General features: G+C 42.1%; 3 protein-coding genes across 3 annotated transcripts in view; 1 reads left to right on the top strand and 2 right to left on the bottom strand.

The window, feature by feature from the left end:
* Positions 1–4,228, top strand: part of LOC138961928 (mitogen-activated protein kinase kinase kinase 15-like) — a 73,404-nt gene extending 69,176 nt beyond the window's left edge. The window contains exons 39-40 of the mRNA XM_070333609.1: positions 376–452; positions 2,110–4,228. Of these exons, the coding sequence (XP_070189710.1) occupies positions 376–452; positions 2,110–2,179 (147 nt within the window). The 3' untranslated portion in view covers positions 2,180–4,228. The remainder of the gene's footprint in view (positions 1–375; positions 453–2,109) is intronic.
* An 11,351-nt stretch (positions 4,229–15,579) lies between these two features.
* Positions 15,580–21,356, bottom strand: LOC138961927 (NADH dehydrogenase [ubiquinone] 1 beta subcomplex subunit 8, mitochondrial-like). The gene is made up of 5 exons (XM_070333607.1): positions 21,203–21,356; positions 20,561–20,781; positions 18,671–18,738; positions 18,342–18,432; positions 15,580–15,798 (listed from the first exon to the last, which is right to left on the bottom strand). Exons 1-5 carry the CDS (start codon positions 21,291–21,293, stop codon positions 15,697–15,699), a joined length of 573 nt encoding a protein of 190 aa, XP_070189708.1. The 5' UTR covers positions 21,294–21,356; the 3' UTR covers positions 15,580–15,696.
* Positions 21,357–26,344: 4,988 nt separating this feature from the next.
* LOC138961138 (protein F37C4.5-like) lies at positions 26,345–60,516 on the bottom strand. Its single transcript, XM_070332737.1, has 12 exons — positions 60,176–60,516; positions 56,016–56,232; positions 55,605–55,825; positions 54,804–54,933; positions 53,429–53,580; positions 49,963–50,122; positions 49,347–49,363; positions 44,872–45,040; positions 34,963–35,055; positions 34,113–34,274; positions 32,734–32,967; positions 26,345–32,310 (listed from the first exon to the last, which is right to left on the bottom strand). Exons 1-12 carry the CDS (start codon positions 60,388–60,390, stop codon positions 32,107–32,109), a joined length of 1,974 nt encoding a protein of 657 aa, XP_070188838.1. The 5' UTR covers positions 60,391–60,516; the 3' UTR covers positions 26,345–32,106.
* Positions 60,517–72,089: the final 11,573 nt, after the last annotated feature.

The raw sequence follows: 72,089 nt of genomic DNA, 5'->3' as shown, positions 1-72,089 counted from the left end.
CTGCGCAAAACTAATGCGCATAAGAAACGGCGTCTGCTATCAAAACCTGAGATCAACGCATCGACGCAAAAACTGTCATTTTGTAAGTTTGGAACAACAAATAAAGGTCAGAACAGCTATATAATCGCTATTGTATTTTCAGCGTAGCAATAGGGTCCGATATTTAGACTCGAACAAGTATAATGCGACTCGTCTTCGACTCGTCGGCATTATACTTATCTCGTCTAAATATCGGACCCTATTGCTACGCTGAAAACACAATAGCTGTTAATATTGACATGTGTCAGGTGTGTGATAGTTGTGGTGTGAGTATATTGATGTGTGTCAGGTGTGTGATAGTATATAGTGAGTATATTGACGTAATGTATGTCACAGGTGTGTGAGGAGGAGTACACGCTGCAGGATCTGACGGAGATGGTCACGTGGGAAGACATCCGCTTGCTTCCACTCAGGTAGGCGCAAAGCTTTTTTCCCTCACAGACAGGGCAGGTAACAGGTGATAACGAGCCACACTGTCTTCTTCACTCACAGACAGGGCAGGTAACAGGTGCTAACGAGCCACACTGTATTTGACTAACGCATGGCTCACTTCACACTGAGGGGAGAGTTTTTCACGGATGTTCAATGGTGTTCAGACAAGTGCAGGACAGTGTGTTTGGGGAAGTTTTGCTGGTTACAGGGGAGTGTTCTGTTTACCGTGGAAATGCCTCAAGCTAAGTTTTGCTGGTTACAGGGGAGTGTTCTGTTTACCGTGGAAATGCCTCTAGCTAAGTTTTGCTGGTTACAGGGTAGTGTTCTGTTTACCGTGGAAATGCCTCTAGCTAAGTTTTGCTGGTTACAGGGGAGTGTTCTGTTTACCGTGGAAATGCCTCTAGCTAAGTTTTGCTGGTTACAGGGGAGTGTTCTGTTTACCGTGGAAATGCCTCTAGCTAAGTTTTGCTGGTTACAGGGTAGTGTTATTTTTACCATGGAAATGCCTCTAGCTAAGTTTTGCTGGTTACAGGGGAGTGTTCTGGTTACCGTGGAAATGCCTCTAGCTAAGTTTTGAAGGTTACAGGGGAGTGTTCTTTTTACCTTGGAAATGCCTCCAGCTAAGTTGTGCTGGTTAGAGGGGAGTGTTCTTTTTACTATGGAAATGCCTCCAGCTGAGTTTTGCTGGTTACAGGGGAGTGTTCTTTTTACCGTGGAAATGCCTCTAGCTAAGTTTTGCTGGTTACAAGAGAGTGTTCTTTTTTCCGTGGAAATGCCTCTAGCTAAGTTTTGCTGGTTACAAGGGAGTGTTCTTTTTACCGTGGAAATGCCTCTAGCTAAGTTTTGCTGGTTACAGGGGAGTGTTCTGTTTACCGTGGAAATGCCTCTAGCTAAGTTTTGCTGGTTACAGGGGAGTGTTCTGTTTACCGTGGAAATGCCTCTAGCTAAGTTTTGCTGGTTATAGGGTAGTGTTATTTTTACCATGGAAATGCCTCTAGCTAAGTTTTGCTGGTTACAGGGGAGTGTTCTGGTTACCGTGGAAATGCCTCTAGCTAAGTTTTGAAGGTTACAGGGGAGTGTTCTTTTTACCTTGGAAATGCCTCCAGCTAAGTTGTGCTGGTTAGAGGGGAGTGTTCTTTTTACTATGGAAATGCCTCCAGCTAAGTTTTGCTGGTTACAGGGGAGTGTTCTTTTTACCGTGGAAATGCCTCTAGCTAAGTTTTGCTGGTTACAAGAGAGTGTTCTTTTTACCGTGGAAATGCCTCTAGCTAAGTTTTGCTGGTTACAAGGGAGTGTTCTTTTTACCGTGGAAATGCCTCTAGCTAAGTTTTGCTGATTACATGGGAGTGTTCTGTTTACCGTGGAAATGCCTCAAGGTAAGTTTTGCTGGTTACAGGGGAGTGTTCTGTTTACTGTGGAAATGCCTCTAGCTAAGGTTTGCTGGTTACAGGAGAGTGTTTTTACAGTAGGAGTGTTTTTACAGTAGGAGTGTGTGTTTTACAGTACAGGGAGCGTTTTTACAGTGGGATTGTTTTTTTTGTGTTTTTTCATTACATGGGAGTAGTTTTACAGAAGGAGTTGTTTGTGTTTGTATTTTTTCAGGGGAGTGTTTTTACATTAGGAGTGTGTGTTTTACAGGGGAGGAGTGCGTTGCAAGCTGTGGAGAGCCATCATGGAACACCGAACACAGCAACGTGACGAAGGCTGAGTGTGCTGTCTGCATCGTGTTCCCCGTGTGCCGTCTGTCTTCACTACACACACACCTCTCGTGTGACCAGCAAAATGATATTGACCCCCCAGCCACAGCTTGTGCTGGGAGAAAGTTGTCTCTCGTGTCATTATATTTATTGAGTCAACACATTGTCTCATGTCTTTCTCATCTAAAGTCGGGGTAACACCCGGGAAACATGCCTTTTTCTTCTGCGTTCGTGGGCTGAAACTACCACGTACACTCGTGTTTTTGCACGAGTGGAATTTTACGTGTACGACCGATTTTACCCAGCCATTAAGGCAGCCATACGCCGCTTTTGGAGGAAGCATGCTGGGTATTTTCGTGTTTCTATAACCCACCGAACTCTGACATGGATTACAGGATCTTTTCCGTGTGCACTTGGTCTTGTGCTTGCGTGTACACACAAAGGGGGTGCCACTAGCAGGTCTGCACATAAGTTGACCTGGGAGATCGGAAAAATCTCCACACTTAACCCACCAGGCGGCCGTGGCCGGGATTCGAACCCTCGACCTTCCGATTAAGAGGCCAATGTTTTACTACTCCGCCACAGCGCCTGTCGTCTTATGTCTTCATCTGCAGCTTCAGTCGGAGTGAAAGGAAAACATGTCTCCTCCTTCGTCACAGGTCTCCAGTTGATGCACAGCCAATCCCCATGTGTTTGAAAAAGATATTGATCTTGTGTGTTGTTTACATTTTGATCTGTGTCCTTCAAGTCTTGAGGCTACACGCGTCGCTGACACAGAAAGGAGAACCATGTCTATTGTGTTGTGTGCTGATGATGCGAGGAAAGAACAAGTCGCGTGAGGCGAAACTACAGCATTTAGTCAAGCTGTCGTACTCACAGAATAAAACTGAGCGCACTGCATTTTTTTCACAAAGACCATATACTCATAGCATCGTCAGTCCACCGCTCGTGGCAAAGGCAGTCAAATTGACTAGCCAGAATAGCGCGGTAGTGGTTGCGCTGAGCAGGATAGCACGCTTTTCTGTATCTGTTCTTTTTAACTTTCTGAGCTTGTTTTTAATTCAAACTTATCATATCTATAAATTATGTTTTTGGAATCAGGAACTAACAAGGAATACGATGAAATTGTTTTTAAATCGATTTTGGAAATTCAGTTTTAATCTTAATTTTCATATTTTTAATTTTCTGAGCTTGTTTTTAATCCAAATATAACATTCTTATATGTTTTTGGAATCCGAAAAGGATGAAAAATAAGATGAAATTATGTTTGGATCGTTTTATAAAAAAATAATTTTAATTACAATTTTCAGATTTTTAATGACCAAACTCATTAGGTAATTTCTAAGCCTCCAAGCTGAAATGCAATACCAAAGTCCGGACTTTGTCGAACATTGCTTGGCCAAACTTTCAATCAATTTCATTGAAAACTGATGGTGTGACAGTGCCGCCTCAACTTTTACAAAAAAAACGGATATGACGTCATCAAAAACATTTATCAAAAAAATGAAAAAAACGCCTGGGGATATCATTCCCAGGAACTCTCATGTAAAGTTTCATGAAGATCGGTCCAGTAGTTTACTCTGAATCGCTCTACACACACACTGACACACACACAGACACATACACCACGACCCTCTCTCGATTCCCCCTCTATGTTAAAACATTTAGTCAAAACTTGACTAAATGTAAAAAAGAGACAGTCAGCCGGTTCATCCGCAGAGCTTGGGTATTTCCAAACATACTGACTGTGAAAGAGGTCCGAAGACATGTCCTGTTTTCCTTAGTCCAGCATCAGTGACCTGAAGACATTGTGTGGTATTTATTTATCTCACTGCTTGCTGAAGGCTATTGGTCTTCAGTGTTCTCATCATAGCGTGTAATTAGCCCCGCCGTATAAGCTGCCCACAAGGTGAACATATGTAAGACTGCCCTAAACCTTCACAAATATAAGACTGCCCAAAAGCTGAAAATTCTGAACAAATATTATTATTATGTATTATGGACATAGACCATGCGGTTATGAAATAGAAATAGAAAATCTGAAAAAGCAAGATGTTCATTTGGTGGAATATGGGGGGGGGGGGGGGGGGGGGGGGGGTCCTATAATGTAGATTCTACTGTATTTTCCTGACTGTATGATGATAGGTCTTAGCATGACAGGGTCTCAAATTGGCCACTCCACTTTGTGTACTTGACCATGTGGTTGTCAGTAACCCATTGTTAGTTCACTTGCACTGATCTTTGCACTACGCTGTTAGTATTCTCAGAACCAGCGTGACACAGTTTTGACACTGATTGCATGATACATTGAACAGGAAAATACTGCATTACAAGATACTGCATCACACCATATGTGACCCTCCACGACGGTATGAGTCGCATGTCACCTTTCCATGATTTTCATATTTTTACATTTTTCCAAAGAGTTTTTTATGCTCTATCCAGTGGTGAAAACCGTTTTAGAAAAGAGCGAAAACTCTTTGAGTTATAAGCCAGTGACTAAGGTGACCCTCACTCTGTTATCAGACACTCCCCGGACTTAAATTAAGCCCAGCGCAGAACCGCGCGAGGTGACATGCGACTCATTTCGTGGTGGAGGGTCACATATTGTATCACAACTCAAGATACTCTATCATAAGATACTGTATCACAAGATACCGTATCACAGGATTCTGTATCACAAGATTCTGTTTCACAAGGATATAATATGAGCTGACAATACATATGACCTTCTCTGCCTTGGTTGTGCCATGACTGGTGAAATGTCTCAATGCTTGCACACTGTGTGCATGTGGCTGTGTGTGTGTGTGTGTGTGTGTGTGTGTGTGTGTGAGTGACTGTGTGTTTTTAGTGTCTGTGTGTGTGTGTGTGTGTGTGTGTGTGTGTGAGTGACTGTGTGTTTTTAGTGTCTGTGTGTGTGGGTGACTGTGTGTTTAAGTGTCTGTGTCTGTGTCTGTGTGTGTGAGAATGAGAGTGAGCATGTGTGCGAGTTCAAACTCGGGATGCATGTACAGTACGTGTGATACATGAAACATTGGCCGTGGTAGAAGGTCAAAGAAAACATTTGGCTAAAAGTTGGTTTTCACCGCATGACAAACATGATTTCTGTATTTGTTCAATCCTTTAAGTTTGAAGGTCAGAAGTCATTTAAAAATATCAGGAAAAACAATTCCTTTTGTTTCATCAGCGCTGATAGAGTTTGTCGGTACAGAGTTCACGAGGGCTATCTGCTGTGCTTTAGTTTAGACAGAGTGCAGTGTAATGCAACCTTTGTGATAGAGTTCACTGATGATTTCAGGTCTTAAAAGGGTTCCACTGTCTATGTACCCTGCCAGACGACTCTCTTTGCTACACTCCAATGTCTAGTGTCAAGTTGGCTTGCTACACTCCATTATCTTATAGTGTCAGGTTGGCTTGCTACACTCCATTATCTAGTGTCTTGATACACTCCATTATCTAGTGTCAAATTGGTGCTACACTCCATTATCTAGTGTCAGGTTGGCTTGCTACACTCCATTATATAGTGTCAAGTTGGCTTGCTACACTCCATTACCTAGTGTCAAGTTGGCTGGCTACACTCCATTATCTAGTGTCAGGTTGGCTTGCTACACTCCATTACCTAGTGTCAAGTTGGCTGGCTACACTCCATTATCTAGTGTCAGGTTGGCTTGCTACACTCCATTATCTAGTGTCAAGTTGGCTGAGCACCTCGTTTGCTTTTCTCTTATTCCTGTTGGTTTTGTTGTTTTTTCCACCCTGGTTTGAAGTGTGTTTTTGATAGAATTCATGCATATGGGTCTGTGTTGGTACAACTGCCCCTGGCTCCCAAGAGATGGAGCAATAATACATGTAATCTAAACCTGGAACAATAGTACATGATTGTAGCCTCACCTGGCCAGTACAGTGTATTACTGACAGCAGCATGGAAAACCTATAACTTTTCCTTCGTTTTAGTCAGCACTTGATACTTTACGATTTTGCTAAACAATACAATTGCTAGTTTATATGCTATTTGTGTGTGTGTGTGTGTGTGTGTGTGTGTGTGTGTGTGTGTGTGTGTGTGTGTGTGTGTGTGTGTCACTGTGTGTATGTGTCACTGTGTGTATGTCCACACCTACATGTGTGTTAAGCTTTGCTGTACTTGCTGACTGTGAACTACATGCAGTACCAAGACTTGTGACCGTCCAGTATTTCCACTTGTGGATGTTGTGTGTGTCACTGTCCTTGTCTCTCCTAGTGGGCGTTCTGATCCCAAAACAAAGAACTTATACCGCATTGTTTTGTTCCTTTGGCTTTTGAAAAAGCTGACGTAGACTGGGGACTATTGTATTTATTCTGAATCTATATATAGTTCAGCCTTTTGTCCTTTCCTTGTTTTGATGACTATCATCTAATATAATGCCAGTCGCATTTATTGGTGTGAATGTGCATCATGCATGTATTGTTATGTTAGAGAGAGAGACTGGACTGTGTACAGTCTTATTATTGTTTGACCCCATATGATTTTATCTTTGTATCATCAGTGAAGCCTACAATTTATGATAAACAATTGTTATCGTGTTATGAAAGAAATGGTCACCTTTGATAACCTCAACTGTAAATGTTTTATGATTCCTAGATTTAGTTGCATGAGGTTTGGAAGTCAGATTGACTACATGTATTATGCACAGAGTTTTCTGGATTGATTTTTATGCACCAGTTTCTTTTTTCTCCCATGCACTACATTTTTGCTGCCAGGTTTTGGCCTCTGAGTGCAATGTACATGTATGATGTGTGGCATCTATTTGGCTTTGGTCTGTGGATCCCCTCTGGCTGTGTGCTCATTTATGAACTTCCTAAAGACAAGTAAATTCGGGTTAATTAATGTCAGGGGTGAACCTTTGTCAAGATGTTTACTTCAGGATTAGGACGTTGGTTTACTTTTAGGGCTGAAACCTTGTCAGAATGTTGATGTTGGTTTATTGTCAATGTTGACGTCAGGATGTTGGTTTATTGTCAATGTTGACGTCAAGATGTTGGTTTATTGTCAATGTTGACGTCAAGATGTTGGTTTATTGTCAATGTTGACGTCAAGATGTTGGTTTATTGTCAATGTTGACGTCAAGATGTTGGTTTATTGTCAATGTTGACGTCAAGATGTTGGCTACTGTCAGGACTGTACCATGGTCAGAATTTTACATCCTGATGTTAGCTCGTAGTCCAGGATGACCAGTCTCCTAACGAGTCTCTCTTTCACAAATAGGTCAAATCACAAAAACTTTTATTTAGTAAACTGACGTTAGGTTAGGCATGGAATAAAGGAACTAGTCAGGGTTCTCAATTTAATTCCCTCTTTAACAGGGCATGGAGTGAGTGTGTACTGAGGCAAAATGTTGAAGGAGTGACAGTGGACATGGCAGAGCGACACATCTAACACAATTATAGTCCGAGTATCACAGAATTTTCAACATTAAGAGTTTGCAGTGCAAATGCATGACCGAGTGAAAAAGCTTGCTTTGCCGAAAACATCCATCTTTGATTATTTGTGTAGGCTGTGTGTGTGTTGCTGTGCTAGTGTGTGTGTGTGAGAGAGAGAGAGAGAGAGAGAGAGAGAGAGAGAGAGAGAGAGAGAGAGAGAGAGAGAGAGAGAGAGGGGGGTGTACCCCGAGAGAGAAGGGGGGGGGGGGGGGTGTACCCCAGTAGTATATTATTTGTTAGGCGCAAAATGAACAACCTACCAGTGTATGTGCACCATCTCTTCTGACAGAACAAATAGTGTGACATCGTAGCTATGGAGATTTGATTCAGGGTTACCTTGTTCTTTCTCTCCTAACTTCAGGGGCTCTGGTCTCTCCCTTGTCCGTGATCTGGGGGGGGGGGGGGGGGGGGGGGGGGGGGAGGGGTGTAATGACTTTATGTTGATACTAAACTATGCCATGTGTTTCTTTTGCAGTCATGATTAGAGCTTAGATGGTTCAAATGTGCTAAATCATGTGAACAGTATTCACACAAGTACATGAAATGTACTGCATGCATTTTCTGTGGTACATTTATGGGTCATTCCATAAAGCTGTGTACCAAAAGTGTGACATTGCATGGTGAAAATTGAAACTGTCTGAATAGGTTGTTTTTATGGTTTATGTGACAAAAGACATATGCCACGGTCCCATGCTAAACAAAAGATAAGTTTATGCTTTTTGGATATGAGGGGTGGTCGGAAAGGTGTGTAACACCACACATGTTTAGCGTAAAATGTTGTCCAAACACACAAGACAGATTACAAAAAGCCATAGTACTAATAGTAACAAGCTTTATTTGCTTCCCATTCAGAGCTCATTCTGAACAAAATGCAGTCGGGGGAAACGAATTGAAATAGATATTTGGTAACTAAAACGTATTTGTTTGGTTGCGTCAACCAACAAACAAACAGTATCAATAACAAAACATCGAGTCGACATGCAGCTAGAAAATGAACATAGAAAGTCCAGAATCAGTTATCACTGAGACAAGTAAGGCTAGGTTAGCACATTTTCGCACCGCGTCGCAGCTGACGTCAGCATATGTTGTGACGATTCGATTGGTCCATGACGTGGCGTCATCAACCGGCTTATGAATGACTGTGTTATGAATGGAATTCTTTTGGATTTAGTGACATCGTTATTGAATAGACTCGAAATTTGGTCAGATTTAGGTGCGTTGTTTTTAACACACGGCAGATCAAGAGCCTTAATGATTTTGATTATTAATGATTTGCTGTGTCTTCGAGTTACGTCGGACACACAGTGTTCCTCTCTTAAACACGTTGGTATTGTTTTGTGTTTATATCTGAATCATGGAATAACTCAGATACAGAACAATACACAAACTATCCACACAATAGACACAATACTTTTTACCTCAAAACAAAAACGTTATTTTTCTACCAAATCGCCTCATTTTTGCGGCCATAGTTTTGTGATCATGCTTCGAAAAAGTCAATGTACTTTACGGGTTTTCATAGCTTATGTGTCCGAAACAATGTACTGCTGATTTCAAAGCTACATGGCACAGATTATAAACACGATGGGCAACTTTTTAGATCTAGTTGACCACTTGCGCCTTCTTGTTATATTTGATTGATAATTCAATTTATTCTTAGTGGTCCTGTCAGAAACATTATTCTTCCTTTACCATAAATCTAAGTGTCATTGGCGAGAAAAATCGCAAAATTTTTAACTTTAAGAAGTTGGGGAGGGTAAATGCTGTAAGCTAATGAAATCCGATACTAAATTTGCCTGCTTGGTTCGCCCAGTCAAGTCTTCCGGATACATAAGCTTAGTATCACCAGGCAGTTTGAAGGGACTGCTCCTTTTACATTTAGTCAAGTTTTGACTAAATGTTTTTACATAGAGGGGGAATCGAGACGAGGGTGGTGGTGTATGTGTGTGTGTGTCTGTGTCTGTCTGTGTGTGTGTGTGTAGAGCGATTCAGAGTAAACTACTGGACCGATCTTTATGAAATTTTACATGAGAGTTCCTGGGTATGATATCCCTAGACGTTTTTTTCGTTTTTTCGATAAATGTCTTTTATGACGTCATATCTGGCTTTTTGTAAAAGTTGAGGCGGCACTGTCACCCTTCATTTTTCAATCAAATTGATTGAAATTTTGGCCAAGAAATCTTCGACGAAGGCCGGACTTCAGTATTGCATTTCAGCATGGAGGCTTAAAAATTAATTGATGACTTTGGTCATTAAAAATCTGAAAATTGTAATTAAATTTTTTTTTATAAAACGATCCAAAATTACTTTTATTTTATTCTTTATCAGATTCTGATTCAAAAAACATATAAATATGTTATATTCGGATTAAAAACAAGCTCTGAAAATTAAAAATATAAAAATTATGATTAAAATTAAATTTCCGAAATCGTTTTAAAAACAATTTCATCTTATTCCTTGTCGGTTCCTGATTCCAAAAACATATAGATATGATATGTTTGGATTAAAAACACGCTCAGAAAGTTAAAACGAAGAGAGGTACAGTAAAGCGTGCTATGCAGCACAGCGCAACCGCTACCGCGTTAAACAGGCTCATCACTTTCACTGCCTTTTGCACTAGCAGCGGACTACGGTCATTGTGAAAAAATGCAGTGCGTTCAGTTTCATTCTGTGATTTCCACAGCTTGACTAAATGTAGTAATTTCGCCTTACGCGACTTTTTTTGTGCTTAATGCCCACTAACAAGGAAATCAGCTTCACAGACACAGGATTTCTTTCTCTCTATTTTGCAACAGCATTTAATCTGATTTTTTTCGATTTATCGTTTTCCGAAAGAAAAAACCTAGTCGATCGAGTGTGTTCAAATTTTGATGAAAACTCAACGGTTTTTTACCTTAACTATTACAACTGGAACAGGACTAGACTACAAAGAATAGCCTAAGACTTGACAAAGAGACACCGAGCACGTATATCACAAAATAAAACATTAAAATGTCGAACTTTTAAAAAATATTAACTTTAAGAGCCAAGAGTCGCGAAAGGTTGCCTGCGTAACTTTCGTCGCTCGTTGGTAACGACTCATAAAACGCTCCACGCCTGCTCCGTTCAAAAAGTTAATGGGATTTTTTTATGGAAAAACCTTTCAGCGATGTTGAAGAACATTGCATGCAAAAGAAACACCAAGTTTGATGCGTTGCTAAGTGACAAATATCATTTTTAACGATCCAGCATAACCAGAACAAATATAAACTACTAGATGATTACCTGCTTCGCCGGGAAGAAGTAGAGCCGAATACCCGGCTTTGCCGGGAAGAAGTAGAGGAATACCCGGCTTCGCCGGGATGAAAGCGTTGTGGACAGTGACCTTCTAAAAATAGTAACGGGAATATCCGGCTTCGCCGGGATGAAAGCGTTGTGGACAGTGACCTAAAAATAGTAACGGGAATATGGATTGACGCCACACGAAGGAAGGGAGATAAACGCAAAACACTGGAGAAGATAAGGAAGAGTTACTGGGAATGGATCTCGGAAGATGAACAGAAAAACCAACATCGGTTCAGCGCTGCGCGCTGAGAGAACGTGTTGAAAATTCTCATCGACCAGGTTGTGTCCGGGGTCTACCTGAATTATATGCCCACCAAATTTGAAGCAGATCCATCGAGAACTTTGGCCGTGCATCGCGAACACACACACACACACACACACACACACACACACACACACACACAGACACAAGTCGTATATATATATAGAAGCTTAGTGGCGACATGCGAAAAACAAAATCACATTCAAATCGGATCAAATTGACACGGCGCACATTCTAACACGTTCACTACACATCAGTAATGCCTGATAATACACACAGTCGCTTATTCGTGCGTACAGAAGTTATAGACACGTTCACGTAGTTCGCGGTTGGTTTTATAAACAAAATGTTGCGTAGGCAACCGTTATTTTTGAACGATCCAAATGCACTCTGTAAACATGCGTAAGGGCAAACAGCTAAGTGCATATGTAACACTAGCACAAAACACAACGAAGATGTATGTTGGGGGTTTCATGGTCGCATTTCATTGGCAGCCACACGGATACTTAAAAACAAGATGTAAGCAATGTCACAATAAAAATGCCATTTTGACGTCATTTTCTGTGTTTGCTTTCATACAAAACACTAACCAACTTAACGATCTTCTTGATTTTATTATTGTTATCTCTTTGGTCAATTTGCAGTCGGTTGATATCCTTATATCATTCGAGAAGCAAGAGAAACATTCCGAAATCTAACTCTAAAGTCATGACCCTCTCGTGGTACACAGCTTTGTAGAACGACCCATATATATATACTTTGGAATTCGCACGTGTACATTTGTTTTGATTACAATCAAAACGAAAGTAGATCTAAGCTTGAATGTAAATTTTATTTTTGAAATATTTGCTTTGTGATTCGTAACTAAAATAACCATGGTATTGTGTTGCTTAGTAATTGATGCATGAATTGGCGTCTCGCAGAATTACACGCCCCTGAGGAAGGCCTGGCAACAGGTCGAAAATTTGGGCTGCCACTTGACATTCTTTGTTTGGCTTTTCTTTTCCTTGATTTTGTTATATATATATATATATATATATATATATCTATGTGCAAGGCAGTGAAATGCTAAATGATTGCACATAAGATGCATAGTTTAGATGGCAGTTGTCTGTGATTGGCTTTTATTTTGGACAAATCTAGCAGAGTTGTGTTAATACCTTGCTCTCCTTGGTATGTAGACACTTGACTTCTCAATCCCAGTGTGGGCACTGAGGAGCAGAAGTCAGAATGCTGCGGATGGGCAGTGACAGAAGTAATCATTTCACACTGGCATTAAATCTGACTTCCAAGTACATGTATGATGAAAATAATCACACCTCGGGCGATTCTGGCAGCTCACAGTTTGAGAGTTGGATCAAGTATTTCGGTCCATCTCGTGCACTTAAAGAAGTACACAAGTTATTCGGTCACGCATGCAGTCCTGGCCTGACCCTGTCTAGAACACTGGAGACATAACAGGATGAAACTGTACGCTGTGTCACGCATTACAGTTGTCCATTGTACTTTCACTGCTTTGCTATAACATAGTTACACCTACAACAGTGATTGAATTCACTCAGTCAGTTTTGATTCTACAAGCTGCTTTACTATCATATAAGCTACTCACAAAAAGTTAAGGATCACTTGCACACAAATTCATAACTTTCCAAATAAGAAAGCCAATGTGTTGGTATTTGGCAAACGTTTAATTCAATGCTTTAGTGATAACGATACAACATTTCCTTCAATTTCGAGCAATCGTTAGGTCTGTACATTTTATCAAAGTGTGTACGTATCGAAATTTAATTTCACAAAGTCGTTCAAATCACAAGACATGGCATTCAGATGCTCCCAAAAGTTCAGTAATGCGGGTAACCGCCCTGGCTGTTCTGGCACTCGACACAGCGAGTCTTCATCGAGTTGACCAGGGTGGTGAAGATCCTCTGTGGAAGCGCCTGCCACCCAGCCTGCAGCATCTGGTAGAGGTGCTGGACATCCCTGGGAGGGGGGTGGTTGCTCCTCACTTTGCGATCCAACTCATCCCAGAGGTTCTCAATCGGGTGGAGATCGGGACTGCATGCTGGCCTTTCCATTCTGTTGACTCCAGATTGCTGCAGGAAGTCGTTGACCACCCTTGCCCTGTGGGGGCGAGCGTTGTCATCCTGGTAGACAGCCTGCGGTCCCATCTGCTGCAGTGTAGGCACAGCCAGCGGTCGAAGGATCTCATCCCAGTATCGAAGGCCAGTCAGGTTACCCTGTACATGACACAAGGGTATTCTGTGGTGAAGGCTGAAGGCCCCCCAGACCATTACAGAACCTCCAGCAAAGGCCACCTTTTCTTGGACAGTGGCGTCAATGTAGCGTTCCCTTTGGCGCCTCCAGACGCTCAGTCAGTCGTCGTGGTTCAGGGTGAAGCGTGATTCATCACTGAACAGGACCTGGGACCATTGCTGACGTGTCCACCTCACGTGACATCTGCAGAAGGCGCGGCGTGCTGCCCTATGGCGTGGCGTGGCCGTACAGCTGGGCGACGAGAACGGAGGTTAAACCCATGAAGGCGATTTCGTATGGTCTGCTGGCTGATGTTGGTGTTAGTAGCCACCCTCAGCTGCCTTCGAATAATGCTGGAAGAGGCTGTTCTTGTTTGCAAGGCTAGTCGTTCAATGAGACGATCTTCACGTGGAGTTGTCTTCTTTGGTCGCCCAGGTCTGCGTCTTTCCTGGACCCTCCCAGTGGCTGTGAAACGTTGAATCAGTCTGACAATGACCGAGATGGACACGTGAAGTCGTCTGGCCACTTCTCGCTTGGGGACACCATCTTGGAACCATGCAACAGCTCGTCCCCTCTCAAACTCGTTTAATTTTCATCGTGGAGGCATTGTCAGATAATGCCAAATACAGGTGGTATGTCTTCTCAAAAAAAGCCAAGCAAATGACAGCATCTCACACATAAACAGCAGTGCTTGCACGTGCATAATGGTTTTTCCATGTGGCTTGTGCAATGTGTTCGGGCTGAACGGTCCAAAACAAGGTCCTTTTTCGAAAGTTTCTGCTTTTTCTTTTGCTACCAAGCTCAGTAGTAGAGAATCCCGTGCAATTTTCCCATTAGCACATCGCCCACTTACAGCTGAACAAGAATTCATAACAATTTGGTTTGACTGAGAAATAAATAACAGTAGCGAACTGATTTTATTGAGCACCTGTTTTCTCATAGTGATCCATAACTTTTTGTGAGTAGTGTGGTTACGCCTACAACAGTGGTTGAATTCAATCAGTCAGTTTTGGTTCTACAAGCTGCTTGTGCTGATTTACTATCACATAGTTACACCTGCAACAGTGATCGAATTCAATCAGTCAGTTTTGATTCTACAAGCTGCTTGTGCTGAGTTACTATCACATAGTTACACCTGCAACAGTGATCGAATTCAATCAGTCAGTTTTGATTCTACAAGCTGCTTGTGCTGAGTTACTATCACATAGTTACACCTGCAACAGTGATTGAATTCAATCAGTCAGTTTTGGTTCTACAAGCTGCTTGTGTTGTTTTACTATCACATTACAAATACACCTACTACAGCGATGACGGATGTGTTTGAATCAGTCAAGATATTATGTCCATTATTACTGGTAGCCACATGCCCAGTTCTTGTCCACAGTGTACAGAATTATGTATGCCCGAGTTCCTCTGCATGGCAATGATTTGTTGTGGAAAAAGAATATTGTATAACTTACTTTCTCCCTCATGTTTGTTTTGTATCCAATTGCTGAATAATGAAACTGAAATGTGTGTTTTGGTCTGTTTATTCTCATCTGTAAGTGTGTGTGTGAGAAAGAGAGAGAGAGGAAGAAAGATGGTGTGTGAGAAAGAGAGAGAGAGGAAGAAAGATGGTGTGTGAGAAAGAGAGAGAGAGGAAGAAAGATAGTGTGTGAGAAAGAGAGAGAGAGGAAGAGAGATGGTGTGTGAGAAAGAGAGAGAGAGGAAGAGAGATGGTGTGTGAGAAAGAGAGAGAGAGAGGAAGAAAGATGGTGTGTGAGAAAGAGAGAGGAAGAGAGATGGTGTGTGAGAGAGAGAGAGAGGAAGAGAGATGGTGTGTGAGAAAGAGAGAGAGAGGAAGAAAGATGGTGTGTGAGAAAGAGAGAGAGAGGAAGAAAGATGGTGTGTGAGAAAGAGAGAGAGAGGAAGAGAGATGGTGTGTGAGAAAGAGAGAGAGGAAGAGAGAAAGATGGTGTGTGAGAAAGAGAGAGAGAGGAAGAAAGATGGTGTGTGAGAGAGCATGTGTGTACATGCCTGTGTGTGACAGAGAGTGAACGAGTTCACAAAAAGTAAACAGTGCAAATTCTCAAAACACTGTGACAAACAACCAACATTAAAAAAGCAAACTCGAAATCAGCCTTCAGCGTTTACTCTCAAACATACAATATTTACAGCCAAGCAGAACTCATTTGAAACCACTAATGAAAGAAAGAAACACTAAAATGACAGAAGACACTGTGGACAGGAGTTCTAGTCCACGGGTTCAAAGGTGTAATGTTTGACGGCGACCGCGTCCTCGGGCTGACCCCCTCTCTCCAGGTGAAGGTTGTTCAGCGGGTACTGCTTTGGCATCTGCAAAATGCTCACGTTTTTTTAACATTGAATAACACTTTACAAATATATGCATACCACACAGAGTTAACGTTGCACACTGCACATATGTGATTCATACCAATGGTTAAAGGCTACTCAATGTATAACACTTTACAAATATACGCATACCGCACAGAGTCAGGGTTCCTGCAGGGCAGAGCTGATACAATTCAATGAGTTTTCAAGGACATTACCAGGACCAAATAAATGCTTTTCAAGGCCATGATTTTCCCCAAATTTTCTCCGCGTCTGCAAACTATTAGTCATTCCGTAGTTGTTTTCCTTGCCAACTTCCGGGAAGGGAAGCAACTACGGGTGACTAGTAATAGTTAGTTCGTCTGTTTTCGTTTTCACTCGATCTTTTATTCTCCCAAAATGTGTGTACTGTATTTGACGAAAAAAAGGGGGTTGCATTTTTTTTTTAAATAAGACAAGCTGCTGACGAAATGTATAGGCAACAATTTGGAAAAATCAAGTACTTTTCAATGACTATTTAACAAATCTCTATTTTCAAGCACTTTTCAAGGCCTGGAAAAGGTTTTCCAATTTTCAAGGAGTTTTCCAGGGTTCAAGGACTCTGTACGAACCCTGCAGAGTTAATGTTGCACACTGCACGTATGTGATTCATACCAATGATTAAAGGCTACTCAATGTTTTCATACCCCCCCGCGGGTTAGGGGGAAGAATTTACCCGATGCTCCCCAGCATGTCGTAAGAGGCGACTAACGGATTCTGTTTCTCCTTTTACCCTTGTTAAGTGTTTCTTGTATAGAATATAGTCAATGTTTGTAAAGATTTTAGTCAAGCAGTATGTAAGAAATGTTAAGTCCTTTGTACTGGAAACTTGCATTCTCCCAGTAAGGTCATATATTGTACTACGTTGCAAGCCCCTGGAGCAATTTTTTGATTTGTGCTTTTGTGAACAAGAAACAATTAACAAGTGGCTCTATCCCATCTCCCCCCCTTTCCCCGTCGCGATATAACCTTCGTGGTTGAAAACGACGTTAAACACCAAATAAAGACAGAAAGAAAACAATGTTTTCAGCACTTTCGTTCACGTACACAAACTCTCTCTCTTTCTCTCTCGCACACAAACACACACACACATGGTTGCCACTCCCAAAAAATGAAAAACCTGAAAGTATGTGGAGTGCAGGGGCAGCGCCCCCCGTATGTTGAAAATTTTGAAAATCTGAAAGCGATTATTTGGCCTCTCCTGCTAACTATTTACACAAAACAGCAAAAATAATATCCTCCTTCAAAGCAATTGATAACAGCACAACAAAGACTTAATTAATCAACAGACAAAAGCTCATGAACAGTTCAGTTCACACTAAACAAAAAGTCCTACCTGAAGTCCAGGGAAATTGTGTTTCCAATCAAAAAGTTTTCAGTTCTGGGATGTTGGGTCTACCTCACTCTCAGCTCGAGAAACACGTTCGGCGAGAGATTTATTTCTCAGAGTCAACTTTGTGTGCAGACTCTCCTCGGTGTCCGAACACCCCCGTGTGTACACGCAAGCACAAGACCAAGTGCGCACGAAAAAGATCCTGTAATCCATGTCAGAGTTCGGTGGGTTATAGACACACGAAAATACCCAGCATGCTTCCTCCGAAAGCGGCGTATGGCTGCCTAAATGGCGGGGTAAAAACGGTCATACACGTAAAAGCCGTGGGAGTTTCAGCCCATGAACGAACAAACAAACAAAAGCTCGAGAAACAAAAACTTGTTGCATGAATCCAATGTGAACTTCAACTACCTAACCTTGTCACCACACACCATGACATGTTAATTCCAAGAATAATAAACTGCAACACAGTTATGAAGTTGGTAAACAGAACAAATTTAGCTAAATGTTTCAGTGGTTGAAGTCCTAAAACTAAGCCATATGTAGTTGGTGATAGTCCTCCAAAATGACACTGACAGAAAAATTGTAGATCTTGAACAATACAGTTTCAGAAGTCCAGGAAAAATGCATAAAAAAATGTATCTTCTTCAGCGAAGTTCGATCCTCTGTGTTCGTGTCGTTCTTCTCTGCTAGCCATTCCCACTTCCACTTGTTTTTTATACCCGCCTCCAGTTTCTCAAGCTTAGATGGATCGTCATCCTCACTGATGTACGGCATGTTGAAGCGAAATTTGCAACGGTTTTCACAACAAACTTCCTAGCATCGACAAATCGCATCCACCGAGAATAATGGCGGCTTTAGCAATGCCCGGATTCTCTCCTCCCGCCAAAATAGCTTCAAAACTCGGATCGGAATCTCTAGTCAAAATTCAACCGAGCGAAACGAACTGCGATTTTTTTCTCTCTGAATTTTTTTTTTTGCAACAAAATTGAAAACCCGGAATTTCCGGCTGTGGACATTTTCAAAAACCGGAATTCCGGCACCTTGCCGGAAGAGTGGCAACCATACACACACTCTCTCTCTGTCTTTCTCAGACACACACAGACACACACACAACTCACGACAAGAAGAGGGGGTAGGGCAGCAACAGGTAACACACACACACACAACTCACGGCAGGCAAGAAGAGAGGGTAGGGCAGTGTCAGGTAGTAGATGGTTGCCAGTGTTCCCAGGACGGCTCCCAGTGTCAGGAACATGTTCAGGCTGCAACAAGACAACTCGCATCTTTTAGAAATGTGTCAGCCAACAAACTAGAGAATTTTGTCACAGTCATTTTTGATACTGACAAGAAGGAGAAATAACATCACTGTCAGACAGAGACTGTGGTTGCCAAACACGGAAACTCAAGCTACTGTCACAATTGTGATGATGCTGACAAACAAGGAAAGACTGAAACTGAACAAGAGTATCTTAATATCTGGGTTCCACGTTGTGTACTTACTAGGAGTATCTGGGCTTGGCATTGGCGTCCCATCGGTCCTCCCCAATGATGTCGGCCAAGGCGTGCAGCTGTCAACCAAAACCATTCATTTCATGAGTATAAACATGACACACAATGATCTACAACAGCAGTCATCACTAACAGCTGACTGAATGGACCTGATCTTGAACTACCAGTAAGTCAAATCAACTGCATTCATGGAGTCGATCACATACAGTTATTATTATCATAATGCAAGACTTAAATAATACCAACATGATTCAGGCCTTCTTGTTCACTGTTTCACAAACGTCAAACTCAGTTCCACATTAAATTATTAATTCACTATTACTAGTATTAGTAATAAAAAAAAACCAGTCACATAAACTAAGTTTTATCCCAGCAAAGCTGGAGGTATCCCACGAACGCTATACTGTAAGCGACTTGAAAAATGTTCATGCCGATAATACATGATAAAGAAGGAACCTTTGTGCCCTAACTAAGGCTACAGTTGAGGATGGAAGTTCACAAAAAATTGGGAACATACTAACTAAAATACGGTGAGTACCGACCAATTCTTCGATTTTTGATCCGCGGCCACCCAGGGCTAATATCTTGGGGTAGAATTTCCTAGACTACGGCATAGTACTCGCGCAATTAGATGACGTCAAGATGTTCTGACGTCAATGCATCGTGACGTCATCCCCTCTCTGGGGCTTTTCTCTCGCGTGCGTGGCGTGGGTGTGTTTGTCTATTTCAGTATTTGAGTGCACTATGTGTTACTGTCTGTGTGTGCGCAGGGCTGGACGAGGGGGGGGGGGGGGTGTCTCTGGGAGCTCGTGCCCCCCCCCCTCCCTCCACAGCCAAATTGTTTTGTTAAAGCTGTTCAATCATTCGGCAAGACCCCCAGTGGTAACATAACAAAATTACACGCGCGTGGTGTATGTGTGTTTGTATATATTTCAGTGCAAATGTGTTACTGTGTTTGTGTGTGTGCGCGTGTATGCGTGCGTGCGTGTGTGTGTGTTGCGTGTGTGTGTATGTACGTGTGTGTGTGTGTGCGTGTGTGTTCACGTGTGTGTGTGTGTGTGTTCACGTGTGTGTGTGTTAGAGTAAGAGGGCGAGAGAGGTGGGAAGACAACAGCCGAGTGTCTGTGTGTGTGTGTGACAAAAAGCGAGAGCGGAAGAGAAAGGAGTGGAGAGACCAGCCGATTGTGTAGATGAAGGCTATGTTGGAGTGAGTGTTTATGCGTGCGCGACAACCTGTGACAACGTGTGTCAACCTGCGACAACCTGTTTGCGTTTGTGTGTGCAAGAGAGAGAGAGAGAGAGAGAGAGAGAGAGAGAGAGAGAGAGGAGTGGGGAGACCAGCGATTGTCTATATGAAGGATTGTGTTACTGTGTGAGTGTGCATGTCGCCATGTGTGCGCGACAACCTGTGTTAACCTGCGACAACCTGTTTGCTTGTGTGTGTGTTCAAGAGAGAGAGAGAGAAAGAGAGAGAGGAGAGAGAGAGAGAAAGGGGGAGGGAGAACAGCCGTGTGTGTGTGTGTATGTTCGCGTATGTGTGTGTGAGTATGTGTGTGTGAGTATGTGTGTGTGTGTGTGTGTGAGTGAGAGAGAGAGAGACCGACAGAGAGAGACCGACAGAGAGAGACAGAACGAGAGACAGAACGAGGCGATTTGTCCTTCGCTGGGGGTATGCAGTGCTTTGGCATTGCACTTCTACTTAATTTTAAGTGGGAAGTTTAGGTGAGAGAAAAGAATTGATCACTATTATTTATAACACAGAGAACATGAAACATGTGGTAGTTTCTGATTGACACAAATTCTCTGAAACCACTATGTGTGGTACTGGTAGTTTCTGTAAATTACAAAGTGTCCTTTATGCCTGATTCTAAGCGTCCTCACCGGTTCACCAAAGTTCCTCTTCAGCTCAGGGATGTCCCAGTCCTCGTAGGGATCCCTGGAGTCACCAGAGGCGAAGGGCAGCTTGGGATAGTCACCGTAGCCCATGCCGTCGTTGTCGTACACGTCATAGTCCTCCACCCTCAGTCCGTAGCGCTTGGCCGCTGCCGCACGCTCCTCTGCTGTTTGGGGAAACGGGCCAGGCTTCCAGTCCTTGTTCCAGTCTGCCGCACACAGAGAACACTGACATTGAAACTGACAGCTAGCTGGTTTCTGTAGATATATACATTGGATTATTGTCAGTAAAGTTAACAGACAATGAGTATGGAGTTTTTGTGAGATCAACAAGGCCGACTGACGTCCTACCTGTAGACGCGTGTGTATGTGTGTGTGTGTGTGTGTGTGTGTGTGTGTGTGTGTGTGTAAGCGCAGCATCAAGTGAGAACGTCCCTGTGAATCTACTGTGTTCTTCATAATAACGAAGTAGAAATAGTTCCTTCAGATACCCCCGCAGCAACCACCGTCCTCTGACTGAATCCATGCAGAACATAGCGGTGGAACCGACAGCGACAATGATTATACATTTCTATCTTGTGGACATTGCAACCTTTATTTTTCAGTTTAAACGCGAAAAAAATCACTCACTGGTTAGAACTGCTGTCGTGGAAAGCCCATGTTTGCGCATAAACGGCCGCAGTGCCTTCGACAGAGCGACAGCACCTCTCAAGGTCGCCATCTTGATGTCTAAGGACAAGCTTGACTCAACATGCAAAAGAGTGACCGACAAGGGAGATAACAACGAGCTGTCCTTTGAACTGCACGATTGCCTGAACTTTTTTCTTCACACAACCATTTTTGTCAATAATTGCACACGCAGTTTAAAGAAAACATTCTTTATCTGCTTTTATTTTGTTGTTTTTGATCATGTAAGTCAGGTCACACTAGAGACATGTTTCTGGTTTAGCCAAATGATTCAGTGTTCTGTTTGTGTGGGAGTGTTTTTCCCCCTGAAGTCTGTTAGTTTAGAGGGGACAAGGATGAAACATTTGAAGTATGTTTTACCAATTACATCTTCTTTTCTGCACACACACACACACACAATCAGTCTCACCCGTGCAACCACACCATCTCTCTTTCTCGATCTGTCTCTTTCTTTCTTTCTTTATTTAGTGTTTAACGTCGATTTCAACCACGAAGGTTATATCGCGACGAGGAAAGGGGAGGAGATGGGATAGAGCCACTTGTTAATTGTTTCTTGTTCACAAAAGCACTAATCAAAAAATTGCTCCAGGGGCTTGCAACGTAGTACAATATATGACCTTACTGGGAGAATGCAAGTTTCCAGTACAAAGGACTTAACATTTCTTACATACTGCTTGACTAAAATCTTTACAAACATTGACTATATTCTATACAAGAAACACTTAACAAGGGTAAAAGGAGAAACAGAATCCGTTAGTCACCTTGTACGACATGCTGGGGAGCATCAGGTAAATTCTTCCCCCTAACCCGCGGGGGGACCAGGGAGGGGTAAATCCTTCCCCCTAACCCGCGGGGGGGTCGATCTGTCTCTGTCTCACACAATTGACACACACACACACGAACTTCTCTCTCAAACATTAACACACAAATACTCATAGTCATACAGAGCCCACACACTCAACTCACACACTACCTACAAACACACAGAGGTAACAGCAAACAGCCAAGAGAATTTTATTCACTGATCTACCACATACATATTTCTATCACTAATTAGTAGCAGCATAACAAGAACAGCAAAAACGTTGAAAAATCAACAACACCCTGATGGGTATATAATTATACTGAGCAACTATTCACAGAGAACTCTTATCGCAAATACAAATAGAACACATGTACATGTATATTCAATATTTTTAAAGCAGCAAAACACAAACTGTGGCACATCAGTGCTTTGTTTCTGCTGCCAAAGTAAGTACCAGTAACAAATTCTTTCTTTCTTTATTTGGTGTTTAATGTCGTTTTCAACCACGAAGGTTATATCGCAACGGGGAAAGGGGGGAGATGGGATAGAGCCACTTGTCAATTGTTTCTTGTTCACAAAAGCACTAATCAAAAATTTGCTCCAGGGGCTGCAACGTAGTACAATATATTACCTTACTGGGAGAATGCAAGTTTCCAGTACAAAGGACATAACATTTCTTACATACTGCTTGACTAAAATCTTTACAAAAATTGACTATATTCTATACAAGAAACACTTAACAAGGGTAAAAGGAGAAACAGAATCCCTTAGTCGCCTCTTACGACATGCTGGGGAGCATCGGGTAAATTCTTCCCCCTAACCCGTGGGGGGTCCAGTAACAAATATACCCCCCCAAAATTACAGTATTTGAAAACAATCTGCAGTATGTGACTTATTAATAATCTGAAGGTTAAATGTGTTGTTTTCATACAGAAGACGACGAAGTGAACGACGAAGAAGAAGACGTAGAGTTAGAATAACAACTGTAATCATTTGTGTCTGGTCAGCAGGTCAAGAGCAGTCATAGTGTATCAAATACAAAAAGCAATTTCTAAGTTACGTCTTGTTACCTACGCCTCAGTGAACGAAGCAACAGGCGGTGTAAACTTTTCACTTTACCAGAAACAGTACACAGTGTCGTCTGCTTTCTATGCACAGCCCGAGATTCCAGAACTAAAACTCTGCTCTGCGCCTTTGTCCTATCCCGACTCGATTATTGCAATTCCATTCTATCTGGCTCTCCCAACTACATCATCGAAAAGCTTCAGCGTGTTCAGAATCATGCCGCCCGCCTCATCTTTCGTTCTTCCAAGCATGACCACATCACCCCTCTTCTTCAAACCCTACACTGGCTGCCTGTTCAACAGAGGATTCAGTTCAAGATCTCCACACTCTGCTTCAGAAACTTTGATCTATCGTCCCCTAGCTATCTTTCTGACCTTCTTGATGTCTACTCCCCCTCTCGCTCCCTAAGATCCTCCGCAGACACCCGCCTTTTTAGGATACCATCAGCACGCACCAAAACATATGGCCAGCGCACCTTCTCCTACCAGGCCCCATCCATCTGGAACCAACTCCCGCATTCACTCAGGCACTCCACATCTATGCAATCATTCAAAACCTCACTCAAAACACACCTCTTCCCTCACTAGTCCGTTAATGACCACACATCACCCTCTCCTGCTGGTCCTTGATCTGTCTCTTTCTTTCTCCTTTTTCTTCCCTTTCCAGCTCTATTCTTCTTCTCTCAACAAACTTTATGTATCCAATACTTTATTTATTTATTTACGACTGTTTTTCCGTCTAGAATGCATGTGCCTGTAGTTGGTATGAGTGAGTGCGTCGCGTTCTCGCTGTGCGCCTGTCTGTGAGTGTATGAGTCCTTGTCGATTTGTGTTTCGTATAATGTTCACTATGTATTTTATATTTTGTAAGCGCCTAGGGCTATATTTAGATTAGGCGCACAAATGTTCATAATAATAATAATAATAATAATATATTATCTGTTCTCTTGTAACTGAATTTTTAAACTTTCAAATTCAAAGTTTGCATATATGTAAACATGTTGATTTTTATTTGAAAATCAATAAGTTACATTCCATTTACACTGAGGATGAAAGTCGCTTGTTCATTTCAATGCTTGTTATTCTCTCTGGTGCCAGGAGATTGATTCCGTATAACTCTCGCTTAATCCATTACACGTCACATGCATTTGGAGCGCTTAATTACTTCCCTTTGGTTATTTGATCTCTTTTACACTATACTTATATTTGTCAGTTTTGTTCATCAGCTACTGGTGTTTGCAGCCACATCTGATGTGAAGAAAAATTCCAATAAAACAAATCATTGCCAACTAAAATGCCCATTATTACAAATCACTGTCTCAGAAAAATCTTTCTTTCTTTTCTTTATTTGGTGTTTAACGTCGTTTTCAACCACGAAGGTTATATCGCGACGGGGAAAGGGGGGGAGATGGGATAGAGCCACTTGTTAATTGTTTCTTGTTCACAAAAGCACTAATCAAAAAATTGCTCCAGGGGCTTGCCACGTAGTACAATATATTACCTTACTGGGAGAATGCAAGTTTCCAGTACAAAGGACTTAACATTTCTTACATACTGCTTGACTAAAATCTTTACAAACATTGACTATATTCTATACAAGAAACACTTAACAAGGGTAAAAGGAGAAACAGAATCCGTTAGTCGCCTCTTACGACATGCTGGGGAGCATCAGGTAAATTCTTCCCCCTAACCCGCGGGGGGTTCTCAGAAAAATGCCCATTATAACAATTATTGTCTAAATACAAAAATGCCCATCAAACAAATTGAACTCATACCATCTGCTACCCCCTTCACTCGATCAACATATCTTTAGCCACATAAAAATAAATACTTCCAAACTACAGCTGGCAACGACACCCAGCAATACAAATCATGCTGTCCACTGGTTGATTATACTGGCCTGCATGTAATAAAGTCTCTATCTGTCAGAAAAACACAGCAGCAAGAGCTGGTAAACTATTATGTAACACTAACAGCCATGCTGGCATGTCAGTACACAGCCTCAGCAACAACATTGACTTGTAACATCACTCTGAAGCTGATATTTAACAACAACAATAGCATCTTAACACCATATCACTATCCCCACCCCACCCCACCCCACCCAAAAACACACACAATAAAACAACACACACAAAAGAGTGTTACACACAAGGAAAAGAGAAGACTGCTTTTAAAGCACGCCTGATTTCCCCCTGTATTCACTACTGACCAAAGTAATTTGCTCTTTCAAAAAAACACTTTCAGTTGCTATTATAAAAGTAATTACTACATCATGTACACTGTGAGTAAGCTAATCCACCTATATCACCCCCCCCCCCCCCCCAACCCACTCCTTAACCCGCGACCACACACTTGCTACAAAAAAAAGCCACCACAAAACCTGGATGCAGTTAGTTAGTTACCTATATCTACTGATACTCTCAGTTAGTCAATGACCTATTTCTACTGATAATTTGTTTGTCAATGACCTATTTCTACTGATAATTTCAGTTAGACAATTAACCTATTTCTACTGATACTTTCAGTTATACGTTAGACAATTAACCTATTTCTACTGATAATTTAAGAGATGACATCCAAAGGCAGACACAATAAAACCTGTTTTCAAGACAAAGCACAAAAATCTAACATCACTACCAATGTTAATACATTTCGGAACAAATGTAAGAGGTATTATTAACACTCTGCCTACTACTGGTTCTAGTAGAATACACCAAACAATACAAATACCATCCGTAATGTATGCAAGAGACCATACAACACTCATACTATACTGGCCAAAAGAAGTTTAGGATACTTTTTTAAGGGTGTAACAATGCAATGGTATTGATCAGAAACTAATGTAGGCCAGTTCAAAATAACCTCCTTGTATGACCAAAAATGCGCATATCTAGTTCGAACATTACATCCAAGGTCATTGATTGACCTCCGTTATTTACATGTGACCTGTGACATGGCTCCCACAACACTGTTTAAATGAAATCACTACATTTTAGTCACAGGAGATGGTTTCCAACTCTACAATCTTTAATCCCATTAAAACAACAACTGCAGTTTAACACTTGGTGGTTTTCAACTCTACACAAGTTCGGATGAAAACAGCTCTTTCACAAAAAGGCTTTTCCAACATAAAAAAATCTGTTTGCAAAAATATTGTTCCCTGGCACTTTTTTCCCTGTCGTTGCACATGCTACAGCTAACGCATTTTTGGGGTTTTGTTTTTTTAAAGCTGTAGCACAATCCCCCAATATCCTTCACTTTTATTGTCCAGTGTAGTCCAGCTACTGCTTCATTTCACACGGCACAACACAACACTAACACTTTAACAGATACCTTTAAGGTCAAGTCAAAACACAGAAAACATCCAATGTTACCCTCACTCCTACTGAAAACAATGAAAACACCAATCTATCATCGCTACACATTGAGCCTCTGTCCTTCCCAACCATACACACACAAAATCAACCAAATAACAAAAAACATGCTGCCATGCTATCATTAAAATGTCATGGCCAAAAGATATGCCACAACAATGTGAATGTCCATATTGCACATCATATTTGAAAGGTTTTATAAAACTGTCACAAAAGAAAGCATTCAAATATCTAGAAACATAACGCTATCCACTGGAGCAAATCTCAGAAAGCAACAACAATAAAATCCAATGAATCAACTGTATAGCTGTTTGTTAACTTTTAATGTTTAACACTTTAAAATACGAGAAATAAATTATATATATCATTTTATCAGCGTTAATTCATTACAAAGTTTCGATATGGCAAGTGTACGGGAGTATACTTCTTCAAAAATGTAAATGACTGCATGGCAAGTACGGTCCGAGTCGTTGGTCATGACATCAACAAAGCTGAAGGGGAGACTTAATAACAGGCAACCCTAAGTATAAAAGGCAAGATGCTTGCTTAAACAATCACTTATTTGGGCAAATTTATACAATTTCTGTCTCTTTTTTCACTGATTTGCATCAAATTCAACTCCTTTTCCCTACATTTCTTTGACCACTGCACTTTTTGCAACAATGAATGAAAAAATGATTAACTGACTGCCAAAACTATTAGCATCACTGGTCATGCTCAAGAATCGCATGGCGCCATTAATTATGGACTGGCCTACTGCGGTGTTGCTTATCAAGAGTAGAGGGGGGTGAATGTGACCCAAACAGCACGTTCGTGTACACTACATTGGGATGTGCACGTTAAAGATCCCACGATTGACAAAAGGGTCTTTCCTGGCAAAATTGTATAGGCATAGATAAAAAATGTCCACCAAAATACCCGTGTGACTTGGAATAATAGGCCGTGAAAAGTAGGATATGCGCCGAAATGGCTGCGATCTGCTGGTCGATGTGAATGCGTGATGTATTGTGTAAAAATTTCCATCTCACATGGCATAAATAGATCCCTGCGCCTTGAGTCTGAGTCTGGAGATACACGCGCGATATAAGACTTCATATAACATAACGTTCGTCCCCACGTTCGGCGAGAGATTTATTTCTCAGAGTCAACTTTGTGTGCAGACTCTCCTCGGTGTCCGAACACCCCCGTGTGTACACGCAAGCACAAGACCAAGTGCGCACGAAAAAGATCCTGTAATCCATGTCAGAGTTCGGTGGGTTATAGAAACACGAAAATACCCAGGATGCTTCCTCCGAAAGCGGCGTTTGGCTGCCTAAATGGCGGGGTAAAAACGGTCATACACGTAAAAGCCGTGGGAGTTTCAGCCCATGAACGAACAAACAAACAAACCCAAACAGCACCAGTTACTTGGGTCAAGGTCAGAGAAAGTTCACTCCATCGTGAAAGGTCCCTGCCGACCAAGCTACAATTTATTAACTTCTTTGTTTTAAATGCAATTTTTAATTTTTTTTATTTGATAGGACACCCCAACCTGTACTCACTACATCCTAACCTCCAACTACAAAACCACAGACATCACTCACGAACATTGATTAATTTACACTTTAACAATTTCACAAGTGAGAAGCAAATCAACTTGTACAAAGAATCAGCTACTGGAAAAGGCTTTTGCACAATGTGCAGAAACACAATCAAGTCAATTAGAAAAATACTCAGCAAGATTTCAAGTAAAAAAGGAGCAAAAGCCTTCAGTAAAAAAAGAGTATAAAAATACATCAAGTATAAAATGCATACAAACATACATGGCCACTTTACAGCGCAGCAAGCGGAACGTTAGAACAACATACAGACCGACGACAGGATTTCACTCACAGAGAGTAAGGAGCATTAATTGCAGTGTATAAAATGCCCAAGCATCTTGGACAGAATAAGAGCTCGACGTAAAGTTTAATAAAAATTCATTGCTGATATCCAAGAAAAACACAGCAGGATAGCAGTTACACATCATCCAAGACACCTAATAGAGACCGACATGCAGTAACAACGACTGATAGAATAGCAGAATAGCAAATACACAACATTGCAGTCGTCTACACACTTCAAAGGATATCAAATACTGACTCGCAGCATTAGTATCAGATACACACAGCAATAAAACACTGAGCAGATTGAGCATTATACACACACTGACACAGTGAGAGACACCAAGCAGAGTATCAGATACACAGAGTGTCAGATACACAGAGTGTCAGATACACAGAGTGAGATACACACAGCGACAGACATCAAACAGACAGCAACAGACACCAAGCAGAGTATCAGATACACAGAGTGTCAGATACACAGAGTGACAGATACACAGCGTGAGATACACACAGCGACAGACATCAAACAGACAGCAACAGACACCAAGCAGAGTATCAGATACACGGAGTGTCAGATACACAGAGTGCGATACACACAGCAATGAACACCAAGTGTACAATGAAGCTATCTACTGTCAAGATGCTAGCACAAGGAAAACAATAGCGTTCATCACCCAGAAAAGCAAGGCAACAAGCGTGCCCCTACATGTTCTGTGCATACTTCAGCTTTCTTGTTGGTTCAAACACGGCTTGGGTCTCAACATGAGATTTTTCAGTAACAAGCCCTACACACACGTTAACCTGATTAATCTTCACTTCAAAAACAAGTTGTGAAAAAATGGTGAAAGCAGAATGGCCAGACTGTCAAATGATAACAATGGACTCTTCCCTGTTCAGCCCCAAACAAGAAACACCCTGCAGCATACAATAGCCATAAACAATCATCACAACTCTTAACATAATCACTTCAAAAATCAAATAAGAGTCAAAAGCGCAAACTCACACAAAAATTATATGGAATTTGTTTTGTATAACAAGTAAAAAAAATGTACAGCGCCGGTTTTTAAAACCAAGAATACAAAATAAAATTTACCCAGGCCATGGCAATCAAAAATGCAGCACATAGGAATACATGCATTTACATAATAAATTCTGTGCACCAGTGAAAAATGTCATCTGGTGTGCTACTTTAGTCAAAGTACCTGCCACAAAGTCAAGCCAGAAACTGTTACAACAATGGCCGACCCTATTGAGATATAAATAAACTTAAGTGGTACCCAGTACCAAGCCAGTACTTGTTTTAGTGAAATACCCAAGCCAGAATCACTCACCCCTCTGCTGGAATGATAGCCTGCATTCATTCAGTTGACAACCCCCGCTTTAAAACAGACGCAAAACCATTGAACACAGTGCAGCAGAAAAGACCAGTTATGAGTTACCTCCCATGCAAGCAACAAGCATGTCCAAGTTAACCCAATCCTGTACACTCATGCTAAAAAACGTCTTCCTTTTATTGGCAAGAAATAAGAGTTCTTGTAGTCACAGGTGTGCGGAGCACGACTGACATTTATCTGCAAAGATCGCACGCACTGTCCACAAAAACATGAGGAACAGCTAACAATTCAGGTAAAAGCCAAAGTCCACTGACACACATTGTAACAAGTCTTTCTTAATGCGGAACACACATTTCTGTAGTCACTGGTGTGGTAAGCATGACTGACGTTTATCTTTAGTGATCGCACACACTGTCCACAGAAACAATATGATGTGTCTTTCTTAATGTGGAACAAACATTTCTGTCGATACAGGTGAGCTAAGCGTGACAGGTTGCTCTGAATTGACCACACAAGGTGAGCGCAGGGTTCACTCTATACCTGTCAGGTAAAAATGCTGCCTACACAATAGGATGCTGACAATTCCTGAGTTAACGGGTGAACATGGTTTGCAGATGACGTTTACCTCTGGCAGGTATAGCATGCCACTCCATGGTTATTTAATACTGTCTTTACTGTGTTCATTTAGGTTCCTACACCCTTGCCTGAGAAAGATTTTTGGAACAGATAATAAATTCTCCGTGATGGTTTTAAATGTGTATGTGATTGTGAGAAAGATGAAGAGAGATGTGACAGGGGTTGGAGGAAGGAGCATGGAAGGGGAGGAGACAAAATAAAAGAGACAAAGAAATAAGAAACAAGAGCCACATGGTCTGTGCATTTTCTTTGTAGTTACTGATAACACTTCCAGAGGTTATTGTTCACTGGGTGTGTGAAAGTTATCTCTCTTGCCATCAACAGAAATGTAGAGATAGACACTCATTTCTTCCATTTTTCCTGTGTGTGATTTACATAGCTCCAAAGCAGGAGATAGACTTCCCTGCATTTCACTAGTGGTATGAGATAGACTTCCCTGCATATCACCAGTCCCTGCATATCACCAGTGGTATCAAACAGTGAGTTTCAACAAGCTCTTCCAGGGATCAGTTCATACCACTATAAATGTTAACAAAGGTGACACACGCACGAAGGGTTATTCTAGTCCCACACTAGAGAAACAACACACACAACACTGTAACAGTCTGTGTGTGCGAGTGGCAATTATGGTTTACATTCACAATTTATGAACAGAATAGTAATTTACTCAAACCATTCCAAAGAAGCATTAAACTTTTCCAAAACTACAGCAATGTGGCTCTCAGGTTGTATGGGTTTCATCAATAGCGAGAAAATAAAAGCAATGACACTCAGAAATGGAAGAGAACTTACTGAAATGAGCACAGATACTGTGGAGAGCCCTCCTTTTTAGCATCTAAAAACATGTGAGCAAGTCAGGTTTTAAAAGACAGGGATTCTAAATTAACAGAGGTGGTGAACAGAGAATTTAAAACAAAACAAAAATCAAGGTCTTAAAAATTGGATACCAGCCGTGAAAATCATGTATGCATTACACAGAGGGCAGAGTAAGTATTAATTTTAAATCTAATGCTGCTGCCCTCTGAGAATTGTATGCTGCTCTCGTACAAGTTGTGCTCATGGGGGTATTGGCATACACACAGAGTCGGCATGTTCTTAACTCAAGCAAAATGCGCTTAACACTAAGTTGATGATGATGATGATGATGATGATGATGATGATGATGATGATGATGATGATGATGATGATGATGATGATGATGATGATGATGATGATGGAGTCTCCTGTCGGACAATGGACGAGTGAAACACTAAGTTATGCTATTACTGTGCCCCCAATTGGACTGGAGACAGCAAAGCGTACAGACAATCTTCGCCTTCAAACTGGATCAAGTTTTAAACATTCTACTCACAGTTAATGACATAAGAATGTGATGAGAAATGTAAACAATAGTCAGCACACCCAGACAGAGATTGCATTTTGTGAAGACAGATGCTCTTAACACTAAGCTACGCCCCCAAGGTTGCAGCAGGCACACGTACACAACCATTGCTGCCACAAGACCAAAGTACAACACAAATATGTTAGATTGCATACACTTAGCTACAAAACGCAGACTACTGAGTGCTGCACTCCTGCTGCAGGCTTTCCCAGAGGAAAGTGATTCCCAAGCTTAAGCCTTGTTACAGGCCTTCCCAGGGGAAAGTTATCCCAAGCTCAAGCCTTGTTACAGGCTTCCCACGGGAAAGTGATCCCAAGCTTTGCCATGAGACTTGATCCCACGGGCAAGTGATCCCAAGCTTTCCCACGGGCAAGCGATCCTAAGCTTAAGCCTTGTTCTCAAGAAACTCGTTGGTGTAGATGTTGAAGCTGGCGGGGTGCTCCACCATGTACTTGAGAGTGATCTCCTTCGTCTCCTGCTTCTTGAGCTCCAGGTTCCACTCCAGGTTGTTGTTCTTGTTCAAGGTCACGTCCTTGTCCTTGCTGCGCTCAGGGTGCTTGGCGTCGATCTGAGGCTCCAGCAGGTGCACCTGATAACAGATACACACATCTTTCACTTTAACACACACTCTTACACTTGTGAACAGACCGAAATGCTTCCTAGGTAAAGCACCACACATCTTTCTCTTAAAAAAACTAACAAGATTTTCACCAGAAAACTGACAGCATTTCACATGTACACATGAAAAAGTTTTTTTTCTTCTCCTGGACACCCGTATTTTTCCTAGAAAGAGACACTAGCATTTCTCCTGCAAGCAGACAGCAGTAAGGTGTCCTGACAACCAATCACAATCAAAGAGAGTCCTGACAACCAATCACAACCAAAGAGAGTCCTGACAACCAATCACAACCAAAGAGAGTCCTGACAACCAATCAAAGTCAAAGGAGTCCTGACAACCAATCACAATCAAAGAGAGTCCTGACAACCAATCACAATCAAAGCGAGTCCTTACCTTGATGCGGTCGTCAGCGCTGCGCGGCAGTTGGTCGGTGACCAGGACTTCGATGTTGTAGTCATGCGTGTTCTTGATCTCGATCACCTGCTCATGCGTGTTGCTGATCACCTTGGAGATGAGGCCGGATGACGCGCGGTACTTCTTCTGCGGCTTGTACGTGATCTTAACCGCCGGATCCACGCCCAGCGAGCATTCGAACTCCTCCATGGGGTACACGTCTTTCATCGATGCCTGCACAGTACAACATGTGTCAACAATCAACTCCTCCATGGGGTACACGTCTTTCATCGATGCCTGCACAGTACAACACGTGTCAACAATCATCACCTCCATTGGGTACGCCTCTTTCATCGACGCCTGCACAGTACAACACGTGTCAACAATCAACTCCTCCATGGGGTACACGTCTTTCATCGACGCCTGCACAGTACAACACGTGTCAACAATCATCACCTCCATGGGGTACGCCTCTTTCATCGACGCCTGCACAGTACAACATGTGTCAACAATCAACTCCTCCATGGGGTACACGTCTTTCATCGATGCCTGCACAGTACAACACGTGTCAACAATCATCACCTCCATTGGGTACACGTCTTTCATCGACGCCTGCACAGTACAACACGTGTCAACAATCAACACCTCCATGGGGTACACGTCTTTCATCGACGCCTGCACAGTACAACACGTGTCAACAATCATCACCTCCATGGGGTACACATCTTTCATCGACGCCTGCACAGTACAACACGTGTCAACATTCAACACCTCCATGGGGTACACGTCTTTCATTGACGCCTGCACAGTACAACACGTGTCAACAATCATCACCTCCATTGGGTACACGTCTTTTATCGACGCCTGCAACACCATTCAAAGAAGATATGACGTCAACTGTTCCTTTTTTTTCTCCTTTTGTGTGTGTTTGTGTGTGTGTGTGTGTGTGTGTGTGTGTGTGTGTGTGTGCATGTGTGTGTGTGAGTATGGTTGTGTGTGTGTGTGTGTGTTCCTTTTCTTGTGAGATTAATTTCACAATCTTGCTCATATAAACATAAGTTTGGGACCACAGACAGGCCAAGGCTCTTTCATACATTACAAATATCCTTTTGCTTGAACACCTACTGATCCTGGCTGCTTTCCCTTGAGAGCAAACATAATTTTCAAAGACTTTATTTTATATTGTGCACCCAGTTACATTATAGCCTTGCTATGGTGCTTGAGAAATAAAAAAATAAAAAAATAAAATAAAAAATAAAAAATGGGAAACATGATTCTATCAGGGATAGCAGGCAGAATTTTCTTGAGGGAATTCCCAAAGGACAATAAGATATAGCATTGAACAAAGAACCAACTAAGACTTGTGGTGAGGCACCGACCTTGCCCACAAAGGTGTTGTCGAGGAAGATGCTTGTCTCCCCTGTGAGGAAGGTGTAGGGTGAGCTGTTGGTGACCTTGGCCAGCATGAAAGCGTGCGGCACGCGCTGTGGAACACTGGTGTAGCTGATCTTGGGCTTGATGTCCACGATGCCCACCGTCACCTGAACACATGATGGAACACACACATCAACACACACATCAACACATGATGGAACACACACATGGACACATGATGGAACACATACATCCACACATGATGGAACACAAACATCAACACACACATCAACACACTCATCAACACATACATCAACACATATATCAACACATACATCAACACATACATCAACACACACATCAACACACTCATCAATACATGCATCAACACATGCATCAACACATGCATCAACACATGCATCAACACATGCATCAACACATGCATCTTCACACACATCAACACATGCATCACCACAAACATCAACACATACATCAATACACTCACCGACACATACATCAATACACTCACCGACACATACATCAACACACTCACCGACACATACATCAACACATACATCAACACACACATCAATGCATACATCAACACACACATCAACACACATCATCACACTCATCAACACATACATCAACACACACATCAACACATGCATCAACACACACACCAACACATACATACAGAAAATTCAAACAGTTGTTTACAGAAAGCTGGGGTAGCCGATTCTTAGCTTGGACTTGATGCCAAATGTCACACACACATGCACACACACACACTTGCACCTGCACACACAAACGCACGCACCCACACAAACACGTGTACACACACACACAATCCACGGTACTACCACTCAACTTATGTTCCACGTTGTCGCTGGGGATGGTGGAGCGTCGAGCAATCTCGTACATGGTAGTGGCCACCCCTTCCCCCACCTGCACACACCAATAATCATAATCATAAATACAAATAATAATAATTATAAATATTAATAATAATAATTATAATATGAGGATACATGTACTTATATGGCGCAAATCTTAAAATAGTTCTAAGTGTCTCACAAAAATATTTACAAATAAATAATTCTGTACACAATGCCAAATTGAAGAGTTATATTCATTGATGTAAAATTATACAATTATACATGAATTTCAACATAAATCGACAGATACTAACACATTGAGGAAAGAAAGACAAGGAAGAAGAATAAGAAGGAAACAGGCACAGCTAATTGTGTGTGTGTGTGTCTGTGTGTGTGTGTGTGTGTGTGTGTGTGTGTGTGTGTATGTGTGTGTGTGTGTGTGTGTGTGTGTGTGTGTGTGTGTGTGTGTGTGTGTGTGTGTGTGTGTGTACACATGCACCATGTCTGTATGTTTATTTTTCTGCAACACTGCTACCTGTAAGTTATCTTTCTCTGTCCTAAGTTATTTCTTGCAATTCACCTTACAGTTACATTAAGACAAAACAAAACAAAACTTAGTCAGCTCAGACGATGTCACATTTTTCTACAGGTCTAAGAGGAATGAGTGGAGTGTGAGAGGGGAAGGAGGAAGGAGGGGGGGGGGAGCAAAGGGGTGGGGGGGGGGGGGTTATAGGGGGGGAAAAGCTTACATGAGGTACAAGAAATAACGCTGCCTTCAGCTCACTTTCTTTCTTTCTTTATTTGGTGTTTAACGCCGTTTTCAACCACGAAGGTTATATCGCGACGGGGAAAGGGGGGAGATGGGATAGAGCCACTTGTCAATTGTTTCTTGTTCACAAAAGAACTAATCAAAAATTTGCTCCAGGGGCTTGCAACGTAGTACAATGTATTACCTTACTGGGAGAATGCAAGTTTCCAGTACAAAGGACTTAACATTTCTTACATACTGCTTGACTAAAATCTTTACAAAAATTGACTATATTCTATACAAGAAACACTTAACAAGGGTAAAAAGAGAAACAGAATCCGTTAGTCGTCAGCTCTTACGACATGCTGGTGAGCATCGGGTAAATTCTTCCCCCTAACCCGCGGGGTCCTTCAGCTCACTAAATGACACACATTGTTTTCATAAGTTTGTCAGATTGACAACATGCACATCTCTTCGACTCATGCTTTCTCCATACAGCAGACACCTTAGCCTAGAAAACTGAGGTTCAGCATTGCCATTGATTAACAGTACATGCCAACTTGTCCTACTTTGGTCAGTACAACAACATCTTTCTCTATAATTGACAAATTATGGTTCAGCATTAGTTGATACAAATTGCTGACTTGTCCTACTTGTGTTATATTATAAGTACAACTATACATCTCACACTTTCTCTATAATCGACTAATCATGGTTCAGCATTAATTGACAAACACTGGTTTTTATACTTTCATGCCTTAATCTCGATAAATGACACACACATCCAGAAAACTGATGGTTTGAACAGCATGAATTAATTATCACTAGTGGTACCCGTGCTACGCACTTTGTGTGCTGCGCATGCGATGTCATTTTGTTGGTTATGTGCTTGTGAAAATGTTGTTTGCACCCCTCCCCCCCCCCCCCCCCCGCACATTATCCCGCATATAATGAATTATATTCTCTTGGTGAAAAATAAAATGTTAACCCTTACACCGGTGCAATTCTGTAACACATGTTACATAGCCACTGGTGAATTAACAGAGAGAAAAATAACAAAAAACAGTCATATAGGTTTTCGCATCAATGGGAGGTAATCGGAACTGACCAAAAAGACTGCGCGACCGCACGCGACTATACAAACAAACAAAATAAAATACAGCAGGTATGGCGTTTGCATGAATCCATGATTACGTCTACATGAACAACAGTGATAAAAGTGCGCATCTCTTCCCAGCCGTGCAGCGCTTTGAAAGTTGGAAGCATTAAAATTTAAACGGGTAAAAAGCCATCGTGAAGATACGAAAAAAAGTATGACGTGTAAAATACTTAATGATTCAAACGCATAGTATAACATATGTAACTGACAACAGAAAATATATACATGGTTCACACACACAATCGAGTGCACACATCCATGCTTATTTAAAGTCATGTACACACACACACACATACATACATGGCATCAAGCAACACACAATTAAATGACACATATGGAATATGGAAAACGTATAATGGACATGAACATGGCAAGTAATTTACACCGTTACCTACTATAAAATTGATGATATATATATATACCACTCACTTGCTATTCGCCTAAAAGCTTGCAGTGTGCTGTGACACATATAAGAAACCAGAAGAAAAAAGGACTTTACTTTGGCGAAAAGAGCATATGCTGCTTATTTTTGTACATAACTGCTATAACTGTATTTTTTCCGAACACTTACATGTAAAAAACATAGAGATATATCTTACCATTTCACTAAGACAGCCAAAATAACGGTCAAATTAAGGGGAGATCATGATGACGTACATGTCTATGGTTGCACCGGGGGAAAATATTTAGTCGCTGGAACCTATAAGGTTATACGGCGACTTATCAGGTGATAATGTTTCGAACTTATCTTTTAAAAATTAAGTAAACAAATCTATGGAATATTTTGGAGTTCCATTAACAGATAAACAGATCTATCTATCTTCTTATATAGGTTTTCGCATCAATGGGAGGTAATCGGAACTGACCAAAAAGACTGCGCGACCGCACGCGACTATACAAACAAACAAAATAAAATACAGCAGGTATGACGTTTGCATGAATCCATGATTACGTCTACATGAACAACAGTGATAAAAGTGCGCATCTCTTCCCAGCCGTGCAGCGCTTTGAAAGTTGGAAGCATTAAAATTTAAACGGGTAAAAAGCCATCGTGAAGATACGAAAAAAAGTATGACGTCTAAAATACTTAATGATTCAAACGCATAGTATAACATATGTAATTGACAACATTGACAACAGAAAATATATACATGGTTCACACACACAATCGAGTGCACACATCCATCCATGCTTATTTAAAGTCATGTACACACACACACACATACATACATACATGGCATCAAGCAACACACAATTAAATGACACATATGGAATATGGAAAACGTATAATGGACATGAACATGGCAAGTAATTTACACCGTTACCTACTATAAAATTGATGATATATATATACCACTCACTTGCTATTCGCCTAAAAGCTTGCGGTGTGCTGTGACACATATAAGAAACCAGAAGAAAAAAGGACTTTACTTTGGCGAAAAGAGCATATGCTGCTTATTTTTGTACATAACTGCTATAACTGTATTTTTTCCGAACACTTACATGTAAAAAACATAGAGATATATCTTACCATTTCACTAAGACAGCCAAAATAACGGTCAAATTAAGGGGAGATCATGATGACGTACATGTCTATGGTTGCACCGGGGAAAAATATTTAGTCGCTGGAACCTATAAGGTATAACACATGTTACATAGCCACTGGTGAATTAACAGAGAGAAAAATAACAAAAAACAGTCATATAGGTTTTCGCATCAATGGGAGGTAATCGGAACTGACCAAAAAGACTGCGCGACCGCACGCGACTATACAAACAAACAAAATAAAATACAGCAGGTATGACGTTTGCATGAATCCATGATTACGTCTACATGAACAACAGTGATAAAAGTGCGCATCTCTTCCCAGCCGTGCAGCGCTTTGAAAGTTGGAAGCATTAAAATTTAAACGGGTAAAAAGCCATCGTGAAGATACGAAAAAAAGTATGACGTCTAAAATACTTAATGATTCAAACGCATAGTATAACATATCTAATTGACAACATTGACAACATTGACAACAGAAAATATATACATGGTTCACACACACAATCGAGTGCACACATCCATCCATGCTTATTTAAAGTCATGTACACACACACACACATACATACATGGCATCAAGCAACACACAATTAAATGACACATATGGAATATTGAAAACGTATAACGGACATGAACATGGTTAAGTATTTTACACCGTTATCTACTATAAAATTGATGATATATATATACCACTCACTTGCTATTCGCCTAAAAGCTTGCGGTGTGCTGTGACACATATAAGAAACCAGAAGAAAAAAGGACTTTACTTTGGCGAAAAGAGCATATGCTGCTTATTTTTGTACATAGCTGCTATAACTGTATTTTTTCCGAACACTTACATGTAAAAAACATAGAGATATATCTTACCATTTCACTAAGACAGCCAAAATAACGGTCAAATTAAGGGGAGATCATGATGACGTACATGTCTATGGTTGAACCGGGGGAAAATATTTAGTCGCTGGAACCTATAAGGTTATACGGCGACTTATCAGGTGATAATGTTTCGAACTGTTTAGTAAACAAATCTATGGAATATTTTGGAGTTCCATTAACAGATAAACAGATCTATCTATCTTCTTATTATTTTAGGTTCGTCTGGGGTAGAGAAATAAAACACACAGCTAGGTTCGTCTGAGGTGCGGTCGCGTGTTTAGTCGAACCGAAAGTTGAAGAAGAACCAATCACAGATCTCTTTCGCCGCGATGTCAAAGTTCAGGTCAAAGTTCACTGTTTCTGCTCAAATTTGCGAGACAAACCTCTTCAAACTTTGTTCGTGGACAAAATTGGAAGTCGGGACCTAGCGGAATCGATTTCCTGGGTCACGTTGGCATAGCAACCGAAGGAGAAGGCACAAATCCGCGCGGTTTGGTGACAGGAATCGAAAAACCACCGAAAATCCTACCAGTATTATATAGTAGATAGGAACTGGCTGATCAGTCAGCTCTGATTTAAATTGTTGGTCCATTTCTGAACAAAGTGACACAACAAAACATTCAAACACTGAATGACATTGAAACATGTAGACATCACAAACAAAACTTCATTTTGATTTTAAAGAAGAAGAAGCAGAAAAACAGGAAGGAGAAAAGCAAGCAAGGAAAACAAAATCTAAATAACCAAGTGTCACTGTTTCCCATTTCACCATTCCATCTACTCAAGCGAGACAGTTGCTGACAAGGAAAGGGGTTTCACCATTTTGGAGAGTGTTGTCACCGTGTGTGTGCATGTCTGCTTGTGAACATGCTATCAATACAATCATCGGTACAAGACTGCTTCCATTCTTGCTATATATTCAGTGAATATGCTATTAATACAATGTCAATGATCGGTACAAGACTGCTTTCATTCTTGCTATATTCAGTGAACATGCTATCAATACAATGATCGGTACAAGACCGATGCATGTACAATTGGGAGTGTTACAGACTCATTGGTCAGTCTCACCTTTCCACCTCCTGGAGACAGATGCAACAAAACTTGTGGTCAAATTAAGATGATCTGATTTGACGAACGAGAAGATGAAGCAGATCTGATCAGGTGCATTCTGGTTCATCATGTGCATACTGGCTTGTCTGCCCCGAGGAGTGTTTCAATTCTACTACATGCGTCACACAATACAAAGAAAACAGTTAGTCAGTTTCGTTGTCCATACTATACCACCTCAAAAATTCTTGTTTGTTAGCCAAATGGCCGAATGTTATACAAAGAAAACAGTCCGTTAGCCCCATGCATTTGTTAATGTCAGCTCAACAACCCATACCAAAGAAAGAAAACAGTCTGTTAGTGTTAGCCCCATGCATGTGTTAATGTTAGCCCAATAGCCCGTTAGCTGGTGCTTCATGAAATACATAGGAAAAGGGATGTTGGACTCAATGATGGAATGTCAAGGAAAGGCCAGGTGTTAGCATGGAAAGATGCAGAGCAGAAGACAGGTTTCACAGTCTTCAGAGTCGGGTATGTCCCTGACTTTGATATTAAATAAAATGTTTCGTTTTGTTTAGTCGTGAATTTTCACTGGTCTGTGTCGAATGTCTTCGGAATTTACATATGAAAAATAAACTTTGATCGAATTTAAGTCAAGTTTGTATTCCCCACCAGCGAAAAAGGTAGGTCGGTCGTGAGAAATGAGACAGACACGATTTCCCTTTTTAGCCACATTGCAATAGACAAAGGCACCAGTACAAAAACACACAAAGAAATCCAGTGAAAAGTACATTAGAAACCAAAGAACAGAGATAGATGAACACACTTAGTTAAAAAAACCAATGAATGTGTTTATGTTTAGTCGATACAATCGCATGTGAAGTAAACGGTCTTTTTTCTAAATGTGTCTGTCTCAAAAACGTTAATTACAAATCTGTTCAGTTGGAATGGCTGTTAAAAGGTTTGGACGTAACATGCTTTTAATAAGTAGCAATTTCCATCAAATCACGACATGAAAGGGTTTTGAAAGGCTAACTACGGCTTATTCTACTTGCGCTTGATCATTTTGTCACTCGGGCAAGGTGTCTGTCTCATTTTTTCTCACGACCGCCCTGCAGACAAATCGTCTGCTATAACCGCCATACACAGCAAATTGTCATGATGCAACCAATTTTACACTTCCTATCCGTTGTCAGGCAGATAATCAACTGGCTGACTAAAGAATTTTTCGGCATGTGTTTATTTCAGAGCACGTTATTTACTGTCTTGTAACTCGGGCAAGGTGTCTGTCTCATTTTTTCTCACGACCGCCCTGAAGACAAATCGTCTGCTATAACCGCCATACACAGCAAATTGTCATGATGCAACCAATTTTACACTTCCTATCCGTTGTCAGGCAGATGATCAACTGGCTGACTAAAATTTTTTCGGCATGTGTTTATTTCAGAGCACGTTATTTACTGTCTAGTCACTCGGGCAAGGTGTCTGTCTCATTTTTTCTCACGACCGTCCTGAAGACAAATCGTCTGCTATGACCGCCATACACAGCAAATTGTCATGATGCGACCAATTTTATACTTCCTATCCGTTGTCAGGCAGATGATCAACTGGCTGACTAAAGAATTTTTCGGCATGTGTTTATTTCAGAGCACGTTATTTACTGTCTGTCTCTGAAAACCTTGAATTCTCACGACCGCCCGGCACTATTGACGGTCATGTCTTACCAAATGTTAAGCAGATTCATTTGTAAAATAACAACATTCAGTGACTGTGTCTGATCAACGCCAGTGGTTTTTTTCAATCCTGGAATGCACTGCATTGTGAATGTTGTGGTCAAGTGAGAGTTTTATAGACATCGCCGTACGTTTTTCAACACTTTGATGACGTCAGACAGCAGATTGAAAACGTTCCAACTTGGAAAGAGAGCCAGTCACGATCATATAATCGTAGGGAATCAATAGTTGCTTTGTTTATTAACTTCTTTCAAGTGCTTTTAAAATTTTGATTTTTGTCATTGTTATTGTTGCATATGTGCGTGCGTATGTGCGCGCGCGCCTGTCAGTGTGGAAGAGTGTAGGGTAAGTGTATCCAATTCCGACCGACTTCGGGGATACCTAAATCCGACCGATTTTCCAAGTCACTAATGATGAGGTTCACACGTCATCCCAACAGAAAGAATGCCATTCATACAAGGGCCATTCATGAACGGTTGATGACGCGACGTCACGAACCAATCGTTGTCACGAGAGTTAATTGCGTCATCTGCACCGCGGCACGAAATGTGCCTTCGCCATACGTACGTTTCTGGCAAAGGGTGAGATAATTTGATGAACAGAGTTGTGTTTCTTTTACATGGATGTTAATAAGTGTTTTTGGAAGAATAATGTTATGGTTCTGACTAAATCTCATTGTACTTTTTAATCGAAAAGGGGAAAATCTTATCGGTCGTGATTAGATACCCAGTTTTTGAGAGAGTATTTAAATCCGACAACAACGCAGATAATACAAAACGCTGCACAAAATCCCAGTAAAACCATTCATTGTTTACGTTTATGACTTGAAAAAAGCATATGAACAAGGGAACATATCAGATGATGTATTATCTAGCTGTGTGTGTGTGTGTGTGTGTGTGTGTGTGTGTGTGTGTGTGTGCGTGCGGCCGAGCGTTGCACGCATGTGTTCGTTTGTGTGTGTGTGTGTGTGTGTGTGTGTGCGTGCGTGCGTGCGTGCGTGGAGTGTGTGTGTGTGTGTGTGTGTGTGTGTGTAAGCGTGCGCGCGAGCGTTGTGCGCATGTGTTCGTTTGTGTTAGCTTATGTGTGTGTGTGTGTGTGTGTGTGTGTGTGTGAGTGTTGATGCGTGAGTGTTGATGCGTGCGTACTTGCATGTGTGCGTGCGAGAGGGGTTGGGTTTTCTTATGTGTGCAGAGTAGTTGTTGTAGAAAATGCAAGACATTAAGGTTCAGTCTGTAGTGGATATACTGGGACAGCGTCCATGTACTATGCCACAGTTCAGTCTGTAGTGGATATACTGGGACTGCGTCCAGGTACTATGCCACAGTTCAGTCAGTAGTGGATATACTAGGACTGCGTTAAGGTACTCTGCCACAGTCTTTGATGACGTCATTTCCGTTTTTGTGATAGTTGAGGCGGACCTGTTAAGTAATCTTTGATTAAGTCGGGACTTTGATATTGCATTTGAGCCAGGTAGCTTGAAAATAAGTGAATTAGTTCGCTCATTAAAATTGTCATCAAAAACGAATATTTCATTACAGATTCAAACACTACTGCAATGTACTTCTTATCTTCTCTTGATTTAAAAAATATATATACATATGTTATGTTTACTTTAAAAACGCGTTCAGAATTAAAGAAAACAGGTTGAGTATGCTTCGCGGAGATGAGTGTGATCCGTGACGGTTTTCGGGTATGGTTAGCCGAGACTATCTGAATTTAGTCTCGCTGATCGGACTGGTTTTTTTTAAGTTTATCCTTCAATTTGATGCCTATAGATTGACTACATGTTTTTATATCGCTTTACGCGACTTGTTTTACATTTCGTCAAGTTATGAAATGTATTATAAAATTTGGTACATAACATTCTAAAAATTGCAAATAACAATAACACTTTTGATTACAGATTCAAAAGTTATTGCATTGTATCCTTTGGATTTCCTGGATCCCCATGTATAAACAGATATGTCATGCTTAGTGTGAAAATCTGCTCAAATGAGAAAAATCGCCCGTTTTGTTCATATGCTTCGCGGAGGCAACCCGTCTCGGTCTTCTGGTTTCGGCTAGCCAAATCTCACTAGCATTGTTAATGACTCGTCCCTGATTCCAATGTTGATCTTTTAGTTTCAAACCAACTTAATGTTTTATTATCGCTTCACATGACTTGTTCTGTATATTTTTTTTTCGCTGTCATGATGTCACCATTTAGAGGGTAGGGTTACATTTTCAGGTATTTATTCCCCAAGAATATGCAAAAAAAATTCCAAACTCGTTTTTTTCTATTGGTCAATGATTCTACTTTTTTTTTAAAGTGAGAAATGGAGTGCAATTAACATTGTTACTTTTGAAGGTATGCTCATGACGTGCATCACAGCGAAATAGCAGTTCAGAAGAACGGAATTCCCATAATTAGTCCTTATTTGCTGCTTTTTTCACTGAGCTCGGAAATGATATTTTGCTTGCATTGTTATTGCTTAATTTATTAAAGCCTCTGGACAATATTCTTTGAATAAATCGTTACCCAATTCTGTTTACGTCTATCCCTTTGTTTGATAGAGTACTGTAACAAGCTATCACATTATGTCGACAAGAATGCGTCTCCATACAAGTTTTTGTCTTGATTCCATCCAGGAGGATGTAAGGCTTTAATAAAAACACTATTTCAAAGATCTCTGTCAAGATTGATTTTGTTGAAAAAAAAGGAAGTCTGTGATTGAAGATTGTGAAACCTGCCAGAAGATGCCTCAGAATAATGTTCCACAAGACTCGGACAATTACATCTGCCTCTGCATAGCTGAGGGCGGAGGCGGGCATGGCAGCAAAAGAGTCACACATCAACATCTCATTGCGTTCAACCATGCGGAAATCTTCATCAGAAGGCCCGGCAGACCTCCGAAAACTGCCGCCTATTCCACCAAAACCAAATCCACCTTTCTTCTTCACCACCCTGGCGATAAAACAAAAAGATAAATACAAATGTAAATAAAATTAAAGTGTCTCCTTCCTCAACATCCTGAAAATAAAACTAAAACAAAACAACAAAATAATGAAATAAAAAATGAAGTTTCGAATTTATTTAATACCATTCTTTCAGCATCCACAGCAATGTACAGACAGGAACCAGTCAATTGTTTTATTTTTTTTTTAAAATTCCCAATAAAAATAAAAATGGTGACAGTTGCCGAGCAGTAAGGTCGTGGCGTCCCTTGTTGAAGGTTGGTGTAGGAACCCAACTGCGCCGGGTGGGATTACGGTGGAGATTTTCCCTACCTCCACGGTCAACTTAAGTGCAGACCTGCTAGTGCCTAATATCCACCAAGCGCAAGTATGCTCACAAAATATCTTGGCATCCATGTCAGAGTTTGGTGGCTTAGTTACAGAAAAACACAAATAGCCAGTGTGGGCTGTGCATGACCCATGTGGACTTTGTGACAGACGTGAATATCATTTTACAGCTGTACACGTGCAACATCAAGCGGACTGTTGAGTCCAAAGCATGATTAGTCACTGGTTGGAGGAACAACAGCGCCACACTTCATATGTCAACACAGGCCTGAAAGTGGCGAGTATTTTACTTACCATGGTGAGCAGAAACATGTAACTGGTGAGTGAAAATGTTCATCTACTTGCTAAATGCGAGTAAAGTTGCTGAAACAAATTGTTGGTTTGGCTGTAAAGTTTGCTCTCTGGCTAGTACATTTTCAGAATCACTAACCAAAGGCGAGTACACCATTTGTTGGACTTTCAGTGCTGCGGCACCACACACACCCTACTTGTGACTGAGCATGAACAGCCGACGGAAGAGACGAGTGTTCATCCAATAATGGAGCGTCACAGAGAGCCAAGTCTTGCACCCCCATTCCCTTCCATTAATCCTTCTCGCTACCGAGGCTTGCATACATCACAGAGAGCTAGGCCTTGCATCCCCATTCCACTCCATTTATCCTTCTCGCTACCGAGGCTTGCATACATCACAGAGAGCTAGGTCTTGCGCCCCCATTCCGCTCTGTTTATCCTTCTCGCCACCGAGGCTTGCATACATCACAGAGAGCTAGGTCTTGCACCCTCAATCCCTTCCATTATTCCTTCTCTCCACCGAGGCTTGCATACATCACAGAGAGCTAGGTCTTGCACCCCCATTCCCTTCCATTTGTCCTTCTCTCCACGGAGGCTTGCATACAGAGAGCTAGGTCTTGCACCCCCATTCCCTTCCATTTGTCCTTCTCTCCACTGAGGCTTGCATACATCACAGAGAGCTAGGTCTTGCACCCCCATTCCCTTCCATTTGTCCTTCTCGCCACCGAGGCTTGCATACATCACAGAGAGCTAGGTCTTGCGCCCCCATTCCGCTCTGTTTATCCTTCTCGCCACGGAGGCTTGCATACATCACGGAGAGATAGGTCTTGCACCCCCATTCCCTTCCATTTGTCCTTCTCTCCACCGAGGCTTGCATACATCACAGAGAGCTAGGTCTTGCACCCCCAATCCCTTCCATTTGTCCTTCTCGCCACGGAGGCTTGCATACATCACGGAGAGCTAGGTCTTGCACCCCCATTCCCTTCCATTTGTCCTTCTCTCCACCGAGGCTTGCATACATCACAGAGAGCTAGGTCTTGCACCCCCAATCCCTTCCATTTGTCCTTCTCTCCACCGAGGCTTGCATACATCAAGGGGAACCACCTCTCATGGCTAAAACTGGGTCATTGACCCCTGGGAAGAAGGTCAGTGTCAAGGCATCACAATGGACCTGCCTTTGATCTCCCCGCACACACAGAGCACACATATTTCCTCTCTGTATTCTTCCTTTGATGTGCGGCTTATTTTCATTCTTCGGGGGTTTGTTACCGGTATACTTTTACTTGTGTTTTTGTGTATTTTTGTCTTTGGAGAGAATTACTGACATCAGTTCGTTGTAGCCTTGTGACTTTTAGAGACAAAACGGCTCTGGGGCGATGAAAACGTGTTTGTTATAAGAGGGGTTCGTTATGCAAATGAGTTCAAAAGGTTCGTTGTAGCCGGAAAGTAACAAGTAAGAAATAGAAGGCTGTCTGCCGGGAAATCAATGGCAGTTCGTTAAAAGCGGGATTTCGTTATACCCAGGTTCGTTATAGCTGGACTCCACTGTATTTTTTTTTCCACTTCACATGGCAAGTTCTACGTTTCATCTTTCTTTCTTTCTTAATTTGGTGTTTAACTCTTAACGTCCTGTAAGGTTTTTTGCATGTCCCAGTGCAAATCCTATAAGGATTTGGGAAAAAGAGACAAAATTTGGGTGTGTTCAATAAAAAAATCATATTTTTATTGTTTATGGATGGATTTACTTGATATTTTTTTTGACCATAGATCACTCTGTCCACTATCATCATCACCACCATCGAAGTCATTCTCCACATTTCTTACCTCAAACCCGTGAAAAGACGTGTCACTATCACTATCACTCGTCTCCATGTTGAATTTTGAAAGCTAACACAAAAAATCCGAACAAAATCCGTCCACAAAAATCGAAATCACATTCAAAAGTCCTGAGAAAAAACGACCGGCAGCCATGCCATGTGCATCGAAGGACTAAAGCTGTTTTCCAATGCAGGAGAGCATCGCAAGGCTGGTAACTCTTGTTGAATGACACTAGCAGAGAACGCGCGGTACCGCGCGGTACCGCGCGGTTCAGGACTACAGCCCACGAGCGGAACCGCGCGGTATAGGACGTTAAGAGTTAATGTCGTTTTCAACTACGAAAGTTATATCGCGACGGGGAAAGGGGGGAGATGGGATAGAGCCACTTGTCAATTGTTTCTTGTTCACAAAAGCACTAATCAAACATTTGCTCCAGGGGCTTGCAATGTAGTACAATGTATTACGTTACTGGGAGAATGCAAGTTTCCAGTACAAAGGACTTAACATTTCTTACATACTGCTTGACTAAAATCTGTACAAAAATTGACTATTTTCTATACAAGAAACACTTAACAAGGGTAAAAAGAGAAACAGAATCCGTTAGTCGCCTCTTACGACATGCTGGGAAGCATCGGGTAAATTCTTCCCCCTAACCCGCGGGGGGTTTCTACGTTTCAGAATAGAATATTTACATTCAGGTATATCACTGTAAAAGAAGGTTCTAAAAATTAATCACTATCACTTCTGGTACTTCAAATCTTGTACAAAATCTTGATCTCTTTTAAAAAGTTAAAAATCTTGTCCGGGGAAACATCCCGGAGGTGGCTGCGGGGAGAACCTGTCAAGGTAAGGTGACACAATGGTCATTTTTCCAGTCACCTGCATGTCTGTGTTCTTTCTGCAATTCGTTCTCCAAAAAAACATGTCTATGTTCTTTCCGCAAGTCAATCTTCACAAGTCAGAAAACATAGCAACACGTTTTGTAAAGGCCGAGTGGCATCCAACCCATAAGAAGAAAAGTCAGTTGGCCTTGTTGCCTGCTATCCCCTTTCCTCCAGCACAACAAAAGCAAAACAATTGACAACATTTAAGGCAAAAGAGTGCCTTGTTAAACGACCCTGACATGCCTTCAACTGAGGCATATTGAAAAGCAACCAAATATAAGCAGGAAGCTACAACAACAGAGACCATTGGACCACAGGAATGCTGCAAGCTGCCTTGCTATACGAGAGCCAGCAACAACAGAGACAATTGGACCACAGGAATGCTGCAAGCTGCCTTGCTATACGAGAGCCAGCAACAACAGAGACAATTGGACCACAGGAATGCTGCAAGCTGCCTTGCTATACGAGAGCCAGCAACAACAGAGACCATTGGACCACAGGAATGCTGCAAGCTGCCTTGCTATACGAGAGCCAGCAACAACAGAGACCATTGGACCACAGGAATGCTGCAAGCTGCCTTGCTATACGAGAGCCAGCAACAACAGAGACAATTGGACCACAGGAATACTGCAACTGCTGCCTTGCTATACGAGAGCCAGCAACAACAGAGACAAATGGACCACAGGAATGCTGCAAGCTGCCTTGCTTATACGAGAGCCAGCAACAACAGAGACAAATGGACCACAGGAATGCTGCAAGCTGCCTTGCTATACGAGAGCCAGCAACAACAGAGACAAATGGACCACAGGAATGCTGCAAGCTACCTCAGTGCCTTGCTATACGAGAGCCAGCAACAACGGAGACAATTGGACCACAGGAATGCTGCAAGCTGCCTTGCTAGACGACACCCAGCAACAAACCGTGCCTTTACGGCAGACATCAGAACACTGACAACGACTCACAGCAACAACTTACCATTGCTCTCCGCTTTTCTGACATAAAACTGAGCAACACACATCCACATTTTGCACAAATTACTCTCTGAAGAATAAAAGCAAAGAAAGTGGACATAAGCCTGTTGTGGAACCCTGTGCCATACACTCAACCCACCTTGTAAGACATCAAGTCCACAAACAATGAAAGCATCAATAAGGAAGACAGACCATAAACACGGGTCAAAGAATCTGTTCTAAAACTGGCAACAGAAAAGTGATGGCCATTCCAGACAAAAGCACACTAATAATGAAAAAAGACAACAAACAACCCAATCATCAGAACTCGAACACACTGAAAAAACAACAACAACCAATCATCAAAATTCTACATTGTGGAGAACAGCAACCTCCACAAGTGGAAAACGCTGAGACCTTCACAACACGACCTTCACAACATGACCTTTACAACATGACCTTCACAAGCATTCAGAACAAAACTTCAAGCGCATACTGAAGCAGGAGAAAAACTTGATCTTCACAACACAACCTTTACAACATAACCTTGACACCAAGCACGCATAACAAAACTCAAAGTGCGGGACTAAAGCGAGAGAAAAATGTCTGCAGGATGGCTGTGGGCCAGACAGGGAGGTTACCTTGGCCACGGCGGTTGCGGCTGTGCTGATGGATGGGTCTGACATGGGGGCCCCTCCGTCCGCAAACCCTACACTCTGCAGAGCGGCATCCCCGTCTTCAAACCCACCGCTTGTTCCCAGAGAATAACTCTTCAGCCTAAATGAGCGAATGCGAGCAAACCTGGAAAAAATGTACAGGTAAAACTTGAAGAGTCCCGGAAAAACAGTGCCATTCACCTGCAGTCTACAGTCCCCGCTTCGTCATCAAAACCTCCAGCCTAAATCAGCCCATGCAAAGAAACATGACAAAAAAAAGCAAAAATTCCACACACAAACACACTGCACACTATACTGCAGGGCAGGAATGACAGTCCTTTCTGCACTGAGTACAGGTGACCGCAACGACGGTCTGTCAGACTGCCTTTTTCTTAATCGCCTCTTTGTCTCAGACAGCTGAGAAAGTGTCCCTTTGAGTTTGATTTAATGCAGAGAGGCTTTTCTTCACTTTCTTCCTCCACTCTCACCGTTCTGATGCTGTGGATTGCCAGATGTTGAAGTCGTTGTTCAAACCTTCTGGTCCCTCTTGCTACGCCCTTGTAGCACAATTGGGTCTGCCTGTGGGACGCTTTCCCTGCGCGAGTTCGCCGTGGAGGAGATCTTTGGGGATGTGGCCATCATCCATCTCCACTACCTTACCAAGCCAGCGCATGCGTCTCGGTTTCAGCAGGGAGTACATGCTGCAGGTTTCAGCTGTATCCAGGACGGTGCCGTTGGTAACTTTGTCCTGCCAGGTGATGTTCAGGATGCGCATGTGGAGAGAATCGAGCTTTCGTTCCTGTCTGGCGCGCAGGGTCCAGGACTCACTGCCGTACAGGTGTGTGCTGACGACGCAGGCTTACCAGAGAAGTAAATGGTAAACTGGGAAGACACCCCAGGACTCACTGCCGTACAGGATAGCTCACAACGCAGGCTTACCAGAGAAGTAAATGGTAAACTGGGTAGACACCCCATGACTCACTGCTGTACAGGTGTGTGTTGACGATGCAGGCTTACCAGAGAAGTAAATGGTAAACTGGGTAGACACCCCATGACTCACTGCTGTACAGGTGTGTGCTGACGATGCAGGCTTACCAGAGAAGTAAATGGGAAGTAAATGGTAAACTGGGTAGACACCCCATGACTCACTGCTGTAGAGGTGTGTGCTGACGATGCAGGCTTACCAGAGAAGTAAATGGTAAACTGGGTAGACACCCCATGACTCACTGCTGTACAGGTGTGTGCTGACGATGCAGGCTTACCAGAGAAGTAAATGGTAAACTGGGTAGACACCCCAGGACTCACTGCTGTACAGGTGTGTGCTGACGACGCAGGCTTACCAGAGAAGTAAATGGTAAACTGGGAAGACAGTTAATCTAATATGCACTTTTTTAATCGAACCGTGTGGCATTTTGCACATTAACGTCTTACACAAGTTACACAAGAAAGCTGCTTCCCAACAAGGAAACACCTCGCACAAACTCACAGCAACAACAGACTTTTGTACAAGTCTCTACGCTCTCACAGCATGAATGCTGTCCCTTTGTCTGACATCGTCAGCAACATTACCCTGTCACTACAGGCCACCTGCATTGTAGGGACACTTTGGGCTGGTCCCAAGGGTGTCCTTCACAGCAATACCACTGTACATAGAAGGTTTAAACTGACCACCACAAACACACACTTGACACCAGCTGTCAGACTCACACACTGTTACCACAGCAATATGTCTGTGACACGTTGAAACTGACCACCACAAACACACACTGACACCAGCTGTCAGACTCACACACTGTTAGCACAGCAATATGTCTGTGACAGGTTAATACTCACCACCACAAACACACACTGACACCAGCTGTCAGACTCACACACTGTAAGCACAGCAAAACTCTGGCACAGTAATAGATCAGGATACACTGGAAGGTATGAGCACAACACTCCAGAAGAGAGAAAGATTAGAATACACTGCAAGGCATGAGCACAACAGAGTTAGCAGTGAAACAAGAAGTGGTGAAGACATGTTGTTACAGACCACACTGAGATGTAAGGGACATAACTCCTGCAGAAGAGACGAGTGTCAACAAGAGTGCAGCAAAACACAAGCACAAGTTGTTACGCACAGCTGCCGTGGCTTGGCTGACGGGACGAGGGGGAGGAGGAGGAGGAGGAGGAGAAGAGGGTGATGAATCCTCCATGAAGGCGCAGTACATCATGTACGGCTCTTCCTCTTCCAATGCAGCTTGATACTTTTTAGAGGAGCGGGAAGACTTGGTGCCACGCCTGAAATTCATCACAAAGCACTGGACTTGGTGTCACGCCTGAAATTCATCCCACAGCACTAGACTTGGCGCCACGCCTGAAATTCATCACACAGCACTAGACTTGGCGCCACGTCTGAAATTCATCACACAGCACTAGACTTGGCGCCACGTCTGAAATTCATCACACAGCACTAGACTTGGCGCCACGTCTGAAATTCATCACACAGCACTAGACCTGGCGCCACGTCTGAAATTCATCACACAGCACTAGACTTGGCGCCACGCCTGAAATTCATCACACAGCACTAGACTTAGTGCCACGCCTTTCATCACACAGCACTAGACTTGGCGCCAAACCATTCATCACACAGCACTAGACTTGGCACCACGTCTGAAATTCATCACACAGCACCAGACTTGGTGCCACACCTGACATTCATCACATAGCACTAGACTTGGTGCCATGCCTGAAATTCATCACAAAGCACTAGACTTGGTGCCTCGCCTGAAATTCATGACAAAGCACTAGACTACGCGCAACCCCTGAAATTCATCACACAGCCCTGGACTTGGCGCCATGCCTGAAATTATTCAAAGGCGTCGGTCCCAGCTTGCCAGAGTCAATAAAGCAGAGCTGGGTTGAAAATGCCGGCCACTGCCCTGAAAATGCCAGTCACTACCCTGGCATTACAAAGCTAGATTGTTGCTGCAGGCCTTGCAGTTCCAGAAATATGGTAAGTTACACATCAGTAGAAGTCCTGCATGGCAGAATGTGAATAACAACAGGACACAACATGCCCACTGGGAGGTGACATAAAACAGGTGGTGCCATGTAAAAAGTAGACAGAGTGGTTAAACCCCGCTGTCGGCGAGTAGTTCCGGTTGTTTTGTTTACGTCCAAATTGGCTGAACGTGAGAAGAAGTTTAGTGGTGGAGGGAAACGTTACTGTGTCTGCTGTTCAAACTACGTGGGTAAAGAAGTTGAAGGGCGTATTGTCATGCGGTTCCATTTTGCAAACACAAACCAGAACTACCTGCCGTTCCAGGGGCGCAACTCTGTCCGACTATCGCGTTAGTTTCGAGACAGTGCTATACAACCGCATTGACATTAATGAATCAAAAAACATACTTGTGTTCAAGCTTAAAGAAAAAAATCCTGAATCTAACAAGTCACCGCCACAACTTACGCAGACGAGGAGCGGGGTTTGCGCAGTCGTAGCTCGGCGGTGAAGAGTTCGGGGACCTCGCCCCCGATGCTGGGCATGGCTGTGGACAGGTAGAGCTTGGCGTCCGTCCAGTCCTCACCCGTCGACTGTCTGATCTGACCGTAGTACGTGATCTGGAGACAACATTCATAATAATAATAATAATAATAAAATAATAATAACAATAATAATAATAACATTCTTTTCTATTGTGAGTCCCATTAATTGGCTCCAGGAGATTAAAAAGATCATTATTCATCCCACCGTGACCTTGAAATTTGACAAGGGTCAACTAGGCTTGTGTCATGTTGGGAACTACTAATCAAACCCTAAGAGTATAGCATTATCAATTTCAAATATCTTCCTTTAAAAAGCTTGATAACATGGCAATTTTGTTTTAACCAAACTCAACCCCTCGGTGCATGACCTCTAAATTTGACGAGCACCAACCAGGCGTATGCCATATCTTGAAGTCATCAAAACCTATGTAAATGCTCGTATAAAGCAGTGAGGATGTAGAGCACCAACCAGGCTTAAGCCATATCTGGAAGTAACCAAAACCTATCTAATTGCTGGAAGTAATCAAAACCTATCTAATTGCTGGAAGTAATCAAAACGTAAACTCCGCCTGGATGCACCCTAAAGGTCTTTCAGCCGGTCCCAAGCCCGGATAAAGGAGGAGGGTTGGGCGTGGGGTTAGCAACTCCACCCCGCCAAAAAACCAACTTGCTACAGAAACCGCAACAAAAACAAACCAACAACAGCCCAGTCAGGAAGGTTCCTCTCTAGAAGAGCTCATGACGCGTGCTGGTGAAAGCATACGGGAAGCCAGGTGCGGCCCTATGCTCCACAGGGAGTCTACAGGAACAAGTCAAGTAAGTCAATCAAAACGTATGTAAATGCTGGAAGTGATCAAAACCTATTTAAATGACGAGCACCAACCAGGCTTATGCCATATCTGGAAGTAATCAAAACCTATGTAAATGCTGGAAGTAATCATAACCTATGTAAATGCTGGAAGTGATCAAAACCTATTTAAATGACGAGCACCAACCAGGCTTATGCCATATCTGGAAGTAATCAAAACCTATGTAAATGCTGGAAGTAATCATAACCTATGTAAATGCTGGAAGTGATCAAAACCTATTTAAATGACGAGCACCAACCAGGCTTATGCCATATCTGGAAGTAATCAAAACCTATGTAAATGCTCGTATAAAGCAGTGAGGATGTGGACATCACAAAACGACTCAGACACAACAACGAGGCAGAAAGCAGACAGACAGACAGAAAGCAGAAAAACAGACAAAGAGACAGACCGACCAACGGACAGACAGATCGACAGAAAGACTATAACCTTCAGATTGTCCTCAGCAGTGAACATGCGGATGTCATAGCTTGGTTTCCAGGAGGCAGACAGCGTGACGTAGGACACCATCAACGACACTTTGCTCGGCTCTTTACAGTCCACTACGATGATACACTTCCTGCACATCATCATCATCGTTATCATCATTTAGCCGTGCTCTGTACACTAAACCATGACCAACACTTCCTTTGTTTGTTTGTTTGCTTAACGCCCAGCCGACCACGAAGGGCCATATCAGGGCGGTGCTGCTTTGACATATAACGTGCGCCACACACAAGACAGAAGTTGCAGCACAGGTTTCATGTCTCACCCAGTCACATTATTCTGACACCGGACAAACCAGTCCTAGCACTAACCCCATAATGCCAGACGCCAGGCGGAGCAGCCACTAGATTGCCAATTTTAAAGTCTTAGGTATGACCCGGCCGGGGTTCAAACCCACGACCTCCCGATCACAGGGCGGACGACTTACCACTAGGCCAACCGTGCCGGTCTACCAACACTACCTGCAACTCATCATCATCATTGAGGGCATGAGATGAGGAGCAACATCCTGCGATGTCTCCGCCACTCTGGTAAGACTAACGACTTAACAATACCTTCTGCTGTTATCTCTCTCAGACAAATCGTACATTACCTGACATTCCTGGTTCTCATCAACACTTTACCACTGCTGTTGCTGTATTTTCATAACTATAATCAGAATAAATTTAAAAAAACAAGACAGACAAGCCTCTAGATCGTTTGAGTACAATTTTTTTTAAATGTTGACAAAGGGGGGCGACTGACTTGATCTCATTGTCGGTGTCCCGGTCCTGGCGGAACTTGTTGAAGTTTTCAGCGTTAGCCTTGACCTTGTCGTCGACCAGGGCCAGACGTCGCTGCAGCTCCAGCTGCTTGGTCTCCAGGCTGTTGCCCTCCGCGCTGTAGAGGTGAAGGAAGTCCTTGAGGCCCTTGAAGAACCCTTCGTCAAGCTGGATGCCCCCCACCCCCTCCCCCTCCTTGCCACCCTGCACAGTGATGTCAACATGTTATGTACTGTGATGTCGTATAAATACGTATTATAAAAATGGACATCAAAGTTTTCTTATCTATCTTATCTTTAAAAGGCACAGCAACACGCATTCCTCAGATGTTGGGGCCATAAAATGGGGTTGACGTGTACGATGACAGTTGACAGTGGTAGCAAAGGTTACTCACAGCGCCTTTGGATGCAGTTTGAGCAAAGCCATCCAACAGGTCCCACTGTTTCTTCAGCACAGACAGCTCCGACTCAAGCTCCTTCTTCTGCTTGTGGAGAAACTCTTTCTCCGCCTCCAGCTCCCGCTCGCGTGCCGACACGTCGCTCTCGCCCTTAGGAACGCTCTCCGTGTGGAACACCACTTCCGTTATTGTGGCCGCTCCCTTCCCTTCCACTCTGAAACAGTCAAACCGTCTCACCTGTCACAAAGTGACCCTTCCCTTCCACTCTGAAAAAGTCACACCGTCTTACCTGTCACAAAGTGACCCTTCCCTTCCACTCTAAAAAAGTCACACCGTCTTACCTGTCGCAAAGTGACCCTTCCCTTCCACTCTGAAACAGTCACACCGTCTCACCTGTCACAAAGTGGCCCTTCCCTTCCACTCTGAAAAAGTCACACCGTCTCACCTGTCACAAAGTGACCCTTCCCTTCCACTCTGAAAAAGTCACACCGTCTTACCTGTCACAAAGTGACCCTTCCCTTCCACTCTGAAACAGTCACACCGTCTCACCTGTCACAAAGTGGCCCTTCCCTTCCACTCTGAAAAAGTCACACCGTCTTACCTGTCACAAAGTGGCCCTTCCCTTCCACTCTGAAACAGTCACACCGTCTCACCTGTCACAAAGTGGCCCTTCCCTTCCACTCTGAAACAGTCACACCGTCTCACCTGTCACAAAGTGACCCTTCCCTTCCACTCTGAAACAGTCACACCGTCTCACTTGTCACAAAGTGGCCCTTCCCTTCCACTCTGAAACAGTCACACTGTCTCACCTGTCACAAAGTGACCCTTCCCTTCCACTCTGAAACAGTCACACCGTCTCACCTGTCACAAAGTGGCCCTTCCCTTCCACTCTGAAACAGTCACACCGTCTCACCTGTCACAAAGTGGCCCTTCCCTTCCACTCTGAAAAAGTCACACCGTCTTACCTGCCACAAAGTGACCCTTCCCTTCCACTCTGAAACAGTCACACCGTCTCACCTGTCACAAAGTGACCCTTCCCTTCCACTCTGAAACAGTCACACCGTCTTACCTGCCACAAAGTGACCCTTCCCTTCCACTCTGAAACAGTCACGCCGTCTCACCTGTCACAAAGTGACCATTCCCTTCCACCTTGAAACAGTCACACCGTCTCACCTGTCACAAAGCGAGAGAGACCACACGCAGACGCACATCTGCACACACACACGCATCAAACATGCACAAACACACCACTCATGAACAGAAAACACACACGCACATGGATAGACACACACAAACACACTTACAAGTTACATACATGTATACATACACACACACATACTCTCTCCCTCTCTCTTGCTTCTGTTTCTCTCTCTTAAACACATACACACACACACACACTGTCAAACACACACACTACTTACACACACAATAACAGTAACACATACATGTGCATGAGCCTGTGACAAAAGGTCGTTCAGTATACCCTTGTGCATTTGCAAAGAAAATAAAATGTTTTCACAAAAGCTTTACTATTTTTGTGTTCGTTTCTTGTTTTGAATATACCCAAGAGAGATACATATGACAACATGTTGATGTCTGTGAATCTGGATGCTATTTAAAAAAAAAAAAAAAGTATAAATATATGTATATATTACTTCTCTCTCTATCTCTGCTAAGAGATTTTAACAAATCTCGGAAGAAAGTCTCTGCTGACTTTCAATTGTTTCTTTCACAATTTCTGATGTTTTATATATATATATATATATATATATATTCTCTTTGTTTCCCTCCTGAGAACGTGTCCGGTGTGTTCACCTACTTTGTTGATAAAAAAAAAATCCAAAATCATAAGCACTAATTTTTAGCAAGTAACCACACAACTGAGGTTTGAAAAATACACCTCAGTCAACATTATGGTTAAGCTGTTGTAAAGTCGGATGATTTTGACCCAAAAGAATCAGTCAGACGGTTGTGACTCGCGTATGTCCCACCGATGTGTTTCCCATTTATCTTTTTTTTGTTTTCACCTGATCGCTTCCTGGACAAGTTTAAACATGTTTTCCTTTATAAACAACAGTAATAACGATAAAACTATATACTGCATATTGGAAAGCTTGAACATCACCGGTATTTTGAAAAAAATGTGTGCCGTGGCTGATAGTTTGTCCGAACGTCACGACCAAAGATTCACCGATTTTTCCACTACACAATGCGTAGCTGGTCCGATCTTAGCTTTTGCATAAACCGGAACATGCCGGATGTAAGGAGAGCCTCGCTTTCAGTTCCAAAAATGGCAACACGAACACGTGAAGGTAAGAGACTGTAGTATGTCCGTTTGATAATAACATCACGACCGACAGAATCGTCACAACCAACTACTGCTTTGACTATTGTTCACATTTAAAAGTATGTCCATTGCAGGGTGGTGACAACCAACAGCGGAAATGATGTTTTTGTAACTAATATCAAAAGACATGTTCTTTTTTATTCTTTAATTCTAGGAAAACAACATTGCCATGTGTGTTAGCTGCTACTATATCTGATGTTTTATATCCAAATCTTGCAGATTTCATTTATCAGAATATGTCCATTCCTGTTTAGCGACAACCAACAGCACAAATGTGTACCCATGTTCATGCTGTCATGTTATGACAATTATTTTGTGTATTGATTGAAGGAAATAAAGGTATTTGACATATAAAAAAAAAAACTGAGGTCAGTTTTGGTGTTCTATTTGATGCGAGTGGAAATAATCAAGATGTGTGAGTGTTGGTTGTCACAGTGGACATATTATTACATCATATAAACACAATATATTTTGACAATCTTGGATGAATTTTAACAGGGATAGTTATATACCTTTGTTTCAGTAAGTTTTAACTGTTGTTTTAAACTTTGGAGATGTTTTTGCCATTATTTTTTGTGAACTAGTTTGTCTTGTGTCACAACCAACAATCTCAAATTATTCGACTAACAACTGATAAAATCATGTCAAGTGTTGCTCAAAGTATCTTTTAACACATGTTTCCAGATAGCCAAAGGACACAACTTAAAACATGCACAAACTGAACACTTTAAATCCATTTTGGAAATTGTCACTTTCAGTCCTGATTGCCAACGACCTTTTGTCACAGGCTCGCATGCATGCACACAAACATGCAAACACACACGCCACGCGAGAGAAAAGCCCCAGAAAAGGGATGACGTAACGATGCAACATACAGTGGAACCCACCTTTTAAGACCACCCCCCCCCCCCCCAACCCATTAAGACTTACTCCTTTCTAAGAGTTTGTTTGTTCGTTCATGGGCTGAAACTCCCATGGCTTTTACGTGTATGACCGTTTTTACCCCGCCATTTAGGCAGCCATACGCCGCTTTCGGAGCAAGCATGCTGGGTATTTCCGTGTTTCTATAACGCACCAAACTCTGAAATGGATTACAGGATCTTTTTCGTGCGCACTTGGTCTTGTGCTTGCGTGTACACACGGGGGAGTTCGGACACCGAGGAGAGTCTGCACACAAAGTTGACTCTGAGAAATAAATCTCTCGCCGAACGTGGGAACGAACTCACGCTGACAGCGGCCAACTGGATACAAATCCAGCGCGCTACCAACTGAGCTACATCCCCGCCCTTCTAAGAGTTATAGGACCCTCGTTTTTCAGACGTACTGTACATAGCCTGTGTAAATTATTGTATCTTAACACTTATTCTTTATTTTAGGACCCCAAGTTCTTTGTATTTGAACCACCTTGGTCTTCTGATATTCAGTGACACATGATGCAGCACAGAGTTTCAAGAATAGATCGATAGACTGCACACTGCACATTTAAGTTTAAAGTAAATTAAACTGTAAAATAAACCTTAATTACACATCAAATCAAATGGATGCGGCATGCAGGTGGCTATACACGACAACACTGAGCACACCAACAAAAAGCAGACATCTCAGTCTCAAGCGTCAGAACTGTATCATTGTATGACAGAAAATGGGCAGGGACTTGGGAGGCGGATCTATAAATCTATACTCACTACAGGTCTAGGACTATGAGCAATACACTAATTGCAGTGCACAAATGATATAGATATGATACCCCAGTTACCACAATAAACTAAGTCAATTCTGTGGTTCATAAAACACGAAGGCTCCAGTGTACCTGATGGAGTCGGAATCGACCATGTCAGGCAGATTCTTGATGACGACCTGGTTGAGTCCAGCAACCAGGCTCGCCTCCACCCGGCGACACACCTCGGCACGGTCCGGGTAAACTGTCACCTTCTCCACCGGACAGTCCGGCGCGGCGAATGTCACCTCGTTCTCACCTCCCTCCTTCCCTTTCTCCTTCCCTTCGCTTCCTACGGTGGACGCCATCCTTGTTGTAAAGATAAATTCCTCTGCGGTTGAACAAGACGAAGCCAACGACACAACTGAAGGGATAGCCTGGTTAATTATGCCAAGGTTCGTAAAATATGTGTGAAGCCCAAATTCTGACACACTTCCGCGTGGCAAGGGAAAGCACTCTATCTGCAGCTGGCCACAATTATTATGAGGATTGACCCATTTCGGAAGCACAGGCGCTTGAGCTTGGTATTTCTGATAATTCAAAATGTGCATACATCGGTAAGCCTGCGTTAAAGACTGACGGTCAAAAAAGCCTACACTATTCCTTGGTAGTGTGTGTGTGTGTGGGGGGGGGGGGGGGGGAAGACTTATCAGTAATTGTTCAGTTTTAATCTTTAGTCGTGCGAAGGATCGAATTGACTCGAGGGGAAAAAAAAGGAGATACCAAACTTGAAGCTTAATTCTTTAGAAGTGGAACATAGAACTTTATACTGACTTAAAGGGACAGCCCTTCCCGTGAAAACGGTTCGAATCACCGTCTCACTGGCCAGATCTCTGCATGGGATAATTAAGACCATCCCCTCGAGTCACTTGGTCATTTACCAAAAATGAACAGCCTGATCCCCGTGCCTCCTGCAGAGCTAATGGAAATAAATCATCCATCATATATTACGGAGGTATGAAAATGCCTCTTGTAGAGGATATTCAGAGAAGTCGTTGTGTTAAACTGATTGACTGTTTTTGCATAATATATACCTAGTGCCGGTGTAACACGAAATTTTTACTCCACGAAAAATTTACTCCGGAGTAAAAATTTCGTACGAAATTCTTACTCCGAGTACACCTTTCGTACGAGAAAAGAACTCCCCAAGGCACGAAAAAATTACTCCCTCCACGAAATTTTTACTCCCCATTTTTTTTTACTTCCAGTAAAAATCTCGTACGCGAAAATGGGATGCGGGCGAAGGGATAATGCCAATATTATGTGCTCTCGCACAAACGAATGTCGCGCTACCCTCACTCCACCCCTTCCACCACCAAGATTAACAGGGGACAAGGGAGTAAACATTTCGTACACCTGGCATGGGAAGTTAAATTGCTCGTGTTAGGGTGAAGTAATTTATTCGTTATTTATTCATTTTCATTTCATTTTCATTTTCATTACTTTATTGTCCCATCGCTGGGAAATTCGGCCGGTCGCTTCCTCCCAGTGGAAAGCTAGCAGCAACGGAGTCGCGCTACCCAGGTGTCTGCGTGTTTAGGTGTATTCAGCCACCTGCACTTATGGCAGAATGACCAAGGTCTTTTACGTGCCATTGTGATGACACGGGGATGGGACATGGCTTCCGTCTCTGGGTCTGCACATAAAGTTGACCGGAGAGTAACATTTTTGTACAAAATGTTTACTCGGAACTCACCTGTCGTGAGGAGTAATATTCTCGTGTATTGGGGGAGTACTTGTTTCGTAAAGGGAGTAACATTTTCGTACGAAATTTTTACTCCGGAGTAAAAATCTCGTGGGAGTAATTTTCTCGTGTTACACCGGTAAGGACCTGACTGTCTACCATGTTCTTATTTAGGCTTGTTGTTGTTTGAACTTTATGATTATGTAAATTTCATGAACATGCAACACATGAATACAATTATTGCTTAACCCAAAGAAGTCGTAAACAAAACAAAAATACTGTGACGATTAGTTGCTGTGATAGTAGTGTGAACAGACTTTAAAGATTCAGATTAAAGAATGGGTGCAAAGGTGTTTTTACCCCCAATTTACTAGTGAAGAAACTGTTTTTGTGTTCTATATTGTCCCTCTACCACCCTTCTTTTGGTGTGATCTTTTGATTGTTGATTTTTTTAAATTCCATAAGTATCGGTATTGTTGAAAAGCCTGACACCACACACTCAAGTTTCAGTCGTTATTTTGGATATTAGCACGTTCAGTCCTATTTTCTGTTATTTCTGGCCTCAGCACGCTTTGGACTTACACAACAGTTCACATTTTCTCACGTGTTAATTCATCCTTGATCCCACAGATTGACTTCATGTTTTGATATTGTTTTGTGCCACTCTTTCTTTCTTTCTGTCTTTCTTCTGTCTGTCTTTCTTTCTTTCTGCTTCTTTCTTTCTTTCTTTCCTTCTTTGCTTTCTCTTTATATCGGTTCTTTCCTTACCCCAACATTTTTTTGTTAATTAATATTTTTAATTTACCACAATATTATTTCTATGTTTGTTTGTTTATTTGTTTGTTTGTGTTCCTTTCTTCTATTTATTTCATTAGCATCTCTCTCTCTCTCTCTCTCTCTCTCTCTCTCTCTCTCTCTCTCTCTCTCTCTTTCACTCTCTCTCTCTCTCTCTCTCTCTCTCTCTCTCTCTCTCTCTCCCTTAATAGGGGGGGGGGGGGGGGTACATTCTTACCGGGCAAAATGCTGTGTCATATATATTGCTGTCAGTAATTAGAGCTCGCCACGAAAGGCGGACGGGTGACAGCGCAGACAGCGTGGCTCGTGCGTGAGGGGAGGAGTAAGAGGGAGCCATTCCCGGACATAATGACCATCCCTTTACTGTCACCCAGACAACTGCTCCTCCCCCACCCCCCTCGCCATCTTCAGCTATCGCCAGGGACTCAGTACTGATGGTCTTTTGTCGAGATTAAACTTATACCCACCTTTGCTTTTCCCGAGATTAATTAGACGCACCTTGTCGCCGGTTTGCCGAGACTTTCAGACGCACTGTGTCGTTTGCCGAGACAACCATACCTACTCATGTTTTGCCGAGACTAGCATACCTACCCATATTTTGCCGAAATTGTACACAGTTTACATCTTTTATTTTGCCAAGACTATCACATCCGCCATGTACTTTGCCGAGACCAGAGTGAAAGATGTGACTGCGGAGGGCACCAGGTGTTTACCGTGCATGCTTACATCCGCTGCTCTCCATGCGTCTCTGTGTCGCCGCTGCTGAAGTACCCAGAAATCTCCTGCACGGAATCAGTGTTGAGGCTCTAACATACCCAGAAATCTCCAGCACGGAATCAGTGTTGAGGCTCTAACATACCCAGAAATCTCCAGCACGGAATCAGTGTTGAGGCTCTAACATACCCAGAAATCTCCAGCACGGAATCAGTGTTGAGGCTCTAACATACCCAGAAATCTCCAGCACGGAATCAGTGTTGAGGCTCTAACATACCCAGAAATCTCCTGCACGGAATCAGTGTTGATGCCCTGATACCCAGACATCTCTTGCACGGAATCAGTGTTGAGGTTCCGACATACCCAGAAATCTCCAGCACGAAATCAGTGTTGAGGTACTGACATACCCAGAAATATCCTGCACGGAATCAGCGTTGAGGCTCTAACATACCCAGAAATCTCCAGCACGGGATCAGTGTTGAGGCCCTCACATACCCAGACATCTCCTGCACGGAATCAGTGTTGAGGCTCTAACATACCCAGAAATCTCCAGCACGGGATCAGTGTTGAGGCCCTCACATACCCAGAAATCTCCTGCACGGAATCAGTGTTGAGGTTCCGACATACCCAGAAATCTCCAGCACGGAATCAGTGTTGAGGTACTGACATACCCAGAAATCTCCTGCACGGAATCAGTGTTGAGGTTCCGACATACCCAGAAATCTCCTGCACGGAATCAATGTTGAGGTACTGACATACCCAGAAATCTCCTACACGGAACCAGTTCTAGGATTCTCCGATCTCACCGCAGCTGGTGTGCCGAGCATTACTTCGTTGTCATATTCAATTTTAGAAACATCCTCTACAACAACAACAACCACACCGATTTCCCCCTGCACCCCACCCCACTCTTGTCGCCTGTGGGACTGCCGGACGATGGTCAGTGACGCTCTCATGTCCACTGTGTGGTCCTCGTGTTCGGTCCGCTTGGGGACGCAGGTGTTGAAGCTGATACTGAGCTTGACGGGTCTGGCGTTTAATTCCCTGGCCCTCGTGTTCCTCGCCAGAGACCGGGAGTTGGGGCAACCCTTCCGCGTCCTGCTGACCAGTCTCAGCGTGTCCGACCTGGGCTTTGCTGCTGCCAGCCTATTGACCGCTAGTGTGGCCATCGCTGATAGCTTCCTCGTCACTTCATATGTCAGTGTTGTTGGGTTTTTGTGTAAAGTCGCGTGAACCGATATAAAAACATTTAGTCAATCTGTCGGCCTGAAACGTAAAGATAAACACTAACAAGTCGCGTAAGGCGAAATTACAACATTTAGTCAAGCTGTCGAACTAACAGAATGAAACTGAACTCACTGCATTTTTACAGCAAGAGCGTATACTCGTAGCATCGTCAGTCCACCGCTCGATGCAAAGGCAGTGACATTGACAAGAAGAGCGGGGTAGTAGTTGCGCTGAGAAGGATAGCACGCTTTTCTTTATCTCTATTCTTTTTAACTTTCTGAGCGTGTTTTTAATCCAAACATATCACATCTATATGTTTTTGGAATCAGGAACCCACAAGGAATAAGATGAAATTGTTTTTAAATCGATTTCGGAAATTTTATTTTAATAATAATTTTTATATTTTTAATTTTCAGAGCTTGTTTTTAATCCGAATATAACATATTTATATGTTTTTGGAATTAGAAAATGATGAAAAATAAGATGAACGTAAATTTGGATCGTTTTAAAAACAAATTATTTTTTTTTACAATTTTCAGATTTTTAATGACCAAAGTCATTAATTAATTTTTAAGCCACCAAGCTGAAATGCAATACCGAAGTCTGGCCTTCGTCGAAGATTGCTTGGCCAAAATGTCAATCAATTTGATTGAAAAATGAGGGTGTGACAGTGCCGCCTCAACTTTTACAAAAAGCCGGATATGACGTCATCAAAGGTATTTATCGAAAAAAAGAAAAAAACATCCGGGGATATCATTCCCAGGAACTCTCATGTCAAATTTCATAAAGATCGGTTCAGTAGTTTGGTCTGAATCGCTCTACACACACACGCGCACAGACACACACACACACACACACACACACACACACACACACACACACACACACACACACACACACACACACACACACACACACACACATACACCACGACCCTCGTCTCGATTCCCCCTCTATGTTAAAACATTTAGTCAAAACTTGACTGAATGTAAAAAGAACACCCAAAACCGAGACTACTTCGCTAGCCTTAACCCGAAGACTGAGACGGGTCTAGCTCGTCTCCGCGAAGCATGCGAACGTAGTGCCTAATTAATCTATTATCTTTAATTGTGAGTAAATGTTTAGAGTAAACATGGCATATCTATATATTTTTGGATTCAGAAATAATAATGATAATAATAATAATAATAAATGAGCATTTATATAGCGCAACATCATAACTTTACAATTATGCTCTTTGCGCTTGACACATTTAAAATTAAAACACAGTTATACAAGCATTTACATCTACATTCATATTCAACAACGCTTAATTAAAAGCATACACCATCAAACATACATTACAAAAGATTCTTCCACTAACTAAGTAATAAAAACATGAATAAAATAGGTAGTAAAAAACAAGGAAATACCAGCTGAATACCCTTAATCAAACAGAACATGTTATCAACAATGCTGAAAACCGTTGTCCGTATGTTTTGGTTTTGGTGTGTGGAATGGTAAGGATGCGACAGTCAGAAGAGGCACGGAGTTGTCTTGCTGGAGAATAGACGGTGAGGAGTTCAGAGAAGTAAGCAGGAGACGAGCCAGAAAAGAAGTTAAAGCAGAGGGTGGACAGTTTGTAGTCAATGCGGGCTTGAATAGGTAACCAGTGCAGTGTGTGAAGAAGTGGTGTTGCGTGATCTCGTTTTCGTGCTTTGAGAATGAGGCGTGCTGCCGAGTTTTGGACTTTTTGTAGTTTATGCAGGAGGTACAGAGGACAGCCAGAGAGAAGAGAGTTGCAGTAGTCAAGTTTAGAAAGAACAAAGGCACAGACAAGAGTGTTAGTTGTTTGAGAGAAGAGTGTGTGGCGAATGGTGCTGATCTTACGAAGCTCAAAATAAGCTGCTCTACAGACTAAAGATATATGTTTGTTAAGGGTCATGTCAGATGAAAGGGTGAATCCAAGGTTTCTAGCTGATGGTGAGAAAAGAATGTCGGTATTGCCTATTTGAACAGAAACAGGTTGGGGAGAGGGAAATGTAGTGTTCTTCTTTTTGCACAGTAAGACTTCAGTCTTATCATCATTCAGCTTGAGTTTGTTATCGACCATCCAAGATTTAACATCAGTGATGCATGTCTGAATGGTCTGGATGGCGGAATGTGTCTCTGCAGGGGGACGGTGTTTATACAGCTGGGTGTCATCAGCAAAAGACTGATTTAAAACAAAATGGTTTTGAATCAGTGTAGATAGGGGCTTAGTGTACATGATGAAAAGGATGGGACCGAGTACTGAACCTTGAGGAACGCCGAAAGAAAGTGGGGCTGGGGCAGACATCTGGCCATCGACAAGCACAGCCTGAGTCCTGCCAATGAGATAGGACTCAAGCCATGCCAGCGGTGGACCGGATATGCCGTACAGAGTCTGAAGTCTATGGAGAAGCGTGACATGGTCAATCGTGTCGAACGCTGCAGAAAGGTCAAGTAGGGTAAACACTGACACATAATAAGATCATAATGATAAATAATAAGATGAAATCATTTTTGGATCGATAACTAAAATTCTAATTCTAATTAGAAAGTTGAGATATTTATTGAACAAACTAAATTTTAAGCTTCCAAGCTGAAATTGCAATCCTATAGTCCGGGCTTCATCACAGATTTAATGCATGACCAACATTGCAATCAAGTTGATCGACATAATATGAGATCATATGACAGTTCCCCCTCAACTTTCATTAAAAACCGGATTGATGTCATCAAAGACATTAATGGGAGAAAAAAAAGGTCTGTGGATATCATTTGGTAGAATTTGTATGTAAAGGTTTTTTTCTTCTTCATTTTTTCATTTTGTCAAGTTTTGACTAAATGTTTTAACATAGAGGGGGAATCGAGACGAGGGTCGTGGTGTATGTGTGTGTGTGTGTGTGTGTGTGTCTGTCTGTCTGTCTGTGCGTGTGTGTGTGTAGAGCGATTCAGACCAAACTACTGGACCGATCTTTATGAAATTTGACATGAGAGTTCCTGGGAATGATATCCCCGGATGTTTTTTTCTTTTTTTCGATAAATACTTTTGATGACGTCATATCCGGCTTTTTGTAAAAGTTGAGGCAGCACTGTCAGTGTCACACCCTCATTTTTAAATCAAATTGATTGAAATTTTTGTAAAGCAATCTTCGACGAAGGCCGGACTTCGGTATTGCATTTCAGCTTGGTGGCTTAAAAATTAATTAATGACTTTGGTCATTAAAAATCTGAAAATTGTAATAATTTCTTTTTTATATAAAACGATCCAAATTTACGTTCATCTTATTCTACATCATTTCCTGATTCCAAAAACATATAAATATGTTATATTTGGATTAAAAACAAACTCTGAAAATTAAAAATATAAAAATTATGATCAAAATTACATTTCCGAAATCGATTTAAAAACAATTTCATCTTATTTCTTGTCGGTTCCTGATTCCAAAAACATATAGATATGATATGTTTGGATTAAAAACACGCTCAGAAAGTCAAAACGAAGAGAGGTACAGAAAAGCGTGCTATGCAGCACAGCGAAACCACTACCGCGCTGAACGGGCTCGTCAGTTTCATATAAATGTAATGTTTAGCCAATAACAAAATCAAATCAAAAACTTTATTTGTGTATACATTCTGTGCATATCCAAAAATAATACATTTCTTTGAAAACACAACTTGTGCACAATGTAAATGTTTTGCCCGTATTCAACCATTGCAAAAAGTCATTCCAGAAATGTTGGACTTGAATACAGTCCCACAAAAATGGTTCAAGCGAATCTTCATACTTTTGTCACAGGGTACAGCGTGGATAATTCATAATTTTCTTCAAAAACAAACGGCGTTTTATTGGTAAATTCGATACAAAATCTTAATCTGAAGCCATCTTAACCTTGTATCCACAGCAGTATTAATCACTTTTAACAAGACTGTTTTTCTATCTACATCAACGTTCATTCTCTGTGACCATTTTTTCATGGAAACAGATGAAAAATAAATAAACACATTTTTTAATATAAACTCTTTGCATAATTTTGTTTTCAAAACATATTTCCATACCAAACACTAAAGTCTTATTCAAACTAAATTCTGTTTCAACCATGAGGTGTCCAATCGAAACAATTTTATTATCAATCCAATTTTGAATACAAATAACCTTTTTATCTCCTAAAATCTTGACATTGTAATGCAACGGCTCTGAAACAAAATGGGTAAAACTCTGAGGTATGCACTTATTACACAATTTCTTATAATGTTTAAATACATCAAACCAGAAGGGATTATTCACTTTCTCTATTCACATTAGCAAATTCACCACCTCTGTCTTTAATACATGCACACGCTCAACACATTGCATGCAAAATATTTGTAATCTTTCCATCGTAAACATCTCTTCAACCAAGTCAATTTCATAACTGCCAAAAACTAAACTTATTTACCATCTTTAGTCCCCCATCTTCACATAACTTCACGGCTGATATTCTTTTAATTGTATTGTATGTAAAGTTTTACAAAGATCGGTTCAGTATTTTTGTCGGAATCACACTACACACACACACACACACACACACACACACACACACGCACGCACGCACGCACGCACGCACGCACGCACACACACGCACTCTCTCTCTCTCACAGTCTCTCGAAAAAACACTCTCTCTCGTACACACACACACACACACACACACGCACGCACGCACGCACGCACGCACGCACGCACACACACACACACATACACACACACACCAAACACACACACACACTCTCACACACATACACACACACACACACACACACACACACACACCGTGTGACACACTCACACACACACACACACACACACACACACACACACACACACGATTTTATTTTCTGTTATATCTAAAAATTGCAAAACAAAATTATTCTATATTCAGTCCAAGCGAAGAACTCAATCTTTTGGTTAGCAGCATTTTTTTTAATTGGGGTTACTGAACAAAGTCATTTATCTCAAAGTGTGATGTTATTTTTTAAGTAGTTGGAGCTTTTAAATGCTATATTATAATTAGTGCAAACTTTCGAAGGCAATTCTTCAAAACGTGCAAGCTTTCAAGCTCGTTTATCAAACTGGACCTTGATTTTAACTTTACCGATCATTAGCGATGGTTGAAAGCGAGGACAATTATTTTTTCTTTTCTTGTGACAAGTCTGGAAGAGGAATTGAGACAGGTAAACTCAAGAAAGATTAAGACAGGCACACTGCGCACAATGAAGATTGAGATAGACACGCTTTGCTCAAGAAAGATTGAAACAGGCACACTTTACTCAAGAACGATTGAAACAGGCACATTTTACTCAAGACTCAAAATGTTACTGTCCTTATAAAAACAAGGAAAATTGCCATGCAGTGTCAGGCGATCACAGACATAAAATACATCACATTTACTAAGAATTTAGAGTTGCACTAAATCACATCCAAAAATCCTAAACAGTCTCCCACGGCACACACACACACACACACACACACACACACACACACACACATACACACACACACACACACACACACACACACACACACACACACACACACACAGGCACACTTTACTCAAGAAAGATTTAAACAGGCACACTTTACTCAAGACACATTGAAACAGGCACATTGTACTCAAGAAAGATTGAAACAGACACACTACACGCAAGAAAGATTGAAACAGGCACACTTTATTCAAGAACGATTGAAACAGGCACACTACACGCAAACAAGATTGAAACAGGCACACTACACGCAAACAAGATTGAAACAGGCACACTACACGCAAACAAGATTGAAACAGGCACCCTTTACTCAAGAAAAATTGAAACAGGCACACTACACGCAAACAAGATTGAAACAGGCACACTACACGCAAACAAGATTGAAACAGGCACACTTTACTCAAGAAAGATTGAAACAGGCACACTTTACTCAAGAAAGATTGAAACAGGCACACTTTACTCAAGAAAGATTGAGATGGACACACTCCAGGGAAGAAAGGTGCAGACAAGTGATAATGTCTAAAAAGACGTCATTCACATACGCCGAAACGTCATTCAAAGTTGTTAGGTCACTTCCGTCAAATAAGTAGATCTCTCCATAGTTTTGGCCGATGTGGTTAGCCTTGTCAAAGCGCCAGTACGCAAAACGTGTTTGTTCTCTCCTCTGTTGAAGCTGTGAGACATAAATGCTACTCACTCGGACTTGGTCGTGTGACAGAGTTTGCTTCCACACTCGATTAGTTAAGGGCTTCGTCAGACAATCAACGTAATCTCGTGTGGAAGAAAACGTCTGACACACGACCACAGGAGCGTGTATCCAATCGCCGGTCGATCATTATTTACTCCTTATTCCATATATTTACTCCTTATTCCAAACTCCGACTCTTCTTGTGCTGACAGAGTTGTCGGTCGCGGATTTCGCGTCGTTTCGGCCTGCCAACTGCTTTGTTTTCTTGCAGATTGTGAATACTAGCAGAACATTTTACGCATTTTAATGGTTTCAAACTGTCGATAAAAGTGTGTTCTTGTGGACCAAATCAACAGTTTTTTGTTGAATCAACTCAGAAAACTCTTAAACGCGTTTTTGCACGCGACTCTGCGCATTTTTGTGGCCAGGCAACCCTAAGCTGCCCTTTAACACACTTTATCAATAAACTAATATCATGTTAACCAAAGATTTAAAAAAACCCACTAATTTATGCCTAAAATTAATTTTTTGAATCAATTTTGAGATTACAACGTACTCTCTTCCACATGAAGAAAATAAACAAAAAATAAACAAATGACAAAGAGTAAAAAAAAACGTACGGCCAGATGGCGATTTGAACTCGACTCAATCGCGTGTCAGGCGAATGCTATAACCGATCGGCCACGGAATCAGACGAAAAATTGTCGACACTGTAATGCATTAAAGAAGACGCTAGCACGCTTTCGACACAAAGCCGGTATGATCGAGCATCGGTTGAAATCTTTCGCGAGCAGTATCTCGTATTTGTCCGCAATGCATTGGTGCTTAAATGACACCATTGTGTGTCCATGAGGTGACATAAATCTACAAACAATATTTGAACAAGATTTATTCAGAATTGACGGTGTGAATAACGGATGAAAAGAGTGACATGAACAGTGTTGGGTAGCGACTTTAGAGGAGGGGGATGGGTCCTCTAACTTTACAGCTCGGAGACACCCCGGTAAGTCCTTCATAAATAACACTTAGCGGACTTATCGAGCGTTAGTGGTTTTACAGGCCAGTTATGAGTTGCAGCTTTTTCAAGAATACGGGGCCAGGTGTCTGACCAACACTGGTTGACTCATTAATTCGACAAGTCTGGCGGCGGAACGAAGTTCAGGGGAGGATGTTGCAGTGAGTGCTGGGACAAGGGGGCGTGAGAGCATACTGGGAGAAGGAACAAGCGTCGGGACAAGCAAGAGAGGATGAAAAAACAACAAACAAACAAAAATAAAAAATAAAAAGAGTAAACAAAAAATTAAAAAAAATTAATTGAATTAATTATTTATTTAAATGTAACTATTCTGGAAACAGTCTTACTCGCCCAGCGGCGT

The sequence above is a fragment of the Littorina saxatilis genome, linkage group LG3, assembly GCF_037325665.1.
Source record: "Littorina saxatilis isolate snail1 linkage group LG3, US_GU_Lsax_2.0, whole genome shotgun sequence".
Lineage (NCBI taxonomy): Eukaryota > Metazoa > Mollusca > Gastropoda > Littorinimorpha > Littorinidae > Littorina > Littorina saxatilis.
The sequence above is the reverse complement of the archived record's forward strand: the minus strand, read 5'-3'. Positions and strand labels throughout refer to the sequence as shown.

Bases quoted from the DNA above. Each gene is read 5' to 3' on its own strand.
- LOC138961927 (XM_070333607.1), bottom strand. From the start codon at position 21,293: ATGGCGACCTTGAGAGGTGCTGTCGCTCTGTCGAAGGCACTGCGGCCG. The intron at 18,739-20,560 runs GTGAGGACGCTT...TTTGGTTGACAG, and splicing joins AGAGGAACTTTGGTGAACCG to CTGCACGCCTTGGCCGACAT. The intron at 18,433-18,670 runs GTAAGTACACAA...GTCTTGTTGCAG, and splicing joins GCCAAGCCCAGATACTCCTA to CCTGAACATGTTCCTGACAC.
- LOC138961138 (XM_070332737.1), bottom strand. From the start codon at position 60,390: ATGGCGTCCACCGTAGGAAGCGAAGGGAAGGAGAAAGGGAAGGAGGGA. The intron at 56,233-60,175 runs GTACACTGGAGC...TGACTGTTTCAG, and splicing joins GTCGATTCCGACTCCATCAG to AGTGGAAGGGAAGGGAGCGG. The intron at 55,826-56,015 runs GTGAGTAACCTT...ATCACTGTGCAG, and splicing joins AAACTGCATCCAAAGGCGCT to GGTGGCAAGGAGGGGGAGGG.